This window comes from Pteropus medius, unplaced genomic scaffold (assembly GCF_902729225.1).
Source record: "Pteropus medius unplaced genomic scaffold, Ma_sr-lr_union100, whole genome shotgun sequence".
NCBI lineage: Eukaryota > Metazoa > Chordata > Mammalia > Chiroptera > Pteropodidae > Pteropus > Pteropus medius.
In genome coordinates this window covers 3,414,814-3,486,902 of record NW_024350924.1, presented here as the reverse complement: position 1 = coordinate 3,486,902, position 72,089 = coordinate 3,414,814, and the positions used below count along the sequence as shown (strand labels likewise).

Genomic DNA, 72,089 nt, shown 5'->3' with positions numbered 1-72,089 from the left:
CTTACTCAGAATTAGGAGGTAAAGTTGGGCTCCAAAGGGCGAGAATAAGCTGTTCTAAAAGAGAGAGTCTCTTGGCTAACAGCCACTGGAAGTCCTCCCTCCATCCTGATTTCTAAAGCTGGCCTAAGAGAAGGAAATGATCCTTCTAGCTGGGGTCTGATGGTGACCGATCCCCAAGCATCAGACTGGGCCATTGAGTCAATAGCCCAGTGCCCCAGAGGAAGGAGGCCCTTTCAGACTTATTGAAAAGCTTAGTAGTATTAAGATTGGCTATTGATTAAATACCTATTATGAATCAGGTGTTGTGTTAAACCCTTCACAAACATTGTTTGATTTTAAAGTTATATTAATTGCAAAAGAAACCCATGCTCGTTATTTAAAAAGTAATACATATGAGCAAAATGAAAAAATAAATCCCCCGTAATCCCATCCCCCCAAAATAATTACCATTGACATTTTGGTGTGTATACCCAACAACAACCTTATGAAGTATAGATATTATTATGCATTTTGTAGTTGAAGAAATTCAAGCTTAGAGAGGTCAAGTCTCTAGATAAAAACCACCACACTGCCAAGGCAGGATTTGAACTCTGGTTCTTTCATCTGATGAGTATTCATTGAGAATATGAGCGCTGTTCTGAGAGATGGGATTACAGGTCCTTACAGAATAAGGCAGACAAGATTTTCGTTGTTTCTGTCTAGTGGGAAAGCCAATCAATACACAAATAAGTGATTGCTGAAAATGCAAGAGCCACAAAGAAGATAAAAATAAGGCAATTTCATGTTACGTGACTGTCGTGGGGAAGGTAGTAACCTGGAATGGGTCAGAGAAGAATTCTTTGAGGAAATAACATTTTAATTTTTTAAACAAGCACCTAAATAGTGTTTACTATTTACCAACTACTGTTAAAAAATGTTGATCTATATGAACCTCGAAAACAAATCCCATGATGTAGGTATTATTATCATGACTACGACAGATGAGGAAACTAGGACACAGAGAGGCTGAGTAACTTTTCCAAGGTCACATAGCTAGGAATTGGGGAAGCCAAAGATTTAGATCCAAGCAGTTTGGCTCCAAAGTTATGCTTGTGACCATTACCCTCTGCTGCCTCTGTTTAAGCTGAGATATGAACAATTAGGTGTCATCCATGCAAAGATCTAGAGAGAATGCTCAAACAGAAGGAACAGCAGGGGCGAAACACTGCAGTGGGAATGTGCCTGGCATGTTTGAGTGTCAGAAGGAATGCCATCAGCCTATCAGGCTACATCACCCGGGGCCTTGCAGGCCAGAGGATGGCCTTTGGATTTCATTTTAAGTGTAATAGAAAGAAATTGGAGGTTTTCAGCAGGGAAGTAACTTGATCAAAATTATATCTTAAAGAGATTCTTTTGGCTATTAAATAGAGAAGAGAATTCATAGAGACAAATAGGAGAGGACCCATGGACCAGGTCCAGGTCCAGACTGAAGAAGTAGATGGGTCGAACTAGGAAAGTAGCCAAAGAGATAGAGAGAAATGGGAAAAAGAAATTTGTTGATCAAAAGTTATGCTAGAAATATTTAAAGCTCAGGAACTTAGAGAAAAGCATTTCGGTAAAAACTGCTTGCTAAGCACGAGAAGACCACCTCATGGGGCTGAGTGGGAGGCAGAAAAAGGACAGAGGATGGCCTTTTACAAGTCATGAGGTAGAAGCAATTGAGGGCGTTTATCGCAAAGGCACCAAAAATAATAGTACCGATCTCTTACTGAGCGGCTAATGTGTTCCAGGCTCCTTCCTAAGTTCTTTCCATATACGAACTCATCAAATACTTGCAGCAATTCTATGAAGAAGGTGTTATCATTAATCCCATTGCACAGACAGTGAAGTCAAACCAATCAAGGCCACAAAGCTGCAAAGTGGCAAAGCTGAGCCTCCAACCCAGGCAGGTTGACTCAGAGATCATGGCTGTTAGCCACAGCACTGACCTGCTTCTGAAAGATGTCTGCTCTTCCAACCAACAGCCTGGGGAGCTCCCAGATGGCAAGTGAGCATGCACACAGCAATGGCAGCAAGGGCCTTCCATTATTTTCTAGCCAGAATGATTTTTGCATTAAAAATAAAAAGGCTCAGATGGTCCTTCTTTCAGTGCTGGATTTCACATAAACCCGATTTGTGCGACCACAGCTCCTACCATCAGTTCCACATTCAGTTTCAAGAAGGAGCAGCGTGCCATACTGGAGGCCGGGCGCATAGGAGGGCTTCGAAGCTGGGTATCATGCCTAGGCAACTTGGGCAGTCGGTCAACTTGAATGTAAAAGCAAAAACAAAAAAACTTCCAAGCTGATCAACCTACGACTGCAGACAATGGAAATGATAGTCCATCTTTTTGAGCTAATGAGTAACCTTAACACAGGCAGCGTATTAGCCTCACTCTGATGAAGAAGACGTTTCTGTTCATCAACAGACAAGATCGTGTGAGGACACAGTGAGAAGGTGAAAGAGGCCTCAGGTGAAAGCAAACCCACTGACATCTTCATTTCTGGCTCTTAGCCTCCAGAACTATGACGAAATAAACTTCTGCTGTTTAAGCCACGCAGTCTGTGGTATTACTTTGTTTTGACAGCCCAAGCAAACTAATACTTGCTTGTAAGGAGGCAGAGGGGGAAGAGGCTACATTTGCTGATTTAGGTAAGGCTGGGTGGCCGTTTATCCTTGCTCCTCGCCCCCACTAGACAGAGGTCCCACTCACACGTACTGCTGATCATCAGATGGCAAGTCAGGAGATGTAAGTAATTGAATAATAAGCTGGCAATTATTCAACTGACTGCCCAGACTCTAGCACGTGGAAGTAGCTCTGTAAATGTTTATTGAAATAATGAATAAATGCACGAAGTAGACGCCAGTCAAAAGTGTGCATGGCAAGTGATATTTGACAGGGGCAGCCAGGGGGCACAGTAACTTCCCGTTTCTCACTATTGGCTCTCTGATCTCCTTATCCTTCTTTAATTTTCTTCATCCCTTTCATTATCCCTTAACTATAGTAAATGTAAGTGTTTGTCTTCCACTGCTAGAATAAAAGCTTTCTGAGGGGGGGCCTGGACTTTGTTTCTTATTGTCCCTCGACACTTCTAACAGTGATACCACAGAGAGAACCCTTAGTAAATATTCGTTGATTGAATGAACAAAGGTATCATTTAAATGGATCATCTCATTCACTCCTCACAACAATTATGCCAGGTAGACAGAGAAGGACTTAGTATAGATCCCATTTTAATTTTATTATTATTATTATTATTATTATTATTTATTATTATTATTATTTATGCCTACAGCACCTGGTCTTCCTAGGTGGTCTCCCATCCAAGTACTAACCAGGCCCGACCCTGCTTAGCGTCCGAGATCAGACATCGGGCTCGTTCAGTGTTAGGGCCCATTTTATAGATGTTGAAACTAAGGTTCAAGAGATTAAGTGGGCTGAAGCTCAGGCAGGTACAATGGGACTCAGGCTCAGCTCCTTGAAGAATTTCACTATACCATGCCGTCCGTAGCTCTAATGGATTTACTGGGTTATTACTTAATAATTCTACTGTGAATCAATAAAAGAAGCAGCCCAACAAACAATGTTCCTATATTACCTTCTGAATTGCTGTTGAGAACATTATATGCTAACAATCAGAGTTCTTTATATTAAGAATCAATGGGTTTTAGTGCCAAGAACAATTCCAGATCTCCTGAAAATCGCCGTTTCCTCTGATCAGACAGAACCTTATAAAATATGGGATTTCATTTTTCGTTTTGGCTGTCAGGAAGCACCAAAATTGAATTAGTGCTTAATTACAGTAATAATCTAATTCCTGTTCTTATTACAACCCTTTCCTCATCTTTATTTTCATTTTAACCAATTATATGTATGGATACACAGTTTTGGTTATTAGCTGTAACAAATCCTTTTTAGAAATAGCTATCTAGAAAATATAGAAATAAGCAATAACTATCACTAATCAAATGCTTATGCCAGGGGCCATTTTTGCACTTTATGTGTATTAATTCAGTTTATCATCAAAAGAACAAATTTTGTATTGCCAGAGAAACCAAATATTATAATTTGGTATAGTGAAGGCAATATTTGAAATTATAAAAGAAAATGACACGTGCCTTCTCCTCTCTTTCTCTGCTACCACGTTAGCACAAGCCTCTGTGACCTCACACCTTGATTATCTCATCGCTCTGCTAATTAGGCTGCCTGCTTCCACCCTTGCCCACTTCATTCTATTTCCCAATGAGTGGCTAGAATTATCCCGTTAAAGCAAAACTTAGATCATATCACTCTCTCTCAAAACCCTTCGATGACTTCCCATCTCACTCGGAGTAAATGCCAAGGTCCTTTCGAGCATCTGCAGGCCCTACAGAGCTGGCCCCCTGAGTGTCTCTGGCCTGGTCTCCTTGAGCTTTCCCCTCCTTCACTCTGCTCCATGGCCACTCTGCCTTCTTTCACTTTCATGAATATTCCAGGCATCTGTCTGCCTCAGGGTCTTTGCATTTGCTGTTCTGGAAGCCTGGAATGCTCTTTTTGAGATATCTGCATGGCTTGCCCTTCATCACCGTCAGGGGTCAAGTGTCACCTCCTTGGAGAAGACTTTCCTGATCACCTGCCAGCCCATCTTCAACATTCCCCGTGCCTTTTCTCATTCTATTTTTCTCCTGAGCACATTTAACTAATATACTATTTATTTTCACTTATTTATAGTTTGTGTTGACTGTATCTTGTGATACAGACTCTCTGAAGGCAGGTGTCCTTTGCCACATCCCAATTAACTAGGTCCGTGTTTCACATATGGTAGTTGCCCAATAAATATTTTCTTAATTAATGAGTCAACATGGGAGGAGGAGGCATATTTTTCTACAAACATACCACATTTTACAAATATACGAAAAGGTACAAAAGTAAAATATTCACTGTAATTATTAAACTGTTTCTCCAAACCACTTCCTTCCATCTACATACTATCAGGTAAATGAGTTAACATTGATAAGTTTCATAGAATGTGATAGTCTATTTGATTTAGGTATGTGGAGTTTTCAGATGTACGGGGCATCAGATGTACAGGCCTGGCGGAGCTGAAGCTCCAACACTACTACTATGATAGCTCTTTTCTCCTCAATACCTCCTTCTTTCAAGACCTTTATTATTTATGAATATCCACGGGAACATGTGTTTTGCAACTAGGGTAGGTAAGATGGTCGGTTTTGGAGGGAGGGGAGCTATGGGGCAGAGGAAGAGGAAGAAGAGAACAGTGATAAAGGCCAGGACCAGGTCTCTATGTTCATTACTGTATTCCCAGCCTGTGCACAAGTACCAGGCACATTATAGGCAATCAATAAAGATTAGTTCATTGAATTGTTCATGTGGCCCCTTGGTCTCTGTCTAAATATGTAGAACTAGAAAGATAAAAACCCAAAGTTATCATTTTTTCTTGGGAGCCTTTTGAGACACTAAGCAACAAATTCTCTTCACCTTTGCCTAGAGGCCTGGCAGCTACGGAAGCTTCGAGAGGTAGTTTTCTGGGTAGACACTGACATCCAAGAGTGAGCGGCACCAGCAGCGATGCTTCTTCAAGAGGCTTTTGGCCGAGTAGAAGGCACCTTACAGTGGCTGTAGCTGACAGACTGGGTTGGGGATACACATCAGACACCCACCTGGGGCGTCTCAGAAATAACGGGGACACTTTGAGGGAGATGCAGTGCATAACTCTACAGGCTGGTGAGGCTAGGTTTGAGTTTCATGCGACATCACAGAATTTAGATTTAAGGAGCTTTAGAATCATCTCAACTAACTAGTCATTCCATCCAGAAGTTTCTTCCATGTTCATGGAAGAACAAAAGCCCATGAATACAGCAAAGTCTCTTCTTTCTCTCATATGTGTGTCTTTGAGATTAACTAGATAATTGCAAATCCCCCTCATCTCCACCCCGCACCTATCAGAACTGAGAATTGCCTTCTCTCATGCTTTCTGGCGGTTCCTGAGGTAAGAGCTGTTGTTCCTCTTTACTTGGTGTGTGCCTGGCTGTTGACACTCCCACCAAGTATCTTCCTGAAGTTTTAATTGCTAGTCTTGGTATGGGGCGGCTCTCCTTCTCCTTTAGAAGAAAAAAGCATTCATTTAATTTTTAACCCAATTAAACCATGAGCTCATGAGCTCATTCTCTGTGGGCCAGAGCGATGGGCTCCAGGGATACGAGCAGAATAGAAATTGCCCAAATTAACATGATTCCCCCATCCCTATCAAAGAATGACTAACACGGGGTGAGATTCTGTTTGTGCTGCAGTAGCCTTTTTCAATTAATTAATCAGCAGGTACAAGTCAAAAAAAACAAGCTGGCATTCTTGGAACACCAGTACAATAACGCGGGATGTTCAAAGGGGCTCGAAGTAGTGCCTAGTGATTCTGAGGCTGACCCCTCTCCATGCCCTAACCTTGGAGGGGGTGGATTTCATTCAGCTTCAAAGAGTTGCACAGATGATGAACTGGCTTCGAAGTCAGCAGATCAGACTTCTCTGCCTGCTCTGCTCTTGGTGGAAATAGAAGGAGAACCCTCATTAACCATCCTCAGATTTGGGCAGCAAAATGGCAAATGGCTATAGAGGCAGCTAGGAGGGGCAGAGGAGCACTGGACCAGGAGTCCAGAGATGGTGGCTGCTTAGGTGTTTGCTAGCTGTAAGGATATGGGTCAGTCTTCTAATTCTACGGTTTTTAGTTACTTCTGTGAAACAAAATGGCTATGCCAGAGGATCTCAGAGATCCCAGGAATCTTGATTCTTTCTGGGTGTGAGTATCGGTAACTGGCAGTTCGATACTCGCTGGGTGCTCACAGCTCTCTCTTCTCCAATATGCCTTCGACCACGGCTTTCTGCCAATGTAGGGCATCAGGATTAGGAAAATGTTTCTTTGAGTTCATTACCAGGGCAGATTAGAGAGGTTTATTGAGTCCGGAGGATCTGTGGGCTAAGGATCTGACCAAGATTAGGGATAAGGAGACAGATACGCAATGTGGTGCACAGGGAGAGAGAAGCATGGTCTGGGGGAGAAAGCCAAGAGAAGCAGAGACATCTAGGTTTGGCAGAATGGGCAAAACGATAAGATTCAAGGAAAATCTATTTCCCCAGCTGATCAAAGCTGAATGCTGCAGCTATGCTTTTTCATTTCCATGTGGAGACCAAAAAAGAAAGAAACTAAGAGAAAAAACAATAACTCAGCCTTCGATAAGAGGGTGAAAATATGATGGGATGCCAACGCTTCCCCAGCCACAAGAATCAGAGCCTGGAAGTTGGGCCAATGGACTAAAGAAAGATAAAGGCCCCTGAAAGGAACTGTCTAATGCTACAAACGTGTGACCTATTGTTGGGTGAAATAAAGGCTCCTTTGCAACTTCCCACGACTGATTGTAGGAGCTTCTTGAATCCCTCTCTCTCCCCGGCTCTGTCCTTCTCTCTTACACACTCACACACTAGGAATCAGCGGTATCCTTGCACCCACTGCACGCCGTTTTACCCATATGGAAAGTATGGGAAGAGTGTGCAAAGACAAGATGTGAGTGTACAGTGTTTAATAGTGAATTCTCCCCCATGTTTTACTGTTGGATATTAGGAATAAAAGGTAAAGCGATGGTAGAATACTGTGTAGAAATTCAACATCTATTTGAATAATAAAGGAGGGAATTCATGAACTAATTAATTTAATTCATAAGGGAATTAAAAACTCATCTATTTGTCGGATTGGTTCCGTACTGCAGTGGTACAGATATCCTGTTCTCTCATAGCATATCTTACTACTTTTTTTCCCTGGGACATCTCTGTAAATTCATTTCTCCGTGAATAAATCAAATAAGTGCATCTGAAATGTTTATACCTTCTACCTAGGGCCTCATAAGGAAGAGGAAAGCTTGGAAAAGTACTGTCTAACAGCCATTTCACTCTGGCTGCATTGCCACCAGCCAGCCTGAAATGCTGAGAAACAAATGTTCTCAATCATTTTGTATAGTTTAGCGGGCGCATTTTCTCACAGCTGTGTGAGATAAAAACAAGTAGCTGATTTTTTCCTGAGTAAACCAATTTCCGTTGCAGACTATACCAGAAAAGAATCCACTTTAAATGCACGAGTTCTTGTTCAGTAATCTTTGATGCACACAAATGAAAGACAATATTCTCTTATTTGTCTTGCTTTCTCTCCAGCAACCAAGACAGAAAGCTATCACTCTGTGTGTGTGTCTCTGTGTGCAAGTGTGTATAAATGACACTCATATAAAATTGAGGGACCATATATTGCTGAGTAGGATTCTTTAAGTCAAGAAATGCCAAAATCAAAGTTCTCCTAACCGCATTAACTTTTCTTTTTGCATAAACATTTCTTACTCTGAGTCTCATCACTGTGGGTTCCTGTATTTCATTCCCTGGGTGTTTAGGGATGAGTCTGGCTGAGAACAGAGTGTCTTGAAGAGTTGCAGAAATGGTAGTTGAGCCCTCTTGTAAGTGAAGTTTAGAAGATCAGGAGGAAATAGACCAAGGCCAAAGCTGATTCTCTCAGTAGATAATACACACCAGGTTGGAAAGATTGGACATAGACGTCCCAAATGGACAAAGGCAACAGATGCTCACTCTCAGATCATTCCACTAAAGCCTCTGGCCATCATAGCTGGTCTCCAGAGAGAGCATGCTTAGAGCAGCAAACAATAGCAGACTCCAAAACATCCTTAGAAAGTTAGCAAGATGGAGAAAATTCTATTTCCAGAATTATAATGCTGTGTAAAGTCCATTGGGATTAAAAGAGTGAATCTCAAGAGTCTACTCAAGTTTGCTCACTGCCTTCTAAGGGGTGGGTCCATTTAATTATAGGGTTTTTGTTCTGCAAGACCAATGAGCCCATTCAGACCAGAGCTAAATTGTTTGAGACGATTGAGAAGGTGGGCCGTTTGCCACCAGCTTCCTTCTTTCTCTGCCTTTCTCCATGGAGCATTCATCCTAGCCTCTAAATAAATGATGAGCAGGTATTTAGCAAATAAAGGTTTGAAGAATAGCCAGATCGTTAGCCTACAGTCTGATCGCCCCTGGTCATGCCGCAAAGTGGGGAGTTTTGTACGCTTTTTTCCCTCCACACTTCCCACTCAGAACCTTCCTTCACAATGGATCCTGTGGCTCTGGGTGTTCACGACTGCTCACACACGATCCCTCTTCTTGGTTTGGTAACCTTGATCCAGTCATCTGCGACAAGACGCATTTGAAAACTCCACAAGATGCCACAGCATGGCCTCCATCCTCTGTGCTCACATCTTTGGTTTCAAGGTCCTCAGCCCCCAAAACAATCTGGGTTGACCCCTAAACGCCATATTCTTAACGGAAGAAATTCTATCATGTCTAAAGTTGCCTCACTAGAAACTATAGGCACGTTGAGTCAGAGAGAGAATATGGTTGAAAATTCTCAGTCTGACATTTTCTTAAAAACCAACACTGGTAACTGTGTTTTCATCTTCTCTTGGCGTCTTCAAGAATCAAGGAAACACATGTGAGTCGGGGGTGGTTTTGTTTTGTACACTGCAGCCGTTACTCATTTGGGGGGAAACACTCAGTGCAAACTGGATTGGGATTCAGGGGGCTTTGTGAAACACAGGTGCTTATGCACTACTTCAAGTTTGGGTTGGCAGAGCAAGGCTCAATATGGAGGTTTACATCTCGAAAATGCATGGAAAATACACACAGCAGGGAAGAGAGAAATTTTCTCCCTCTTGACTAAAGAAGCCTCTCAAATCAAGCTTTTCTTCTCCATTCCCAGGGCCACTGGCTTAGCCTGGACCCTCGTCATCCTTCATCTTGAATATTGCCGTAGCTTCTCGACTCTGTCCTGCGGCTAGCCTCTCTGCCAACCCAGTCCATCTCTCACATAGTCACCAGAGTTTTGTCCTTAAAAATAGATCCATGATGTCACTTTCTTATTTACAAACCTGTCAATTCCTATTTCCCAAACGATCAAATTAGAATTCATGGCACATAAGACTCTCCTGTCGAGTATTAATTTGTCGCTCCAGGCCCATTTCCCTTACTTTCTCCCTAGTACCCTGAACTCTAGCCATGGGGACCTTCTCAGCATTCTCCATCGTGACTTTTCACAGCTCTATGTCTCTGTACAAGCTGTTCACTCTTCCTTTCCTTCTTTACCTGCAAAATTCCTACTCACTCTTTAAGGCTTAGCTTTAAAGTTGCCTCCTCTAGTAAGCCTTTTCTAACTTTCCCAGTCAAAATTAGATTCTCCTCTCTGGATTCTCATAGTCCCATCTCTATTAAGTCATTTATACTTTGTTTCACATTTCTCTCTCTCCCCATCTGACTCTTTAGAGCAGTAACTATATATTATTCAAATATGTATTCTAGAAGTCTGGCACAGAGAAAGTCCTCAATAACTGTTTATTGAATGACTGTCCCCATCACAATGGCTAAATTGTGTACACAACACCAGGAGTTGATGGTTGTGAATACCAAAAACCGCAATTAGGACTGCCTCCTGTGAATAGAGTTAGCTTAGATGAAGCAGTAATGAGTGATGGCCATCATTAATAAAAATAATACAACCCCAAAACTGTATTTGAAAACCACCCAAAATACAGCTATGGTGACCCAGATATGACCTCAGAGAAACTCACCTGGACTGTGACTTTTATAATATGTTTATTTGATTTTTTTCTTCTAATAAAACTAATATATGTTCTTATGATGAATTTTTAAAAGATAGATAGATACATAGGCAGATAGAGAGATGGATAGATAAAGAGGAAAATCAAACCACACATAATCTAATCAGCCAGAGAAAATTACATTAACATTTTGGTGTATTTTCTTTCATACACATGAGAATTAGTATATATATATTTTTGAAGCATGCTTTTTCACATAACAATATATTGTAAATATTTTTCATGTAATTAAATTTTATTCTAAACCTTGAATACATACCATCCCAATATGTGTGTGCATACACAATAATAAATTTATCTGCCTCTACTGGACATCAGATTGCGTCCAATTTTTTAGTATTATTAGTAGTGCCAAAGAACATCCTTGTAGCTACTGACGTTTTTTGCTATCAGGTCCTTCAAAAAGATCATGCTAATTTCCCAGTAGTAAACCAAGTATAAGAACGTCTGTTTCTCTAAAACTCTTGCTAACTATGGACATTTGTTTTGGATTTGAACTAGAAATTGACAGTCAATCAATTATATCGTACTTTTATGTAAAAAAAAAAAATAGCGTGTTTTCAGGACAAGGGTAGAGTTAAGGCACCAGTAAGGGGGAGTCAGATTGAATCTGGCAGTGCATCTGGGCTCACAAACACGGTATTCTGTTTACACAGCAGCTACCTTCTTCTGATGGACACGAATGCCTCAGGTTTATGATGTTTGGTGGTCCTGACTCTCAAGATCATCCAATCACTTCCCCAGCCTCTGGATCTCTGCCGCCCTAGCCATATTCAGCCTGTGAGGAAAGCGGGATCTTTGACTAATAAGAACTTAATGCCCAGTTATCGTTCTCACTGTCAACTGTCTCTCTGATCCACACATCAGTCACTTGTAAGAAATGTGTTAAATGTGAGACCACCTGAGGAAACGTATCACCTCATAGAAAGTTTCTAGACCCGAAATGGAGACCAGCCCCCAGATTGTGGTTCCCAAACTTGCTGGCCAACAGTATTATCTTTTTAATATGAGTTTCCAAGACCCATCTTTGGAGACTTTGGTTTGAAAAGTCTAGGCTTGGTCCTCATAATCTCTGCTTCTTAAGGCTCCACAGCTGATTCTGGTGTGAGCTAAAGGTTGAGAACCATGGGCCTACACCACAATGGCCCAACCTGGGTCCCTACCCTTTCAGGGCTGAGAGACCAGCTGGCCTCTTCCAAATGATGGTTTTAATGTCCTTCTGTGTCATCCTCACATGTCAATAGGAAATTCCAAGAATAATAACAATAATACTTAATATATCCAGTTCTTACTATGTCTTAAGTACTTTTCAGACATTATCTCATTCTATCCCCACATTTCCATGAGTCCTAAGGTTGTCTCCCCATCTCTAAAATGGGATTAACAAACACTTACAAAAATGACTATTATGAGTAGTATTATTATCAGAGCTTTCATCTTTATCACAACTCTAGGCTTCACTGTTATAAGAAGCAACACTAAGAGAATGCAGGAGTAAATAATTCTAGCAGACATTTTTCCAGATGGGCCAGAATCAGGCATGGGACCGTAAAGCAGCTGCGTGAAATACAGCAACATTGGGAAAATACGGGCTAAATGTTGAAAATTCTTGTCGGAAAAGCAGCAAGTCCCACCTCTTTAGAACCTATTTCTTCTCTCTCTTTTGCTCCCCACCCTTCCCCCAGCCCCTGTCTCTGTGGATCCTGAGAAATCCGCTATTACTGTAGTTTCTGACTGCTCCTCTCATGGCTGGAGCCACAGCCCCATCTCTGAAGGTAGGACTTGGTTGAAGAATCTTGAAACCCAGCTAAGCTGGCTGTACTCTGCTGAGAACAGGGAGAGCACAGTCAAAGCCCAATACCCGGCCGCAACTCCAACTCCAAGCCAAGAAGCTCAGAGCACCAGAGATAAAGACAGAAAATTCAGAATAAATCCCTAGATTATGTCCTGCTCAGGAAAGAGGTCCTTAGACCCTTCCCTCCCCACCTCTCCTCCCACAAAAAAAATGAGCTCAGAGAAAAGAGGTGTTGGGCAGCAGTTCAGTGAGTAGAGAGAAGCCATATGCATCACTTTAGGTCCGTGGAGCAGACCTACTTTTAATGTTTTGTTACTATAACTCAGAGAGTGATCAAATGGTCTGGAAAAGTGTCGTCCCAGACAATTCCATCAGCCATCATTAGTCCATGTGATGAGTCTTGTCCGTAGGAAGGCAAAGTGTTCCTTAGCATTAAGATGGAACCAGGACTGCTTCAGACATTCCAACGGGCAGGTTGGGGGTTTCAGGAGCTTAACCCCACACATACCCATATGCTGAAGGAAACAAAGCATCTAAAGGCTTGGGGTGGGGGATGGGGAGAATCAGCCTACCATCCTGTGCAACTTGCTCATCCCCAGGACCAGATCAGACCTGTCACCTGGAGTCCCTCAGCCTTATCCTTGCCCTAAGGGTCTCAGGAATCTTAGGCTTGAAAAGTTTCTGGAAATAATAGGCACGTGGAAGGTCCAGCACAAGCTCACCGGGGATGCAGGCCAAGCACAAAGAAGAAGCCATCCCTGCAGGAAACACAGCTGTGCTGCTCCTCCCTGCCACCCCGCACTGCCATATCAATGCCTATCAGAAGGCTGCCTCTTGTTAGACTCCTGGATCCGTCCTTTCTGCTTACATTAGCCCCAGGAAGCCTGGGAAGGCATGGGGATTAGAGCAGAGTCTGAGGAGCGGGGAGGCGGGAGAACCAGTGCTGAACCGGGAAGAGATTGACTTCTGTCAGTGAGCAAAATAATGTCTGTGAAATATCTGCTCCCAGCAGGCTGAGATGAGCGGTGACAAGAACAGCTGTAAACACACTTATAAAACCCAGATCATTTTAGGTTGTTTTTCTGTTTTTTAAATATATATATATATATATACATATATATATATATATATGACTTTTTTTTTCTGGACGTAGCATTAGCTGGCTTCCTCCACAATAAGCCCCCAAATAGAATGACTGCGTGAGAGGTGGGAGCATGGAGGACAGCCCAAAACCAAAATTAGAACCAAGTCCTGGGAGGCAGCAGAATCCTAGATTTTTCACAAAATCTGCTCTCCAAATCTGGCTTCAGAAGCACTGCTCTTTTGCTAAACTGGCAACAGTTGCCACTAAGAACCTCAACAGTATCTCACACTTCAATTCTGGGTTCCTTGGCTATGACTCAACCTGGTCTGAAGCTGGTGTTTGCTGCATTTCCCAGCCCCCGCTAGCCATCCTTCCTAGACCTCTTTGATTTCTCATTCACCTCTCTCCGTCTCTGTTTGTCACATTTTTAGGAGGCCACAAGCCTCGATTGAGAGAGAGAAGGAAGGCAAGACAAACATTGCTTAGTTCCCAGATGTGGATTATGTAAGACACGCTGTCCTTGGGAAAGGTAGGGCTAACTAGCTGGGCAGTTTGTAGGAAACAAGCCTGGGCTGGCAGTGACAGATTAGATGAGCTCCAATGAGCTCAGATCTTATTTCTGTGCTCAATGACTTTTTTCATCTGGTTTGCTGATGAATTTGTGAATCTCATCTCTCAAGACAGGCCCTCAATGACAAATCATTTTTCTTGTTTTTTCTTTTTTTTTTTCCTGATGGGCTTCTTCTCAGTAGCCAGCATCTTTTGAGTGAAGGTGACCTCAGATGGGTTGTATAATTCTCCCAATCAGTTCCTGCCCTACGGGTGGCTCTTCATCCAAGTAGAACCGACTGTGGATGAAATTGTCTACCTCAGCAAATCCAGGAGACTCAGGCACAAGAGATATTGCTGTGGAAGTTGATCCAGGCCATATGAAGTTCTGAGTAATGGACAAAGTGCTGCATGCACACTTATTATTTATTGACTCAAATTGAATTAAACTGATCCAGGGCTACCTATTGATACACAGCTGTCTCTGTCCATGGCCAGATCATCCACTCAAGTAGAGGTGATGCTGAGCACCAATATTTTACTTCCAGCAAAATTGGGCAAAGGCTTTTAAAGCATGTCAGATTAAATATAAAACATGTGTTGTGCTAAGTACTCAATCCATCTTATTTCATCTCATCCTCATAATCACCCTTTAAACTGGTTATCATCCCCTAATAACACATGAGGAAATTGGAGCCTTGGTGTGGTTTAAGAATCCACGGAACTAGGATTCAAATCTTGGCCTCCCTCTAGATTTAGAAGCCTGATTCTTCCTACTGCTCCGGAGCTCCTCCAGACTTCTACCTGCAGAAACAGGCTACAAATGCTTAGAATTAGAGGTCAGCTTAATGAAATAATCTCTAAACAAGCCAATGGCAAGAACATAAGCATTGACTAAGAGAAGCACATAGCATCTTACTCTACCATAATAGGCAAAGTTGTGAATATAAAATTGTATCCATTTTTTTGTTTCAAGCAATATATATTATTTAGTAAGATTCGAGTATGTAATAAAAATTAACAATGAAGATTTTAGATATTTTGTTTACACTTTTCAGTATATTTTAAAAAGACTTTATAAAAGAAGAAGACTATTTCTAAACTGTCTAGGTAATTTGAAATTACAAAAAAACAACACACAATATACACATTTGGGGGTGATGGTGTTGAAACAATGCCCTAGCACATAATCTCCAGTGCATATTTGAGGATGAATGAATAATGCTATAGTATAAAGATGGGCCTGAAACACTTTAGAACTTAGCCATAAGGAAATGTGTTGTAACACATGCACATTCGTCCGCCAGTCCAGACTCAATGTCACTTTATAAAAAATAATGGCATGGAGTTGATTATACAGGAAATTTCTAGAGTAGAAATGTCACAAACATATATGCAGAAAAATAAGTGTGGCGCTCTGGTGGTGGGCTCGAGCAAGCACCAAAACGGAGGAACATTGAAGTGAAGCCCTTTGTCCCTAAAACTGAGGTGGCTTGACATGCCCTGTTAAATATCTGGGGATTGGGCCTCTGCACTGCTTTGGGATCAATTTGGAAGATAAGACGCTCCTCATATCATTAGGAAAAGTTAATGCCAAAAGTAGAATACCATCAATAGACTTTGCCAACAGGGGCCATGTATAAAAATGATTTAAGAACTCCAGAAAATAATAATTATTAATACAATTAATATGACTTTGACTAATCATTTTTTATGAGTATGTATTTCAATATATTATATATAGGTATGCATAAGTATTATATATAAGTACAAATATATATATTTACAAATATATATACTACAGATAGATACATAGATTGATTAACAGATGATAGATAGATATAAGCCAGTATTGTGTGAATTGTGTGAGGCGCTTTGATGCTTTACATATACTAATCTAATCTTTTACATTTTAAACAGCTAGTTTAAGAATTTGATTAAACCAACTTCTTCCAAAAGTAGCTGTCATGTTCAGGTCAGTGTCCCCACTCATAGGATAGAACCTCAACCTGTCTCAGAAAACAAATATCCACATAAGCCATCATCACAGCTTTTAAGAGGGAATATATACATATATGTATGTGTGCTAAAATGTAGTATTAGTAGTTTTTGCTGGTTGCCCAATTTTCAGGAGATATAACAAACATTATATTGGAAACGACCATTAATATAACCATTGTCTTGATTTTTACTTTTTAACAATATACCTCTTCTCACATTCTATTTTATGCTGATTTCTTATGCTAAATCTTTGGCAGATGTGTAATCGACATATGAATTGGTCCTCGTGTAGCTAGCCAAAATTATTTCTGACATCCTTTTATTCCAGCCAGAACTCTCCAATAGTCTGTTTTGGAGCCAGAGGCAAGATTCGGAAAAATAAATCAGATAAATATAGCAATTTACAATGGTCCAACATATTCGTTGTGGATGTTGCTATCCTTAGCATTTATCATATTAATACTTGTAAGCCGGATGGATTTATATTAGTAAGAACTGGAAATATTTAATCAGGATTTTTAATCTCTTGAACATCTTTTAGAACATCATGCAGAAATTTGATGGCAATGAGCTTAAAAACCTCTAAAGCGATGAGGATTATTATAATATTAATTGAAGTTCCATTCCTTTAGTTTAATGCAGTTCTAAGGGGGAGAAATGACCAAAGTGAGACCACAAAAAGAAAAGTAATCACTACTTGGTAATATTATTTCGTAAGCCAGATAAAGATAGGCTAAAAGACACATTTATCTCCTGCCAGAGACAGCTTCTTTGGCCTGCTCACATCCGAATCTAAATTCTGTCCTTAACTGCCTGTGAGGGTTCCCATTAAGAGCCAGGCAAATTTCACATGTGCTGTTTGATGGTGTAGCTGAACACGAAATTGGCCCCATAATATGTTTTTGTGCTACTAGTCTCTGGTTGATAAGGCACAGCAGCCAACGAGAGTTACTGCTCACGTATCACTGTTCTCCATGCTTTTTCTGTGTCTTCTTGTCTCCTGAGTGGCAGCTGATGTTGTTTTAGCTGGTGTCACAGGTCCAGAAACCTCAGGGTATTGCATCTTCAATGGGCAGTACACCAGGGACAGTATTGCAAATCAATTAGACATATTTCATATTTGAAATTAAGTTATCTGATTTCCAACATGTCTTCTGTCCTCGAAGAATGATGCATTTATCTTCCTGGCGATTTGGCAGAAATGGGGCTGACTGGAGTTGAAGGCTATTTTCTGACTCTAAAGAATTAATCTGTCTTAGCAGCTGAAACTGCTTTATAGTCTGGCCCTAGAGCAGAAAGGCCCTTCTTTTCCCTGCCCTCATTGTACAGGAGGGTTATGGATTTTGTTGCATTTGTGCAAACTCCACACTGTGTGTATGGTGCATCTAAATTAGTAAAAATCTTACTACAGCTGCTATGAGGCCTTGGGGAAGGGTGGGTGGGGATAAAGCTATAGGAAAAATCATTAAAATGTATATATCAATCTCTCTATTATTGTCATATTGAAATGTACAGCTTGAAATCCATCACCCTATTCTGCTGAGGGTTATATTTGGGAGCAAAAGAAGCATTAATCTTGCACTTCACACTCTGTCTCAGAGATTTTATAGACATGAGACATAATGTAAATTATAAATATGTTAAAATGGGAAGAAATTACATAAGTGGTTGCAGACCATGACTGAGACTGCATTCAAGCGACAAAGAATTATGTGAAAATTTATCAGTGAGCTGGCTCCTTTGGTCAATACAGGAGATGAAAATTCATTAAACATTCTATTAATATCTATGGAGGCCTACTAGTAGAAAGGCACTATACCAGGCACTGAGGAAAGTAATGATGAAGACGTGGCCCCTGCTCCTGTAATCTAAATGGAGAGATTATAAAACCAATCTGTTCTGCAGTTCATTTAACATGTTTCTTTATTGAATCAAAAGATCATTCACCAGGTGAATTAAGAAAATCTGGCAAACTGAGTGTACCGTGTTTCTTGGTCTTAGCATCAATTTTCTGTTACCATGTTTATTATCTTAGATGAACCAGAAGACTCCATATATAATATATTTTATGTGGCATATAGTTAAGATTTTTCCTGACCTCCAAGGTCAATCTGGATTCAGCAATAACTGACAAAAAAAGGAATGTTTCAGTATTTTAGTAATCATCCTCAGCTTTTGCTCTGACTCAGGCACAAAGCTTTATAAAAAGTAAGAGTCGTTTGCTTATTAGTATCTCAATAATGCAGCTGGACCACTCATGAAGCACTGAAATACTCGGATGCACTTAAAACACTCTCAGATTACATATTTAAATGTGAGCATCTGGAATATTTTCTTTAGTTGGCACCATTGAGTCCATTCTTTTTGCCAAGGTGGGCCCAGAGCCCTTGTGCTTCAGAATTAGGAGTAATTGAGTTTCAGTCCATTTGTTTAGAAATCGACTTTACAATGGGGTGTCAGGAGTACTTAACAATCTCCCAAAGCGATGCAGCCAGTGTTTTTTGTGCAAACAGGACACTTGTATCCATTAGTAACATATATATTACCACAGCACAATCAGTTTCTGCATCTCTTAGATTTTGACATTTGGGGATCGAATCTCTCCTATCAAATTTTGCTATTTTATTCTCTTGGGAGCAGGAAAGTGATATTCCTTATGCCCTTCTACAAAGCCTGTCACCCTGCTAGCATCTAATTTGAAAGGGTATCTCCATAATTTGGTGGCAGAAAAAGGGCGGTCAGCCACATTCGTGGTGTAAAAGTACTATGTCAAGTCGCATCCACACCAGAGTTGGTGTAGCCGTGGGAATCTAGAGAGCTCAATATTGGCTAGGCAATGGGGCCATGGTTTCGGGAGAGTAGCCCTCGGATAGCAGGATTTAGGCAGCAAGGCCAGTCTGTGAAGAGGAGCCTAGTAGGAGCTGGTAGGACGGTGGTCCAGTTTTAACAAGAGGAAAATGAGGTAGAATTTAAATCTTAAGAATTGGGGAGTAGGACTGGAGATGGGACAGACACCAACTTGGTAGACATGCAGACACCTTAGGGCTCACATCGGCAGATCAGAAGTAGGGTTTATGACCCACTCCAGGTCCCGTTAAGTTGGCGTTGTTGAGGTTGCTGCCCCAACTAGAATGAGCTCAACAATCTTGTAGCATTGATCTTATCAAGAGTAGACTCTTCAATGTGAGGGTTGAAGGTAGAGTTCGGCTTGCTCTCCCCAGTAGGGGGCACCAGTAGAGTCACCAAAAGGGCAGAATCTCAAGCTCTGCCTGGGCTTCTCACTGCCCCAGAATTAAAGGGCTTAAGGAGAGGAGTTCTAGATAAGTCGGAAAGCTGCAAAAAGTTTGTAGGAGTAAAAAGGCTGAAAGGAAAAGGAAGATTACCAGAGATCTAGGCAGAGATATCAGCAAATGGAAAATGAGTCTGGCAGGTGTAGAGGCAGGATTCAGGGTAGGTCCAGAGAGGTCAGACAAGGCAGGATGTTTCAGGCACAGATAAGAGCAGGGCACATGTTTCGGTAGGTAGCAAGTACAAGTATTGTGGAAAGAAAAGAAAGGAGGAACAGAGACGAGGAGGTCACTAAATAAATGAGAGAATTAAAAAGAAGAAAGGTAGAGATAAAAGTTCATTAAATTTGGCTGGGAATTAGTAATATTAGATTCTTTCTGACTCCAACACTAACTAAATGCTGGACTTTGGGTAGAAATTACTTATGTCTTGAGACCATAGTTCCATAGTTACCCATCTGTAAAAGAAATGTGTTGGACCGGATAATCTTTTTTAAAAAGTTTACTTCCACAATACACTTTGAGTGCCTACCAGCTGCCAAGCACTGAGTGTTGAAGAGACGGACCTGATAGTATTAGTAACCAGGAAATGCCAGACTTCTGATTCTAAAAGATGCCCTTTATTCTCTGACTAGTTTCGAAAGCCCTGCTAAGTGTGGGTGCTCTTGGAACACAAGTTAATTAAAGCCAAAAGTGAGAGGCCGGTCCTTGAAATACAACAGAGAAAGGGTTCAAATTGCATGTGGCTTTTTGCAATCAGAAGTATGAAAAGACCTAGTGCATCTCTCTCCCTCCCTCCCTCCCTTCTGCATTAATGTTGTATGTAAAGTATGAATGAACAAACAACAACTGAGCACCTACTGTATGCAAGATGAAGAACTGAGTACTTTCACATACATAATCTAACTCTCGTAGCGTGTGGCTTAGTTATTATTTTCTTCATTTTACAGGTGAAGAGCAGAGACAGAGAGGCAAAATGGACTTGCCAAAGTCACTTTATCTCCAGATAGTTAGAATCCAAGGTTAGAAACCTTTCTGCTACACTATAACACATCTTAACGCTAGCTTATTTTGAATGACAATGGGCAAACATGCTCAAATAGTCAGCTTTTCCTGAAAGCTCATCTTTGACATAAAAGCATTTGGCAGGAAGTTCTGTTCACATGCCTGTTGGGGCTGGCATCTTACAGGTGCATTCCTAAATTCAAAGGGAGTCCATTGCATTTTATCTCAGGTATGATGAAGTCCCCAAAGAATAGCACTCATCTTCTTTTGTCACTATAATACTCAGTGTTAATTGGATCGTTTGGGGCCTTTATACATTTTCACTAACATTACCATTGCAATGAAAATTCAATAACATTGTAACATTATTCTACAGATATGTTCTTGAATTGCCTTGTCAACATCATTGCAAAAGCCAATGACAAAGTAATAACCCTGTAACATTACATCTGTAGATTAATAAACAATGTTTTGGTTTTTACCAGAATGGCATTACAAAAAACCTCAAAATTTACCCTTGACCTTACAGTATTTCAATAGATTCTCATAAATGTCTGCTTAAGCTTTACAACTTCATGGCAATTTATGTTCAACAGTTCAGTCATGTGACTCAAATAATCCGTTTTAGCTCTTGAAATTAATTTTGCTGTGGTTCACCCATAACCTTACAACTAAGCACCTCACAGATGGACCAAGAGGAAACAAATGAAAGGAATTGTTTTTCCAACATTCTTGGTCACATCCACTTTAAAGGAAATCATGATGAAAGCATTATTCGTAATATACATTTGGCTAAAAGAAATTCAACATGTTTAATAGTGTTCTAAAGTCATTCAGTTGTTTCTACAAATGTTAAGATTCCATCTGCGAACAAATAATTGGTACATACCAGGAAGCTTTACTGCTTGTCTCATCACTAATTGCATATCTCATCTATGATTAGAGGTGTGATTGTGCCTGATTTTTCAATAAATTAACCAGAACCACAAAAGGCCATGCAGGTGTTCCAGTCTGACCACACTCTCTAATACACAGAGGCTCAAGAAAAAACATCGGGCTTATTTAAATGCCTCACTTAACATAATGCTTTTAACTCTTTGGTTAGCATACTTGCTGACAGAATTCCAGCCTTCTCCGATTAGATTTTTTTTGTCTGAAAATCGCCCTGCCATCTGAGAACACAGATTTAGACTTTCGGGTCATTTTGAGGGACACGGCAAAACCTGAGAGCCCCCTTTACCTTATTCAGGATCTGTATCTGTATCTGTATTCTGGAATAACTTCCTCCCTGTATCTAGCATTTTTCTTACTTATAAAATGGTACAAGTTCAGGAGAGCCCACTTATAACCGTTGTATTAAGGAACGGGACTAATACCTTCATGGCCTATCAGTTTTTTAGTGAATAAATATTCATACTTCATAATCGCTTTTCTTCTATTATACTATTCAAAAAGCATTTTTCATATGTCAGCACAATATTGGCGGCTGGAAATACAAAGGCGAATGAAATAATCCCTCTAATCCCCACAGAGGTGGTCTAAGGTCGGGCTTGAGAATATGGGCTTCTCAGTTTGAATCCTGGTTCTACTATTTCCTAGCTCTGTGACCTTGCACAAGTGACTGTCCCACCTTGCACTCAGTTTCTCCACGTGTGAAACAGCATAGTAGTAATATTACCTACCTACAGGGCTGCCGGAGGTTACTGCACATAAAGTGCTTAGCATAGTGCTGGCGTGGCGCAGTCTATTCACTGCTCAGTGTGTTGGGTGTTAGTATTCTGGAGTTCGCATTCTCGCAGGGAGAGAGATCATATCATCCATACTAAATATAGTTCAGTAAAGCCCTCTAATGGGGCTCTGAACAAAATGCTGTAAGAGCTCTGATGAGAGAATCATGACGTCATTTACAATTAGTTTTATTGAGTTTTCTTTGAAGCAGCTGACAGGGAGGATGGAAGGAGGGGTCTCAAAAGAGGTGACCTCTAAGCTGGACCTTGAAGATTGAATTCACTAGTCACAGAGGGGAGAGATGGAGGGGGTGCCTGGTGAGATAGTGCATGAACAGCCAGTATGAGCAAAGGCTCGAAAGTGGTAAGTGGGGGGCATGTCCACATTCCAGCAAGTGGCCTGGAATTGCAGAGACGATGCTGCTAAGATGAGTCAGAGCCGGGGTTCAACCGCTGTGGCAGCACGAGAGAGCAATGTGACCAAATCCACGTTTTTCAAAAATAACTTGGCTACTTCCTGGAGGATGAACTACATAAAAGCGAGACCGAAACCAGGGGGCCGGTTATGAAATCATCATGGCAGCCAGAACTGGGCCGGTGGCAGTGAGAATGGAGAGGTGAGTATAGAATCGAAAGAGCGTTCCAGGGAGAACAGAAAGCGCTTAGTGGCCAACTAGATGTCGAGGGCGGGGGCAGAGGAATCATTTAGGGATGACTTTGTATTCTAGCATGAAATAAGAAAAACAGGAAGAGAAGCAAGTTTGGAGAGAAAGATAATGGGTTCAGTGCTATAAATATTAAGTTTGGGGTATCTGCAGAAAGACTATCTAAATGGGCAGTTTAGAATATAATTCTGGAGTGTAGGATAGACCCATCTAGGATGGTAGGGAGAAGGGAAAGTTGAAATAAAAGGGAGAAAGTGACATTTTAAAAAACAATCCTTGCGTATCTGCATAGGCCAGCTGGTTCTATGAAACAGAACCAGAAGTGGACAGGATACCGCTCCAAAATAATCCTCTAGACCAGTAACACTGGCTCGCTCACTTACCTTAATATGCCTCTGTATTCATTCTGCACCTTTTCTTCCCTCCATTCAACGCATACTGATTACGCATCTATTATGTGCCAGATACTGTTCTAGATTTTGGCGATACAGAACTGAAAAAGTCAAAACTCTGCCACTAGGGAGTTTGTGTTTTAGCACAGGAGACAGTCAATAAGCAAGTAACCAAAAAAATATTTTCAATAAATAGACACAATAAAAAATAAAGCAGGTAAGAGGTTAGAAATTTACTAATGGGAAAGTGGAAGGGCAAATCTTTAAAATAGGGTGGTGGTCGTCAGGAAAGCCATCTCCGATGAAGTGACATTTTAAATGGAGACCTAAAGCGATAGAGAAAGCCATGTGAAAATCTGGAGGAAGAGTGTGTCAGAGCAAATATGCAGACCCTGAGGTAGGAACCAGCTTGGTATGATTGAGAGACAGCAAGGCCACCAGCTTAGCTAGAACACACCAAATAGTCACAGGATTATATGTGACATTTCTGGTACTATTGTCTTTTATTGTTAACTGTCACTGTTGTAAATATTTTCATAGATTTATATCCTATCTTCCCAACTCCATGTAAGCCTATTGAGGACAAGGTCTATGTTCAAACTTCATACTCCCACAGCATCTAGAACAATGCTTTGCACACAGTAGGTGCTCTTTCTCCATTTATTGATCTATAATTATAATTAGTGGTGATCTCTAGGCCTGCCTCATCCTACTCTCAAACACTTCTGGGCTACTTCCAGAGCTGCTAAGCATCTGGGAAAAGCACCAGTGAGCTATTTCTAGTACTATCGTGGCCACTAAGAAACTCAAGCTATGTCCAGAGCAACACAGAAAGCCCATACACCAAGGATTACCCTTGCTGTTTGCAAACCTGATGGTTTTACTTAGGCTCTAATATTGAAGACTGAAAAATGAGGCAATTCTGCACATGCTCGGAGAAGCTGCTGGCTTTGCTGCAGTTCCATACTTAAACATTACAATAATATTATTATTATCCCACAGGGGTGTCATGGGGATTAATGAGACATTTTCAAATCACTTTGAGCTACTCCATTGGGGGTACTAAATAAATGGTATGTGTTCTTCCTGAAGTGCCATTTTTGACATTGATTTGTTGTGATGGGTTCTGTTGTCCAACAGGGCTGGAATTTGCCCACCAACTCATTTCCTATAAACAATACGCTAGCCGTCAGAAGGCGGTGGTTTTCAGTTAAAATAAATATGAAGTGAAGTGAACTAGTCGGCAATCAGAAGTAAATAGGCTGCTGTTAGAAATCTAGTATTTATTAAGCACTCACAGTGATCAACATAAGAGCTTCACAGTGTGATACAGTAGAGAGAACACTGGACTTGGAAATGGTTCAAGATTTCAGGCCCAGCACTGCCACTAACAAGCTGTGTGAGCTCGAAGAAATTGCTAAACTTCTCTGGCCCTCGAATATACAGTAAGGGTGTCCTAAGAAGCTTAAAACCAGTCTTCCAGATAAGGCCAATACATGAAAGGAATGAGAGTCATTTCTGAAGGAGCGGTGCTTCACAGCAGGCAGAAGTTTGTGACCATCCATCATAGGGCCATCCTCTGTTCTGGTCTTCCTTGCCATCGATTAATATTAATTTCAGTAATAATTCCTGCAAATGGGGAAATAAATCACTCTCTAAGTCAGACATAGCAGTGCATGAAACATTTGGTCTTTAAAAATAGGGTCTTTGCCTTTCTACGAGCCATCCTTGCAGCAAGCTGTCTTATTCTTAGATTTAAACATATGAATGATTGATTATACTGCTACCCTAATCACCAGCTAAAAAACAGTGCCCTAGTTTTGTGAGAGTGTGCTACATGATTGTCCACTTTTACCATCTTACAACGTATGTTACTGCCTTCAGCGCCCAGCACTGACCTAGAGGTGAAGTGGAAGACAGAAGGACGGGAAAGGACATAGGTGCTTGTTGTAGCCAGAAGAGGCAGAGGTGGAAACCCTGTGGGATGACTGAACCGTGTACTTATTCTGAGTCCAGCTTCCCCTCGCTCCTCATCCCAGGAATCCCAGTGGTCCTGGGCTCAGAAGAAATGTTGACACTCCAGAGCAGATAGAAATGCAAAGAATCACTTGTCGCTAGTGATTCAGTTCAACAAACATATATGGAGTTCCTACTATTCATCAGGCACTTTGGTAGTTGCTGGGAAGATATACTGGGTAAGACGTAGTCTCTGCCTTAGTGAACCGGATGGTCGGGAGTGGTGGTGAGAAGCCTGGCCACCAACCACTCTTACTTCAAGTCCAACTTCCCGCGAAGGTATGATGGCTAAAGGGGTTGTCTAGACAACAGTTCTCTTTTGTAAATGATTTCAATGATACGACAGAAAACACATTTTTAAGCCTAGAGCTGACTAAATTGGAGTCGCTAAAGTGTCTGCAAACAAATCGTGTTGAAAGTGACCACAACAACTTGAAGAAATAGTTTGGGTTCAAAGGAGATAAATTTAAATGATCTCCACGCCAAAATCAAGCAACAGAGATACACGCTGCAGAATGAATGTTCTCCCAGGTTAACTGGAGCGGGGCGAATCCCCTACCGCAAGGCCAGTAGTGGAACATTAAGGAGAGGGGTCTAGGTAGGTACAGGTCTCGCTCGTGTCCCTCCCACGGCAGACTCAAGAGGAGATGTGACCTTCCTTTTTCATTTTCTTCTTATTTTCCCACTGACAGGAAATCTCACTGCACTGAAAAGATCAGGCCGTCCTCGCCAATCGCAACGAGAAACGTGATCCTTGCTGCTTCCCAGAAAATGGAATCTCAGCTATGAAAGTTGGTGTGACCTGTTCACTGAAAGTCCCTGAGTACCTTTAATGACCCATTTTCTTCAGACTCCAGGTGCGAAACTCATCAACACTCATTACTCCCTTGGGCTTCTCACCCAAACAGAAGCTAAGTTATTCGGAGCCCTCCCGGTCTGGCGATCTCCTACCCTCAAGGAGGTTCAGAATGCTGGCCGCAGACTTGCCTCTCCTCCAGGGCGCCCGCCTAGCCTGCCACCCGCTCCCTGGTCCATCCTCCCTCCGTGCCTGCCTCCGCCTCCTGCTCCCTCGGTTGCGCGGAGCCCGCCAACCCCTGGCCTGCCCAGGTGGAGAGTCAGGGACCAGGAGGCCGGATGCTCGCGGGGCCGCGATGCGGGTCCAGGGAGGGGGGAAAAGCCCCGCGGTGGGACGCGGCTTAGCGGACCCGGGGAGGGGGCGCTGACTCGAAGCCAGCCGAACCCAGGGGCGGGGACCCGATTCCCGGAGGGCCGCCTCGGCCGGGCGAGGGGGACAGCGAGGTGCCTAACGAGGGCGCTCAGGGGACTCAGAGGGGCTGGGAGGGGTCATGGCGAGGGGCGGGCGGGGCGGAAGCGCGCGCGCGCTGGGGGGGCGGGGACCAGGGTCTGGTGGGGGGGCGACAAAGGCGCGGGCGGGGGCGGGGAAGTGGGGGCGGAGGGAGGCGGAGGCGGCGAGGAGGCATCTCGGCCGAGGGGCCCGCGGGCCGCGCTGCGGCAGACCGAGCCCGGCGGCGGCGGCGGCAGCAACAGGCGGCGGGGCCGGGCTCAGAGCGCAGGCGGCGCAGGGGCGGGGAGAGCGAGGAGGAGCGCCGCGGCCCCGCGTCGCCGCCCGGTCCCTGCCGCATGGACGAGCACCTCAGCCTCCTGAGCTCGCCGCCGCCGCCCTCCGCCCGTCCCCGCGCCCACCCTGCCCAGCGCCCCGCCGGCGGCGGCGCCCACACCCTGGTGAACCCCGGTTACGCCGAGCCCGCCGCGGGCCCCGAGCCGCCGCCCGACATGACGGTGGTGCCCGGGGACCACCTGCTGGAGCCGGAGGCGGCCGACGGCGGCGGGGACCCGCCCCAGGGCGGCTGCGACCGCTACGAGCCGCTGCCGCCCGCGCTGCCGGACGCCGGCGAGCAGGACTGCTGCGGGGAGCGCGTGGTGATCAACATCTCGGGGCTGCGCTTCGAGACGCAGCTGAAGACCCTGTGCCAGTTCCCGGAGACCCTGCTGGGCGACCCCAAGCGGCGCATGCGGTACTTCGACCCGCTCCGCAACGAGTACTTCTTCGACCGCAACCGACCCAGCTTCGACGCCATCCTTTACTACTACCAGTCCGGGGGCCGCATCCGCCGGCCGGTCAACGTGCCCATCGACATCTTCTCCGAGGAGATCCGCTTCTACCAGCTGGGCGAGGAGGCCATGGAGAAGTTCCGCGAGGACGAGGGCTTCCTGCGGGAGGAGGAGCGGCCGCTGCCCCGCCGCGACTTCCAGCGCCAGGTGTGGCTGCTTTTCGAGTACCCGGAGAGCTCCGGGCCGGCGCGGGGCATCGCCATCGTGTCCGTGCTCGTCATCCTCATCTCCATCGTCATCTTCTGCCTGGAGACGCTGCCCGAGTTCCGCTACGAGGACTACCCGGCCTCGCCGTCGCAGGAGCTGTTCGAGGCGGCCAGCAACAGCACGTCGGGGGCCCCCGCCGGAGCCTCCAGCTTCTCCGATCCCTTCTTCGTGGTGGAGACGCTGTGCATCATTTGGTTCTCTTTTGAGCTGCTGGTGCGGTTCTTCGCTTGCCCCAGCAAAGCCACCTTCTCCCGAAATATCATGAACCTGATAGACATCGTGGCCATCATCCCCTATTTCATCACTCTGGGCACCGAGCTGGCTGAGCGACAGGGCAATGGACAGCAAGCCATGTCCCTGGCCATCCTGAGGGTCATCCGGCTGGTGCGCGTCTTCCGCATCTTCAAGCTCTCCCGCCATTCCAAGGGGCTGCAGATCCTGGGGCAGACGCTGAAGGCGTCCATGCGGGAGCTGGGGCTGCTCATCTTCTTCCTCTTCATCGGGGTCATCCTCTTCTCCAGCGCGGTCTACTTTGCAGAGGCAGACGACCCCACTTCAGGTTTTAGCAGTATCCCGGATGCCTTCTGGTGGGCAGTGGTAACTATGACGACAGTAGGTTACGGGGATATGCACCCAGTGACCATAGGGGGCAAGATTGTGGGGTCGCTCTGTGCCATCGCTGGTGTCTTGACCATTGCTTTGCCAGTCCCGGTGATTGTCTCCAACTTCAATTACTTCTACCACCGGGAGACCGAAGGGGAAGAGCAAGCCCAGTACATGCACGTGGGAAGCTGCCAGCACCTCTCCCCTTCAGCTGAGGAGCTCCGGAAAGCAAGGAGTAACTCGACTCTGAGTAAGTCGGAGTATATGGTGATGGAAGAGGGGGGTATGAACCATAGCGCGTTCCCCCAGACCCCTTTCAAAACGGGCAATTCCACTGCCTCCTGCACCACGAACAATAACCCCAACTCCTGCGTCAACATCAAAAAGATATTTACCGATGTTTAATATGTGATACAAGTGACATGCTGTGCTCAGTATTCTGTGAACTGTTCCCCCTTGGTCTGTGTTGCCCTTGTTTTGTACATTTTCAGACCATTCATCAAGGACAGGACATTAAGAAGTGGAAAGCACACTTCATCCTCCCTCTCCCTACTGCTTCATACTGAAACAAGTGTCTGTTTTGCAAGTGGGCTGCATTCTCTCAGCTCTACCGTTTTTTTCTCCCTCTCTCTTAATACCGCGAACAACAAACTTACTTTAAACTTGATTTCTAGTACACGCCCTATTAAAAAAAACAAAAAACAAAAAAAAACACCTGTACATCCTGGGAGGAAATGAAACTAAAGAACAGTTACTGTTTAACCTCAGAATTAAAAGCCAGCTGTTTCTTTACCAAGTAAAGCAGACACATACTTAAACAATGCTTCAGTTTGGTGGACCCTTCAACAGCATTGAATATTTAGTTCAGTTGCCTACACTGTGGATGGAAAGTCTAATCAAAATGATTTATAAACTCACCATAAGTTTATTTGGTTTTTCACTGGAATTTCTATTCAGAACTCCCCTCCCCGAATTTTAAGGCTCTCTACAACTTTGAACAAAGAGAAATGCCCTGGATCTTGATCTGACTAATTTGTTTAACTCTTTGGGGCTCGTTAGGCATTTCGAAAGTATTAGACTAACAGATTCCTGTGAAATTCTTCCTGTGTGCTCCAGCCAGCATCTATCAAAGTCTAGAAACAGATGTTTTCAGTGCTGCTGAGAAACAAAAAAATTTCCTAATGCATCTGAGAGATAAGCTTCTGCAGTATCAGAAGAAGATTAAAGTGGTAGACACTCCTTCCAGCGGAAGTTACTAATTCGGACCTGACTGATGCAGTTCCCATAGCAACCCATGTTTCCTGGGAAACCCAAAAAAGGTTGTCATGGCATCTCTTGCTCCCTAGCCCCACCCCCTAGCCCCTGCCGTTTCCACAGTAACCTTTCCAGATGGTTCTTACTTACATGATTTCATAAGGAAAACCACTGTTTGAATAAACCGCACAAAAGAAGTTAATTCTGAGAATCCAAGATGGTGAAATGAATCTCAGAATACATATTTTTACTACAAAGAATCATTGATATCATCCCAAAATGACTGAATCAAGAAGGAAAATATCGGCTTTGGAACGTTTGATGTACACCACAATCAGAAATGATTTGAATTAAGTGCCAGTAATTGAGCAATAATTTCAAAAGATACTTCTCTACTGTTTTTCTTTCACCAAGAAGTTTCACGCCAACAAATGAAATTAAAAAGCAAATATGAAACTTCTGTACATAAGCAAATGGAAGATTCAGTCAATCAGACTTCCTCTTTTTTTAAAAAAAAATCCAGATTCCACAACAGCACTGTCACCATTTCAGTACTCGAAAAGCTAAATAAACTTGAAAAATATAAAAGATGCACGTTTTGAACCGAAGGAATTGCAGACAATCAATAAAAAGGAGGGACAAGAAGTAACCAAACCTTGGAGAAATACCTGCAAGTTTCAGCCACATGCCAGGGGTTGCCAGAAGACACACAGAATCAGGTGAGCACTGTGCGGGCCACGGCGAGCGCTTCCATTTTGTACAGGGAGGCAGGGAAATGCCAGTTATGTCTAGGTTGGTGATACCTGGCACCACCAATAGTTTTATTTTAATTACCTGCGAGGTGCCTTCTAAAGATCATTTAGAACACCTTTTCCCTTTGATTTCCATGCTGCCAACTCTCTTTTGCTTTCCACTGTTAGTTGCAAAGGAATGAAAAAGAAGTCATTGCTCATGAGCATAACCTTCACCCAAACTGAGCTGGGAATGATTCCATTCCTTTTTCAAGTTCACTTGGCTTCTGAACAACCTGTTTCCCCTTTAAAAAAAAAAAAAAGGCTAAAAGATGCTGCTGTTTGATTATTCCAATTTTAATTCATATTATTATTTGGTAGTATGCCGTAGTACAATTCTTTGAAACAAAAATGGTTAAAATTGTAATAAGGGTAACATTTTATTTTAATAGACCATTTTATTTTATACACATTATATAAATTATACATTATACATTTTCCACAATCGCATTTGGGTCTTGATGGGCTATAACTATTTTATCCTAGAGTAAATGAGAGAAACCCTATTTTAAAGCTCATAAAATATTTTCAAGTAGTCAGATGTGTACTTACTTTATTATTTGCACAATTGAAACAGTGAAAAGTGATGGTTAAGATTTCTGGTCTAGATGGTGGAGTAGCAGTAGTTTGCCTTTGTTCGACAGAAAATTATGGTAAGAAGAAATTGACTTTGGAGTACATTCTTACAAAGAGAAAAGAAAGTCACTACTGTAACTCCATGTAAAACTACCACATACATGAGAACCCAACTTTGACATTCAAATAGTTATAACCCAGAGATGGGCTTGTGGATGATTTTTATTTTATTCTTTGGGCTTCTTTGAATTTTCCAATTAAAAAAAGTACATTACTATTGTAATCATAAAAAAGTACAAATATTACAGTAAAAATTAGGTACTCTAGTTTGTCTTCTCTGCTATGACACCTGATTAAAATAATTTTATTTTTATCATAAAAAAATTAATGGTTAATACTACAAGAAGAAAAAGAGGAAGGAAAAGACAGAAAAATAGAGGCAGAAAATCTGCTTACCTGGGGACAAGGTCATGATTCTTGTCCATGTGCATAGAAACAGGGCCTTTTTCTCTAGTTTCCTTTGCTACTTGTTTGAGTTACTTTTAACATTGATCTACCTTTTGATCAAATTTTGGTGTTCTTACTGATCAGAAATTCTTTTTTATGGCCCATTTTGGTGGCTATATTTTAGACACACTGTAGTAATAACATAAGAATAATTTTTGTATCTGTTCTTAAAAGATCTTAAAAGATCATAAAGATGAACAAAGTAACAGTGACAATTTTGTTCATGTTTATTCAGAAGATATTGAAACCCTGATGAGTTCTATAAGTAATACGTGGTTGTGCCATAATTTTTGGAATTGTATGGTTATTAAGTAGCAGTAATATAAAGAATTTTTTTTAATCCTTAGACATATGGCTTTTGAGTCTTAAACTTGAGATAGTATAATTGCTTTTAGTTGCCATATTGTAGCTCTTTAAAGGTTATAGGTTCTGTGTCTTGACAAAGTTTTGGATACTAGTGCCTAGCACAGAATATAGCAGCTTATTCAATGCATATTTGATGAACGAAGAACTATTATCTGACTTTAATGTTATTTTCAGGCTTTTAATAAAGTGGTTTAAAGCATAAAAGCTCAGCAGTCATATTGCCAGGGTTTGAATCCTGACTCTGCTGTATGACCTTGAGCAAATTACTCAACCTCTCTGTGCCTCAGTTTCCTTGTTTGTAAAATGAGGATAATAAATACTGCCTTATAGGGTTGTTGTGAATACGAAATAGTAATACAGGTATAACACTTGGAGAAAGTAATTGCATGACATGCAGCAGAGATTTTGCTAAGAGATTACATTATCACATTACGTTATTTACTAAGAGATTACATTATTATTGTGATCTTTACTTGCAAGCAATGCATTATTAATACCGAGCTTTGTGAGTGATATGGAATATACAAATAACCAGTGTCTTCCTGTTTACTGTTTATATAACAATAATAATTACCATTTATTAAGGGTCAACCATGTCCTTGACACTTCTCAACTTTGCAAGATAAATGGTATTAACCTCATCTTAGGAGGGTAAAAAACAGATGGTTATGGTTAAGTGATTTCCCTAAGACTTCACAACTAGCAAGAGACCCAGTTTTTTAAAGCCAGGTCTTTCTGCCCTTAAACTCCATGTTCCTTTTATTGGATGACTTGAAAGAGATTGAGAAAATAAATATCTTTTACTTTTAGGTTTCACTTCAGCCCACGTTACAATTAATGAGTTCCTGTCTCCAGAAACCTATTTTTTTCAGTATACTGAAAATTAACCCTTTTCTAATCATCTGATACTTTTAACCATGGAAATCAAATATACGTTATTTAAATCAGATGAAGAAATTGACTTTTCCAGAAATAAAAGATTATTATATGATTGATTGATTTTGATTTAATATTATGCTCAGAAAATATAATCGGTCACAGTAGGGATACCTGATAGGACTATGGGTATTTTTCAGTTTTACAGTTAGTTTCCTATTTTCATGTGTTTTCACCTACAGCAGGTGATAGTATTGTGCAAATTGTTATTTGTCCATCTCCCTATACTTTGCTTAGGTTACTGGAGAATCGTGCCAGAAAGTGGTGTAAATGCCTATCCCTTATTAAGAAGGGAGACATTACTTAGAACAAAAGGATTAAAAGCAGGAGATTGCCAGCTCATTGAAATTTGTGACATTGTTGCCTTATAAAGCATCTGTCCTCAAAATAACATTAGAATATAATTTTATCCCACCTGATAGCTTTAGCTCCTTCTCTAAGATCCAGAGTCATTTAGAAAATTGAAATGGGTTAGTGATTTGGGCTTAGAGCAAACTGCTAATGAGTCTAAGTTTACACAGGCCATTTAGCTTTGCCAAACCACAGACTTCGCTGTTGAGCCTTGGATGTTGAAAGGTGTACAAAGGTCTATGTGTACAAGAGATTCATGAGAGGAAGTGTGACTTGATCAGTGCACATCCATCAACCCTGGGAAAGTCTATATACCCTATAGCTGGTGAATCCAGAAATAATGACATTGTGATTATCTTATTTATTTTATGGTGCTTTAAACTGATATCATACCAAATTTAAATACCAACAACTTTGGTAAGATAATCACAAACAGTTATACATAAGAGGGAGTGTTATTTCTAAACTTTAAAATGAAATTTCAGGATTGAAATTTTAAATGTATGAAGAAATTTAAAGTTATGGTTTGTTGACATAAAACTTGTTATTTACCCCTTTGGCATATAACAAACTCAAGTAATTGCTTTGCTGATGGTATATAAAGTCAATATATATTATATACCAACAGTCTATTCCTTGGAGAACCATAACTATAATTTACTGACTTCTATACATTTAAAATTTCAGTGTTTTCTATAGCATCTTCCAAGTCCTTCCCACCTCTCAGCTGTGAATAGACGTGATAATCCCTCCCACTCAGAAATGCAAAGAAGCACATGTGCACTGCCCCCCACCCCCATTCTGAAGACTTATAGAAACACTGTGAGATAGAGGTGAGGAGCATAACAATGAGGAAGAGGATTTTTAGGGCTTGCATTTTAGGGTGGGTTTTTTTCTTTCTGTTTTGTATTTGGCCTTTTAAACTAAGGAGGATAAAACTATTGCTACTGTACTACTAATTTCCTGTATTTTGTTTGACAGTGTTATGTGTCAAGTGAAATCGCTTGTTTTTTTTTTATAACCTGCAGGGAGTGATTGATAACCTTTAAGAGAAGGCAGATGAGAGGAGGCAGAAAGAAGGGAGAGAAAGCCATGCAGAGCCCAAACCTTACTACTGTGACTCAGCTCCTAACCTCCTGCCAGAGAATGGCCAGTGTTATAGCAGGTCTTTTTATGTTCACAGTCACCCTGAAACGTAATTTAAATGATTCAGACAGGTTAGAAAGTTTTCAGATATTAGTCTTTGCTTTCAGTGATGCCGTAAACTGTTTTTTGTCTTTGAAAGTATAAAGAAAAAACATTTTACATAGAATTGTTTTTATGGTTTTTCTCTCTTTTCTTTTTCTGTACTGGATGTGTTTTTCCTTACATTTCAAATTTTACACCGTTAACTATCAATTGCATTAAAGAAGAGATCCGGAAAAGAGTCTCCACCATTTTCTTGGGAGCCATTTTATTATTGTTGCAACCTAAATGGTGCAGAATAGGCAGTCTGGCCTGAAAAGTAAATCCTGGTGCTATAAGGTGGCGCTTAAACGAACAACAAGAAGAAAATGGTGTTTCATCGCATCTGAGGAGCATGCGTGCAGGGCCCTGACTTTGCAAGTACAGGCCTCATACCCCTCAGTGAGCTGAGATGCTGGGGAGTGGAGAGAAGCTTTTCCTGGTCCTGTGAGCCCCAGCCTCACACTCACCCTTCTGTCAGAGCACAAAGGCCCCTGGGCATCTCCGTGGTCCCCGGCGGCCTGCTCGGATGCAAGTTAGCAGTGCGCCTGTGCGTTCTATGTCTATCAGCGTCACTGTTTCACTTGCTTTTCAATAAGTTTATTTTAAACTCTTATTCTTTATGGAAATTCTCTCTGACTCCTAAGGTTCTTATTTTTATGCCTGTGAATGTGTTCCTTAAATTGAAACATATGATTAAATTTGGAAGAAAAGTTCTGCTTGAGTCTATTCTCGACCTAGCAGCCAGAGTGATCCTTTTAAAACACTTGTCAGGTCATGTCACTTCCTTGTGGCAAAGCCCCCAGTGGGCTCCCCATTTCGTAGCGAGTATGAGCATGACTCACTCCTTCACCTCTTCAGCTGTCACCCATCTCAGCGAAGCCTTCCCTGGACACTCTGTGCCCCCAAAGCACTCCCTCGCTCCTTTGTCTGCTTTATTTTCCACTGTAACGTATTAGATATTTTGCTTACTTTGTTTCTGGCTCGTCTTCCTTTCCCTTCTGTGAAGACAAGGACTTTTGTCTGTTCGTTGGTACTGTACCCCCGAGACCTGGAATGTTACCTGGAATGAAGCTGGTGCTTGCTAAGTATTTGGAGGGATAAGAGGAAGGAAATAGCATTCCAATTTGAGTGTTTTAAAGCTATAACAAAATTGTCATGTTGTGTATCTATGCTTCATTGTACCCCTGTGAGGATTACATGCCTCACCCTGCTCTTTTGGATAAAATTCCTGGCAGTAATTGATTCACTGGAGAAGGCTTCCATTTGGTAAAGCGTGCTCCAGGTTTTCCACATTAAGTACTACCCAATCTTGGGGGTGGAATAATTTAAATAGAACATTATATGAGATACCACTTCTAATCACCATGGGTACCTGGAAGTTAGAATGCTTCACAGAGACCATGTTTCCTACCTAATAGCTAATAGATGCTCTTCGTTAGTAGTGCCCAAAATATACGTATTGACTTGCCGATGCAGTACAGCAAAACTCAGAATGGAAAGTGATATCTCCAGGGCTTGCCTATCTAGCAGACATTCTAAGGAACTTCCAACTAAGTTCAGACTTGGTTTCAGTTAACGGTGGTTCCTCACATATCCACAGGGTCTTCATTACTACGGAAACTGATTAAATAAGGCATTAGAGAGTTCATCAGTGAATCGCCATAAAGAATTACATTACTGTAGATATGGCCTTACTGGATAAAATGATTTCTTTTACAAAATCAACTAATTTTTAATGTAATTGGCAAGTTATATGGTAGGATTTCAAAAGTTGGCTGTTTTTTAAAGTGCTTTTTTTATATATGAAAGACGATGAGGACATTGAATCTATGAGAAATATGAGCAGAGTCTTAGAATGACTTGTATAATGGCAGAACTTAGATCACTTCCAAATAAAATAGGTGAGAAGCACCAGTAGCATATATTGGTACTGGGAAATTCTAAGTAGCTTTGAAAAGCCACCATGTGTAGTATGGAATTACTAAAACTAATGAAAACGTTGATATAAATGTGCACTGCAGATATTGCCATGATTTTAGGTAATATTGTAACAGATGCGCCTTCTTCTGCAGCAGGAAATGGGATTCTTCTAACATGAAGAGAGAGGAACATTCTCCTTTCCCCTTCTGAATTGTCTGCTTTCCCTGCTTTTCTCGGGCGAACCAGCCAGAGATTGACCTGGCTGTTACCTCTGTACATCCAAGTGGCACAGTTTCCTTACCAAATACGTCACTAAGTTAAAGAAAACAAATGCATGTGTTTGAGATTACATATGTAGACCAGTAGACGTTAGAAACTCTTTCGCCTTCTAAATTTTTACACAATGAAGGCCACATGGGACAGAGATCACTTCTCTCTTCTGAGGACACATTGTTAGGACACAAAATAGAGGATTGAATAATTTTTTTTTTTTTTTTTTGGTTTCAGTTGAGGAATTGTAACTTTTTTGCTGTTGTTATTTAATTCAATATGGGTTTTACTGGATTTCCTATTATAACGTATAGCCAAGGTATTAGATATTTAAGAGGGCGCCTCCCATGCCGTTACATTTTCTGTTTACCTCAGGTGTAACTATAGGACAAAAAAAAAGTACATCAGATATTCACTGATACATTACTTCTATAAGAAATTATAATAAAATCATATTAAACAAGAGTGGCTATATGTCAGATTTCAGAATGCAGTAGACAACTAAAAACCACAGACAGAAATAACTTCTCCAGGTAAGAACTGTGCTTGGACTGCTTTATACCTAGATTCTGTTAGTCTTTTATCTGTAAATATTTTAACTATTTTCAAAAGATCACTTTATTTTACTAGGTAACTATGAATTGAGGGTATTTATTATTAGTAAACCTAAATACTGCTTCAAGTAGTATTGAAGCTCATTTTCCCGTGACTTTCCAGATTTTTGACCAAGCTCACGTCTTAGCACATTACCAGCTTTACTTAGTGAGTGAGTTTAAACTTTTTTGCCTGCCAAGAGTACCTAATTTCCAAGAGGCCAAACAGAGCATTATACATAGTTGAGCAAGAAACCTTTCTAGTCCTTGGGGCTGATTCATTACCATTGGGTTGGTAGAATTTGCAGAACTTGTTGGGATGCAGCCAACTCTAAGTTATTTAATAGATGTCAAAGTATAGACACATGAAAACAAAGCTTCCATGAAACTACATATTGTAGAATGATATCAGCTCTTTTCTCATCATCAAGTACAAGTTAGTGAGGCCAACAGTTAAGCTGGGTTTCTGTACCTCTCATTTACACCTTGGTGGAAGCACTAATCACTTCTTCACAAATTTGATAATTATAGAAAGTCGACTGTTCTTATCTTTTTAGAATACTAATTTGGCCAAATACCTTTCATTATAGATCACCATTTCTTATTACACTTCCTTTCTGTCTTCTTGTAGAGATGATTTTGATATTTAAGGCAATGTCCATCCTTCTAAGCCCTTCAACCCAATTCTTAGCCACGACTATAAACATCATGATGATTATCCGAACATCACTCTCAGATGCCAGACTATACCATACTTATTCAATAATCCCAAGAGCCTTGAGACATGTACTGACACATGTGGTTAAAAAGAATTGCCAACCCCTTATGTGAAAAGGATGTAACAGTAACAAGACAAGTCGCTTAACAGAACCATCTCGATATAACCAAAGCTGCGGTGGCATTGAGCAGAAGCTAGGAACTCAGGAAATAAAGTGGATGCCAGATCATTAATGTTACTTGTAGTTTCTTGTAATGAGTAGTCATTTAGAGGTATTAGATCCTCATAATGAAAATGAAACATACAATGATACAAGAATATACTCTTGCTTTTTGACCAAAGATTGGTGTTAAGGAGTTATAACTTCCATGAAGAGTGATCAAGTGTAATCTAGGCCAACGACAAAAACTTTTCACTGGCTGGTTGCCCAGCACGTGCTAGGCATACAGCATTCAGTTTAGCGAGCGAGTGATTCTTCCATTAAAAGCACTCAAAGTCCAGATCGCCATAGTTAGGCACTTACTACTGGATTTGAGACATCTGCTAAAACCAGGAGTATATATGGGAAATGGTCTTCCCTAGGTATTATGATGGATAATATTCACATATTGAAACCTGGAGCTGGGTTTAGCATTTTCATTTTTGTCTTTATAGTATACGATTAGTAAATCTCTAGAGTATATCAATTTTTACATATCCATTTATTCAGTCAACATATATTTACTGAGTACCTCCTATGTGATAGGGATTTATTCATCATTCAACATATAAAGTATCTGCTATGTGCCAGACCCCATTCTAGTTTCTGGCTGTAGCTGAGAACAAGACAGCCATGCTGCCTTATGCTATTTTTAAGAAATACTTTGTTGTCAGCATTTGTAATTCATTCATTCATTCATTTATTCATTCATTCCATTCATTTTGTAGTGGAGAGGAGAGCACCAGACATTGAACTTTTATTCCTTGGTTCTCTACAGACCTTGGTCAGGTGGTTATTGTCTTAGTTTGTGATACATAACTCTGTAGAGTTCATATTTTAAAAGATCAACAGATTCGAAAGTTTGTAATGACAGGATAGACCATACAGCATGACATCTGTAGCAGCTAGAACACAGTTTTCACAGCACTCATTTTGAGTGTCTCTCTCGCTTTCTCTCCCCCTCGCTCGCCCCGACCATAACATTTATCTGAGCATGGAATTTCTATTCACTTTAAAAGACTTCTCACCTTAGATTACCACAGTGGAATATACAGCCAGAAAAGAAACAAACCCTTGGAAATACATTGAGAAAATTAATGCAAAAAATTTTTTTAAAAAATAGTAGACATTCGGAACCTTTCAGATGGTTCTAAAGATAAAGATAAAATTTCCTGTTCAAAAAACAAACAATCACATTGGTTTTGACTACATTTGTAGGTCATTATTAATAAGGGGGAAAAGTTTATAATTTCAGCATACTCTGAAACTTTTTCTAACAAATTAAAATCATTCAATATGTAGTTAATACATTTATTTATTTTTATTCTTTATTAAATTTGTTGGGGTGATATTGGTTAATAAAATTGTATAGGTTTCAAGTGGACAATTCAATAGTACGTCATATGTATATTGCATTGTGTTCACCACCCAAAGTCAAATCTTCTTCCGTCACCATATAGTCGACCCCCTTTACCCTTATCTACTTCCCCCTCCCCGCTTTCCCTCTGGTAACCACTAAACTATTGTCTGTGTCTATGAGTTTTTGTTTGTTTGTCTTGTTTGTTTGTTGTTTTCAGTTTTGTATCCTACATATAAGTGAAATCATATGGTTCTCAACTTTTTCTATCTGACTTATTTTGCTTAGCATGATAATCTCAAGATCCATCCGTATTGTCACAAATGGCAGTATTTCATCTTTTCTTATGGCTGAGTAATATTCCATTGTATATATGTACCACAGCTTCTTTATCCAATCACCTATCGATGGGCACTTTGGTTGTTTCCATTGTCTTGGCCGTTGTGAATAATGCTGTAGTGAACATTGGGGTGCCTGTATCTTTATGAATAAATGTTTTCAAATTTGGGGGGTAGAAACCCAGAAGAGGGTTATATGGTAACTCTATTCTTAATTTTTTTGAGGAACCTCCATACTGTTTTCCGTAATGGCTGTACCAATTTACATCCCCACCAGCAGTGTATGAGGGTTCCTTTTTCCCCCATATCCTCTCTAACACTTGTTATTACTTGTTTTATTGATGATAGCCATTCTCATAGGTGTGAGATGGTATCTCATTGTGGTTTTCATTGCTTTTCCCTAATAGCTAGTGAAGTTGAGCATCTTTTCATATGTCTGTTGGCCATGTGTATGTCTTCATGGGAGAAGTGTCTGTTTAGGTCCTCTCCCCATTTTTTAAATTGGATTGTTTGGGTTTTTGTTGTTGTTGAGTTGTAGGAGTTCTTTATATATTTTAGATATTAGCTCCTTCTCAGAGGCTTTGTTTGCAAATATCTTCTCCCAGTTGGTTGCCTCTTTGTTTGGTTGATGGTTTCTTTTGCTGTGCAGAAGATTTTTAGTTTGATATAGTCCCATTCATTTATTTTTGCTTTTATTTCCCTTGCTATCGAGGTCAAATTCATAAAATTCTTTCTAAATCCAAGGTCCATGAGTTTAGTACCTATGTTTTCTTCTATGCAATTTATTGTTTCAGGTCTTATATTTCGGTTTTTGATCCATTTTGAATTAATTTTGGATGTATGGTGACAGATAACGGTCTAGTTTCATTCTTTTGCATGCGGCTTTCCACTTTTCCCAGCATCATTTATTGAAGAGGCTTTCTTTTCTTCACTGTATATTTTTGGCTCCTTTGTCAAAATTTATTTGGCCATAGATATGTGGGTTTATTTCTAGGCTTTCAATTCTGTTCCATCAGTCCGTGTGCCTGTTCCGTCAGTACCATGCTGTTTTGATTATTTTCATTTTGCAGTACAGTTTGAAGTCAGGCAGTGATACCTCCAGCCTTGTTCTTTTTTTCTCAGGATTGCTTTGGCTATGTAGGGTATTTTGTGATTCTATTTAGAACCAAAAAAAAAAAAAATCAGATTCGTAGTTAATACATTTAGAGAATTAAATTGCTTGACGTTTTCAGGGTAACAGTAAGAAAAAAACCCAATTTTGAAAAGTGTAATGAATAGAATATTTTATGGTCACTTAAGATCTATATTTTTAAAAGTAATATATACAGTAAATTATTGTGTTTACTCTGCCCAACAGATATCTGAAGAGCCCCACATAAAGAACCGTTGAACTGCACTGACCAGTAGGATGCTCATTTTTAATCGCCTAGGGCAAGAATGCATCGTTGGTCCTGCCGCTGATGGGTGGTGACCTGTCTGCCAGCACATATTTTTGTTTCAGTTGACATTAAATAACACGTCTCTAACAAATGCTTTACATAAAGGAGACAGCTCTGAAGCTGGAGGATTCTCTTCAAACCTTATGCAATATAAAAGATATCAATCAAGAGATAAAGAAGAATGTTCAAAATATTAGGGTCTCGTTTCAACCTTTTGACATTTTGATGAAATAGAATGATCCAAAAACTAATCAATATTGCTGATAAAGAAAATCTAACTGTTTTCAACAAGCCAACTATTACTGTTTTCCTTTTTCAGTTAATTACTGGACTCAGTTTAATCATGAGATGCATTAATGTTACCTTCTGTGTTCTGGGTTATGTGCAGCTTTATTCGTGAAGGCGTGTTTTGTACCAAAGGCTCTCATATGTAGATTAGCCCATTTACAACGTGAATAAGTGAAGTCTACACTGTGCCCTGATGAGTGGTATTAAAGACAGACTTGCCTAAAAGAAATGTGCCTTGCTTGATTAAACATTCTTTTATTTTTTTGATTCAAAATGATAGATTTGCAAATTAGTCATGTAGGCAGGTTTTAGCTGAGCTTAACTTAAAAATGTTAGTACTTCTATATGTTTAAGTTGTCTATCTTAAAATTTAACAGTTATACTTTTCAACAGCTCATATATAATATACCCATTCAATTTAGTTTTCATGCAGTGTTTGGTATGGCAAGACAAAGCACATTCTTAAAGATATATATATATATATATATAATATTTCATCTAATGTTTATAAAATTTCTTTCAAAATTGTATCTGTTAAAGCTTTCTTGATTCATTTTCTATTTTTATATTCTTTTAGAAATGTAACTTTTTTCAATAAAAAAGCAAAGTTTTAGTTGGAAGAGAGATTTAGGAGGTCATGAAGATGATTTCCCACTTGGGGACATTTCACTTCTGTGCCATTATTAATGTTTTTACTGTGACATTTCAGCAGAATGGTAGCCATTTGTATATTATTTAATAAGCCTTATGGAAAGTCAAACTGTGAACATTTATTATAAAGAAGACTTTTTATTTCCTTATTTTCAAAAATACCTGAGCAACTACATAAATAACCAGTCTCCTGTTATTCAAATTTATAACGATGCTAAGTTATAATGAGGGCATTTGTAGAATTTTAGTTATTATCAAAATATTTTAGTAGCAAAGCCAACATTATAATACTTTTTGATGCCCTGTGGAAGGAAATACAGGTGATGAACTTTGTTGTTAATATGTAAGAATCCGTAACTGACACAATCTTATATCTACTAGCAGCAAAACAGATGGAAAGGAGATAAAATCCAGGTAACTTTCTTTGAGGCAATGTCTCAATGTTCCAGATCACTCTAGGAAAAAATGAAATATGAGAATAGCAATTATCTTAGATTTGAGCTATGCGAATCTTCAATCTGGATGATTTGTAACTAAGGTAAAAATGTAGCCACCAACGTGTTTTTCTTCCGTGTTAGTCCATATGGTAGAGACACCGGCCCAGAGAATAGTCAGTCTATTCCAGCCACCTTAATACTCATAACTGATGATCACAGCCTGGTCAGCAGTAAAGAAATTCATATGAGCTATTGAGATGATTGACACAAATCAATCAACTGTCCAATGAGAGGTCTTAGACATTTAGCAGGGATCTGTAGGTGTTACAAAAATAGACACAAGAACTACCTTCATAAAACACCAATGACACAAGCTTAAGCATTATAGTATATTTAATATTATATCTGCATTATTATTACAGGCCACAGTTTCAGATAAAGACAAAACCTGGACTTTTGCTATAAAAACACAGAACGATACCAGATGAGTAAAGTGTCACATCCCATATGGTTCACTTGAATAGGTACTAAAAATAGTATTGTTCTAGATATCAGAAGACCAGAATTCTTACCCAGTTTCTACCTGTCAGGCCCTAGATCGGTTGCTTACCATTGCCAGGCTTCAGTGACCATTGTGAAATGGGCGTGCTGGGTTAAATAACCCCCAAAGCCCTTGCCCCCAAACCCTCACTACACACCTGTGAAAAGGCTTTGAAGAATACTTACGAGCTCAGATTTTCTTATGTATTTCTGGAGGAAAGAATCAACTGAAATAAGATTTAAACCTTGGACGTGTCATAAATACACCATTCTTCAAACTGATAATGAGCTAAGGAAATAGGACTTTTTTCTCCTGTAAGAATTGTCACTGGTGTGTGATGAATAAGTAGAAAAATCACTGTGCGGAATGGAAACAGATTCGTGAAATAGCTGGAAAGGAAGGGAGGTTATTTGTGAAGTTTCATCAGATGTTAAGGGGATTTGAAATAGTATATGAAATACTAAAACAGTACCGAGCTTTACCGCACACGCAACATCATGATTCTGGGAGCAGGGGAAGGTGGGGGAAGGTTGGAGGGATAGGAGTGTTTGCCTTATGATCTCTTGATCCTTTGCACACCAGAAGCAGTTTGGTAGGGCTCCAGGAAAGTCCCACTAACCGATCTGAGCCCCAGTTTCTTTATCCATACAGTTGACGACTTTAAATTTAGTAATCTGAATGTTTCTTAACATTTTTGAAAATTCTCTTAACATTTTCAGATTGTTAAAATATATGTGTACAGGCACGCATTACTCTCCTCCAGTCACTAAGATACCACATATCTCTACTTGTGTGACTTAACAGACTACAAATCTAAATGTTCCTATTTCTAATATTGCTAATTGATCACAGCAAGATGTAAAAATGTAAACCTCACTTTTAATTTTGACCATGATTTATGTTTTGATTCAGCATTTCATCTTTGAATGCTGAGTTAGTTATCTAAACAGAGTAACCATTCAAGTGAACCTTCTATTTAAATTTTTATAGTTTAACAAACACTTAGCAAATCAGAATTAAGTACATTATTCTTACCAATGAACTGTAACTGATCGTAAGGTGCATTTTTGTCACATTAAAAGGTTAGTGCCCTTTTTGCCCCAGAAGCAACAATGGCTATAATTTAAAATAACGTTCACAAAGTGTTGTCAATTTTCGTGAATACAAAAGAGGCTTGATAGAGCCATATTGTGACTAATTTTGCTCAGGAGTGAGAAACAAAATTCAGGGATAACCCAAACACTTCTGTTTGACTCTAGTGGACAGTTGGGAAAAGAAGGGTTATAGGTTTTGCACAACATAGATAGGAGATAATTATACCCACTGAAAAACAAAAGTATATTCTGGTCACTGGTTTTATGGTAGAAAGAGATTAGGATAGAAAGATGCTAAAATATGGACAGTAAGGAAATTGTTAAAATGATAGCAGTCCATTTGAATAATACAGAAATATTTTGTCATACTGAGATTATTTGTCCAATTTAGTCTTATATCCTTCCATTCAGAAAAGGGGGCAGTTTTTCAAGGCCTCCATCATAATAGGAAATGTGTATTTTGACTAGTGGAGCAATTCATTAAAACATATAATCTGATCATTTTGGTTTTGTGAATCTGAACTTTCACTTTAGGTATAATTGAACCTCTTATGTACTAGTGTTAGTGATCTTAGAAAAATTTTATCCGTTTTTTTAAAAAGTCGATGAAATTTGTTAAATGGTGATTCTAGCATATTGTGTTAATATTGTACCTTACAACAATTTGTGAACTGACCATACTGAGACAAACCATAGTAGTGTCTTTTCTGGTAAATTTCTTATGCTGTGTTTAGGGGTGGGAGGTTAAGTATTTAGTTAAAACTGTCAAAGTGTTTTTCCTAAATGACATAAAATTGTATGATTATAAAACAAATAGGAATATCCTCTTTTTTTTAATTTTAAGGGCATTGTATAGGCTATTTTTGGAACTACCCCATAAAATGGTATAATTTTTGTTTAAAAGTTCTTATATGTACAAGGGAAAAGCAAACAGTATGTGTAGTATATCTGTGTAATATGCTCAATGTAATAAAATCCACATTTGAATCTTATAGATAGTAATTATGTAGCTGTCAGAATAGCAGGCACAAGACTTCAGTTTTTTCATAGAGATATCTAACATTTATTATCTCATACTTTGCAAAGATCATGTACATATTTTATTTAATCTTTAAAATAGCCACGTGAAGTAATAATACCATGTAACATTTAGAGATTAAACAAGCAAGGTTTAGAAAGGTCAAGTGACTTGTCCCAAGATCTTAGAGCCAGCAAATGGCACTAAATCTTGTGTTCTTTATACTATTTACCTTCTGTCATATTATATTTTTTCCCTATCACTGCCATTATCTTTAAAACTTTGGCTAAAATTTCATTCTAAATGATACATTGGGAAATGTCAGGTCTTGTCTACAAAGTATCGTTGCTGTTATTGTCAGGGCTTTTTAGATACTTCCAAAATATAATCCTTCCACAGGTGATAGCCAGACATTTTCCATCTAAAACATATTAAGTCCTCACACCCTGACCACAGACTCTCAATTCACATGTCTAAGCGCTTACTGAAAAAACTGATCCTCTTCACTCATCTTCTAATTTCCTTTTTTAACAATTCATCCTAATGAATGATGTCTGAACAGTTGAAAGAAGCAATAATCAACCCAAGAAACTACAGCCACTCTGATTCAGAGAAAACATAGTCTCAGACCTGCCAGAAGTCACCATCTTCATCACATGTATTCTGTGATTAGGGAGGACAGAGGTGGGGGTTGGGTAGAAAAACTGTCTTTAAGAAAACTCATTATTTCCCGTTAACTATTCAAAAAGAATTGGTTGTCAAATATTAGATAACAGTATTATTAACATTTAACCGTAGTTCAAATATGTGGTAAAGTTTATCTACATATTTTAAAATCCACTTAAGTAATTTCCCAGATAACATTTAAAAATCTAATAACTGCTCATTTTGAATATAGAGAGCGTTTAGTTTTAAACCATGACATAATGCTATGTTTTTATTCTTTTTCAAACAATATAAAGACACTGTTTGTTACTGCTTTCCCTTGTAAATCAAGTCTGTGATACATTATGTATTTTTAATGACTAGCAATGCAGTGTTACTGTGAATAAGTCAATTGAACATATGCTATATCAGAATTTAAAATTTTCTAACCTTAAATTTAGTTCTCCTTATCAAACGGATAAGTCAAACAAGTATTATTTTATATGGAATGAAATAATCATTCTTAAACAGTAACATAACAAATATTGGAATTCTTAAATGTAAAATCAAATGTATTTTATACTTGTTTCTATATTGTCTTTTTTTTTTTACATTGAGTTATGTTAATTTATCACATAATAATGTAAAGTTAAAAAAAAAAACTCTTATGCCATGTTCCCTGATGTTCTTGTCATAATCATTTTGGGCCTTCTGTTAAGTAAATATCAAGTAAATACCTGTGAATTGATTGTGATATTTTCATCTGATACATTTTTTAAATTTGTCATTGGATTTACAGTGTTTTCATTGCAAATGTTATGTGCAGAATTCAATAAAATACCCCCCAAAAACCTGTTACTCATAGTTCCAATATCTTCTTTTTCTTTTTCCTTCCTCCTCCTTCCCCCTCCTCCCTCCTTCTGTTCGTACCATTTCATTCCATTTTCATTCCATTCATTCGTACCATTTCTTCTTAAAACAAATATATTTATTTTCATTTTCATTCATTCCATTTCTTCATTTCATTTCCATTTCATTATTCATTTTCCATTTCATTTCATTATTCATTCATTCATTCATTCTTCATTCATTCCTTCATTGTTTTATTCCATTCATTCATTCTTCTTTTCATTCCTTCCTCCCTTCTATTCCTTCATTATTATTCGGCTTCATTCCTTCATTCCTGTTCTTGTCTCTCTTTGATTTTTGCAAAGGGAAAACTCAAACCGGACCATTGTCTGACATAGTACTAAGTTTGACAGGCACTGCTTTAAATCAGCCAATGCCGGAGGTCATGATGATGTTCTTAATCGGTGATCATTTCAGCGCGTCATGGCATGAATCGCACTTTGGACGCCCCCAACATTGCCTAGGTTTCTTCCATTGCTTCCTATCGTATGCTGTTGACAGCCCAGAAAAGTCTCAAGGAAGAAAAAACTTATTTTCAATTAGTCTGTGCCTTCATACTTGGTGTCAATTATACAAGAGAATTGTGGCAAAGCAAATGTACATCATTTCATCCAAAAATATGTATTGAGCACCAATGGGGCACACTGCCCTGTTCAATGCACTGTGAGAGGGGATGAAGGTAAATAGGAAGGTGACCCCACTCTCAGAGAACTTATAATCCAAGGGGTGATGTATAGTTATTCCTGAGCTTGTAGGTTAGGATTCTCATTATTTAGATTCAGAACAGTCAAATAACATTTTGTTTCCATATGTATTCTCCATATATCTCCAATATTTTTTGCACTACGATAGACTATAATTTCTTATAAGCAGCCTTTACATATCCATCGTTCTTATTTTGTGCTTAGCAATGGTGATCCTAAATCTTTTTCCTAATAGCAGCTAGTTATTCAAATGTGTCTGTGCTTTTGGAATGTCAGCAAATGCTACATCACCAAAACAGAGGCCCCCTTGTTTCCATCTGGAATTTTACTTACTTTTTTTTTTTTAAGTGCACAGTTAGGCTGCCTTACACATGTAGTAATTAGCTATTAGAGAAAAGAACAAAACATATTTTTCTAAGCCTCCAGTTGATAGAAGAAATAACTGTTTCGAAGCTTTTTGGTTGAGCAGCTTTGGTGGTAGACTCCATGGACCATAATCTGTAGGTATTTCATCCAAAGGAATCAAATCTTTAAGTCCTTTGTGAACATTGACAGAGTAAGTGAAGCAGTTTGTTTCCAAGAGGTTACAGACGTCCTCTTTGAACGATGCCTCCGTCACAGAGAATTCTCACTTTGCTGCAGGACTTCAACAGAAACAAATCAGTGTGTAATGATTGCCACACACCTCCGAAGGGTTAGGGCCCACTCAAGCATCGGTTTACTTTTCTGCACTTTCTTTTGTATTTTCTCACTATTGTGCTTTTCTCTCCCATAGGTCCAGTTATCATGTATTTGTAAGTTCCATTCATCACAGCCAACATAGGTTTTACATCTTTTAAAAATCCTTCTTCGTTCACTGTAAGTGATACCTGATAACTTGAGTCCTGGTAGAATTTTTTTAAAAAGCCAAAAGAAGAACTAAATCCTCTGGGGACAATACTGTCTTTTAAAATTTAAGGTCAGTGAAGTCATTGTTTTGAAAGTGAAGCCACAAGAGAGAGAACAGAGCAAATAACCCAGAAATCTGATTTAAAACACAGTTGACAAGGAGTGAGTCTCTGTGATGCACTCGCTCACCTGTGTCTGGTCCAATTTGGCATAATGAATGTTTCTAGATGAGGTGAAGGACACAAATTGACTCTTAGGCACTATCTCATTAACCTTTACAATGTCAGTGAGAAGTGGATGCCAGGTATTATCAGGTTAATTTATACCCATTATGCCGGCGGTGAAAACAAACAATTATTTCCACATCACCTGAATCTAAAAGCGGTCAGGTATTGCACAATGGAAGTTAATCAGAGGGCCTAATAGGAATCTCAAAGCTGGGCCGGGAGATGATAAATACACTTTATGTCTTTAGTTTTCATTTATTTCTGTAGAGAAGCCGAGAAACTCTATCAAAGAAAATGCTTGCGTCATCTTTTGTGGTGATGAAGATGGAAATAATTAGGAGAGTAGGGAGAAGTAGCCTTCATAATGTGGATGCAAATTCTTGAGACAGAGTTAATTTTTGCCTCGCAATTTCTGGAGGCAATTTGTAAAGCTGTTTGAACTTTCTATGCTCTAGTCTTGAGAAAATGATGAGTTTTTTGATATTCTATGCTTCTCCCTCCAGGCATTTTCTATGCCAGCGGGAATGTGCTATCAGTCAGGCCAAGCTCTCAACACGAGTAGTAGCCAAGGAGGAGCCTGGCAGATGCTCCTCCAAGGCTGTGTCATACATGTACATATAGTTAGACAGGATTAGACAGCTCCGCAGGGCACACTGCACGGGCAACCCACGTTCCCAGGATGCCCAGAGTATACATCAATGGGGCCTTGCAGCTATACTGTGCTTTATAAGATTTATAATATTTTAAGTATACATACATATACTTAAAATATTTAAAAAATATATTTTATAAAATATATAAAAGTATATATATAGTGAAAAGCAATCTGTAAAATCTGTAATCTGTAAAATAGGCAGAGAAATTAATATCACGCGCTTCTTATAAATGAGGAAACTGCATAATTATGTCATTTGTCTAAGGTCAACATGGTCAGTCAATTTCAGCAAGGTTTCGGGCTCCTGATCTGAGGTTCTTTTTGCACGGCCATGTTCCCTACCCCTCACCACCACGATCTCAAATTCTGGCTTCCTCAAGAAGGAAGTAACGGAGGGAGTTATTGGGGTATCTCGAAGAAGACGAGCAGAAGACAGGCCTTTTCGTTGTCTCTGTCCTACACCGCATTCGAGTTGGCAAGCCTTGTCCTGCCTCAGCGTGTCCCAAGACCCAGTCTCCTTGTCTTAAAGTGAGACCCAAGCCCACGAACTGGCTCAACCACCACTTCACAAGTCTACTCGTTTATTACTCTGAAGTATTTGAGTGCCTCCTTATATCCCAGTTCTTCTCACTGGGAAAAAGTGTCCCAATCCCGGAGCTCTGGTCCATCTCCCAAACTTGACTTAGTCGAACATTGTCTGTTTTGGCCTTTATACTCAATATCTTCCCACCCCAGAATCTCTGATTAGTATATAGATGTTTCCATAACCACATATCTATCTTCCGCTCTATTTGTCCTCTTCCATTTAAAGTCAAACTTTTTAAAAAGAAGTTGTTTCTACTTCCTTATCCCTCATTTATTTGGCATTCTACTATAATGTCATTGCGCTGTAATCTGGCTTTGGTCTCCACCTCGTTACTAAATATTTCCTCATTATTAATTTGCTTGTCATCCTTCAGGCCGATTCTTACCCCATCTCTGTAGAATTTGACACTGTCAACCCCTCCCTCCCTCCTTCCTGGTTTCTGTGACATATTATCCTTCTTCCTCTTTCCATCTCTTTTTAGTCACTTTCACTGACTTCTTGTCACTTCTTTTTTTTCATTTTTTTTTAATTAAAAATTGTTGGGATAACATCGATTAATAAAATCAAATAAGTTCAAATGTACAATTCAACAGTATGCCGTATATATATTGCATTGTGCGTCCACCCCCCCAAAGTTAGATTTCCTTCTGCCACCTAATATTTGACCCCTTTTATCCCCATCTGCCCCCCTCCTCCTGGGCTCTTGTCACGTCTTAAATACTACTGCTTCCCAAGTTTGTGATCTCAGCCCTGACCTTTTCTCAGAGTCTAAATTCTCCCCAGGTCATCTCAACCAATACCTTAGTTTTACTGTTTCCCAAAATCTTTGTCTCCATCACAGATCTATATCCTCAATACTGCTTTTACTGTGCCAGTTTTTTTCCCAGCCAATCATTTCCTCCCCGCTCACATCTCATCCTTAGAGAACCTGCCAACCCACAACCTAGAAGAGACAGCTCTAGGACCCCTGTAAGCCCATCCTCTGTCCTCAAGTGGTCACCTAACCTAAACGGAGCCAATTAGATTCTCTCTCTCAAGTTTGTAATTGAGACTTGTAGACTTAGAGATCTAAGTTAAATGGAGTTGAGCCAAGGTCAGCCTCTTGACAACCTTAAATCTATATAGTCTGCATTCTGGTGAAACCTAGTAGAGAAGCTTGGAGAAAGAAAAAGAAAGGGAACAGAACAATTATACTGCTGCAATGAAAAATGGGAGGTAGCTGCAGACAAATTTCCAGTGTGTGGGAGGCCCAGCTCTACCCCCTGCCATTGGAGTCTATGAGATTTTTCTACAACTTTCCAATATTCCAGAACTTTGTTAGCCAGTTTTATGGAGTTTCCTGACCCTCGTACACAATTTCTCTTTTGTATACCAATCTTCTTGCCAGAAATATCTTATTGGTGGTCTCTAGACTATCCAAGATACTTCAAACTCAACATGGCCAACCCAGAGCAACTTATTTCCTGCACTCAGCACCCCATCCTACACTAACGGTGTTTCTTATCTTAGTGAATTGAACCACTTCTCATGCTACTGTTTGGATATTTGGGATCATCTAATCTTAGACTTTTCTCTCCCTCTTCACAGTCGATAAATTGCTGATGCAACCCCTCCACTTCTGAATTGTTTCTGTAGCTTGTCGTTTCTTGCCTATTTTGCTGCAGTAGCCTCGTAAATTTTTCCTACTGTAGCCAAAATGGTCTCTATAAACCACAAATATGCTAATGAATCTCATGGCTAAAATACTTCAACGAGTCCTTGTTTATCCTTTTAGAATAAAGGCCAAACTTTTTAGCATGACATCCAAGGCCCTTCATAATCCATCTCCTCATCCTTTATCATTCTCCAGCAGGTACTCTCTGCTTCAGTCACCCTGAATTATTGTGAATTCCTTGTATACAATATGCTCTCTCTTCTATATATCTTCACATTTGCCACTCCCTCTGCCCAAACATTTTTTGGCCCTACTGCATCCACCTACACTGTTCTCCTCATCTGGGTGATAGCTAATTCTCTTTCAAGACTTACTCAATGTGACATCTCCTCTAGGAAGGCCTCAGTTAAGTATCTTTCTGATGTACTCTCAGTAACTTTCTGTCAAAGAACTTAACACAAAGAATAACCGCCTACTCTTTTGTCTTCTCAAAACTGGGTGCTGATTCTGTGTCTTAGCCATCTTTGTAGTCGCGGTACCTGGCGTATAGTGGATGCTCAATAAACATTTGTTGAATAAATAAGACCCTGAGAAGACATGTCTTCCGCCCTCGATGACCTCACAGAAGTAGTGGAAGATGAGAAAGCCTATGATTATGGCGTGGTGACGAGTTCTGTACCAGGTGGGCTCAGAGTACGATGAGCAAGAAGGAAAGGACAATTAGCTCAGCCCAAGGGTCTTCGGAAAAGAAGACAGGGGTTTAGGTTGGACAAGGAAGGAAGTAGAAAGGACTGAAGCAAATAAGGAGGGAAAGGGTTTTCAGCTGCTTGCAGCCAAGTTGCAAAAGCTGCTGAGTATTGATGTACCACTGTTTAGAAGCTCCCAACACTCGATTCATAAAACATATGCACGCCAAGGAAAGTAGACAGTTGCCTTAGCAGTGGAAAACCTTAAAAAACATCTCAAACTATTGCAGTACTTAAAAATATTTTGGATTCACTAAAACCCCAAATATGGCTCTCTCTTGGAAAGTTTCCCCCTTAATTTTGAAACACATGAATAGTGTTGAGGATATTAATCTGTACTTGCAAGTCAACCACACTTACCTCATCCAGTTGCCGTTTTAGAAGATCTGTTTATTATTCCGGGAACCTTCAGGGTCCTTATTGTAAGCTTTTAGACTTAGAAACAGGAAATTAGATTTTATCTCAAGTGTAATTTTAAACTTAGTATTTAAACATCTCCAGTAGTTTCTAAACCTCATCAGAGGGCTACTTCGAACTTCGATCCTTTGAAGTATTCAACTTGGACAAGAGCTCTTAACTGCACAGAATTTGTCTGTTGACATCACTATAAACCCTTGCTCAAAATGATTTAGTTCAAAAAAAATACACACATTCTCTTATTCTTGTGGAATCTACTGGAAATTAGCTTACAGGAGGCACCAAAACTTTAGATCATTACGATCAAGAGCCACTGACTTACTCAGAGTAAGATTTTAGTTACTGATAATTCTAAGCAAACTGCTTAACAAAACTGAAAATATGGATCTTCCTACTTGTGACAACAGAGAAGAATATAGATTTAGTGCAAAGTAAAATACTAACTCTAAAGGTTGCAAATGGGCCTCAATTCATATTATTCATTGCAACTTCTTCAGTTCTATTAATGAGAAATTTAAAGAGCCAATGAGTAAGATACAATTAATGAAACTTGGTATTGGTGATTTATTCAGAGACAAATTATAAGGCTGCTACTGTAACAGGTTCCCAGTAGCTGAGAAGGAACAAAGTTCTCGAGTTTTAAGGATGGGTCATGATAGCCATTCTCAGATAAATCGCATTTCACTTTCCCCTAATGATTATCTGCCAACCAGAGAGACTTTAATCTGGAATCCTATTATGTGGTTTCCATTTGAAAAGAATTTTAACATCTAATAGTGGGAAAAAAAGAAAAGGAAAGAAAAAAGAAAGAAAGTTTTGCATTTCCCAATCTATATCCTTGTCCATCTCTGCCATGTTTTCTCATCTCCCATCTGAGTCAATACTACTTGATCATGTAGGCATCTGTGAGGGTTGCAGGGGCCACTAAAAGGGCAAGTCGCCTTTAACCAGCATTGACATATCTTGGTCTATGGACCTTTCCAAGAGACCGTGAAGACTTTGCTTAATGGCTTAATAGAAATGACCATATTTCTGCCCTAGGATAGATAACAAAACTGCCTGTCAGTAAAGGGCGTGGATTACACTGCTAGAAACCTGAATCCAACGGAAATAACCCTGCTAATGAAGTGCGCATGCGTAGTCCTACCACGCTCTTTTGAATCACGGTTAATCTAGAATTTCAAGAAGTATACTTCACATTTCTCTTTCTAATATCCCATATTCCTTCAAAGATTGTCCATTCTCCAAAGAGAAGCTCACAACTACTGGGAATTTGAAATTACATGATGTGTAATTGTGAGTCACTGACTGATTCATCTTGTAAAGTAGCTAAACCTCTCATCTTATAACACGGACCTTTAATTCCTCCACTGGTAATTCAGAAGTGAGCCTGCAGCTGTGACAGATCACCATTATTATTAGTTGTTAAAAACATGTCAAGACTTGTTTGAGGTTTTCTTTTTCTCTTTTCTTCTTTTCTTTTTCTTAACAGAGCTTGGACTGAAATAAGAGATTGCCAGAGACTCTTAGTAGAAAAGCAATGCCTTTAAGCAGGAGTCGAAATTTGAAGTTGATGTTTTAATAATTATATCTTTATTTGGCTCAATTTCACTTGGGTTTTGGTCCAACAACCATCTCTTCAAAATATTCTGAGTAAATCAGTACCAAAAAAAATTAAAAATCCTAAAAATAATGAGCTCTATTTGTTATGAAAACGCTTCAAGAACAAACCCAAGTGAGCAAAGCAGGAGGAAAGCCTTTCTATCATGTAGTCAGACACTTCTGAGCTTTCTAGCAAAAAAAAAAAAAAAAGAAAGAAAAAATGCATATTGTTTTTTATTTGACTTCTTTTTTTAAAGACCCCAGAAGAAGAACTTCAGCTCTATATGTTAGCCATTCTTTTTTTTTTTTTTTAATTAATTATTATTTATGCCCACAGCACCTGGTCTTCCTAGGTGGTCTCCCATCCAAGTACTAACCAGGCCCGACCCTGCTTAGTTTCCGAGATCAGACATCGGGGCTTGTTCAGGGTGGCATGGCCATAGACCATGGACTGCAGCTCCACCAGGGTGTGAACCCAGACATGCTAACCGCTACACTATGGAACCACATTTTCATTGCTTATTCTTATTCTTATACCCTCATGAGGGCCAAGTTCTATTAATACTGGGTAATTCCGGCTTCGTATCTAAATAAGAAATGGAAAGAACCTCCTTGTTGCAACCCACACCTCTGTTTACAGGAGTCTTTGGGAAGCACCATCGGGAAGCACCAGCCTCAAAAGCCTCCTAATCTTCTACTTAATCCTTCCCGATGAGCAGCAGCAGCAGCAGCATCAAAGAGCTTGTTTGAAATGCAGAATCTCAGACTCCACCCCAAACCTACTGAATTAGAACCTGAATTTTAATAAAATCCCCAAGTGATTTCTAAGCACGAGAAAGTGGAAGCAGCACTGCTCTCTGAGGGGCCACTGCACAGCCTCACCCAGGGACCCCCCACCTATGAGCCACCAGAATGGATAAGCGATATCTTAAATTCAATCTAGATTAGGAGAAAATAACCCACCTTGCTCCTATATATATTTGCTTTTTTTTTTAAGTCCAAAAACAACAAGGCAAAGATTGAATATTTTCATTATTGAACACTAAGAATTGAAAAGCTACCACATTTTTCTGTTCATGATGGGATTCCACTTCTCAATGCAGTCTGAATGTTTCATTCCTTAACACAATGACCCCTACCAGATCCCTCCACCAAGCCCATGCCAACATCTGTGAACCCTGGTAAAAATGCCCCAGGTTTAGACTAGTCTTCATGGATGTTGATAAACTGGTAAAATAATAGTTCTCATTTATCAAATGCTGCTAACCAATGACAATAGATGTTTTACCAGGCACTGTTCTAAGTCTTTACTACATTCTTATTGAATTCTCAAAGCAACTGTGAAAAACAGGTTCTATTATTATCATCCCCATTTTAGAATGAGGAAACCGATGCATGGAAAGATTAGGTAACTTGTTTCAAGTTATGAAACCAGACAGTGGCAGAGCTGGAGTCTGAAGCCTGTTCCAGAACCCAGACACTTAGTCATGAGACTGTATTGCCACCAAACACCCGGGGTACGATATCTCTGCCCCTCACAACGGTCCTACAGGTAGATAGTGTACAGCTGAGAACACCAAGGTCTCATAGACAGCAAATGATAAAGCCTCTGTGTTCCCCACGCCTTCCAGCCATCTTCACTACTGCAAACCCCAGCTATTCCTAATATGCCACTGGCCGTGGCATCTCAAGTTGGTATAATCAGAGCTCAGGAGGTCAATTCCCTTTGTCAGTGTAACAAAGTTTAGAACCTGAAGCCTTATTTCACACCTCCTCCCCTACAGCCATATCCAACATGTATGTTTTGTGTGTATCCAGCATGTTATATTTTAGAAGGCTGGTTTTCAGCCCTGTCAGTTACTGTTCTTTGATATATAGGTCAGACACTGGTCCTGCACACAGATGACTACCTGAGTGCTGGCCCCGGAGGGCTCCCTCGTCGCCTCACTAGAAAGCCATGTTTTAGTCATTAGTATTCTGGTCAGACAGGAAACCTCCCTTGCAGAGCTGTGGTGGAGAGGGGGGTGAAGCTTTGTGCACTATAAATAGTGATTTTATTAAAATGTAAAAAAAAAAAAAAAGGTGGAGAAACAGAAAAGAAGTGGGGGTAGGGGTTGCCATGGCAATTCAGCCATCCTCAGTTTTCAAAGGCTGGGGAAGACTAAGGAATAGTAAATAAAGCAAAGGAAATAGAGGAAGTCTGGATGACGTGTGATCACAAAGGGAATGAGACAGCTCGGGGAGATGAATCTCAAGCCGAGTGATGAGCTGGGAAGCAGAGGGCGGGTCTCATGAAGGGGATGCCTTTCCTCAAAGAGCAAGGAGCCTGGCAGAGGTAAGTCTTTGTCATCAGCTTTACCGCATGGCTCAGCCACCGAGGCCACCGAACAATGTAGCCCTCAACATATGATTTAGTGATCAACGACTATCTCTCCCAAGAAAGCAGGAATTCTCCTGGCACCCTCCATGATCTCTGTGTATATTTCTAGATATTGGTCTGCATCCTTGCCCTCACTCCAGGACTGTTGATTGACTCCAGGTAGATCAAGCCAGATCAGGACCATCCAGAACTCTACCCACTCCTAACACATTAGATAAACTCACACATAACAAATCCAAAATATATTATTTATCCAGCATTTCACAGGTCACTGAAGACTTACTCATTCTCTCATTTGATGCATGGGCACAGCTTCGGGGATCTGAGATTACTCAACCCTACAGTAGCCCGTGAAACTTGGTGTGCAACTCGGACTGAAAGAAAGTAAACTCTCCTGCATGCAAGAATTTTTCATCTCTTCTGGAGAATGGAATTCATGCTGCTGGTTTACATAATTTTCAGACTGTCTTCATCACACAGCTTGGACAATGCTCTATTCCTATTAATTAATACTTCAGCTTTTGGGGATTCATGTGTGTGTGAGAGAGAGAGAGAGAAAGAGAGAGAGAGAGAGAGAGAGAGAGAGAGAGAGAGAAATCCATGTAGATACATGCAAGCAGCTCTACATCATTTCTGCTAACAGAAGGAAGCGATGCTGGAAATAAACCAAAAAATTGTCCAAAGTCATTTTTAAGACTTTGTAATGCATGAAATACATAGTAAGTGGAGGCTACTAGGAGATATTTGAGATAGTTTTTAAATGAGACTGTATTCCCACCCACCCCCTCCCCATTCCCTCTGAAACAGGCAGCAAGGGGGAGCTCGTAAGGAGGAAAGCAGTCTGGGATTAAAAACTGGCCCCAGATAATGCACAAATGTCCTCACAGAGCAGCCAACCATGATGCACACATCTGGGCAGTGGTATTCACTCTGGCTGCCTCGCCACCGGTCAGACCTCGTGCACATGGGCCGGGACTCAAGAATAGTGACATCGTGACTGAAGATAAGACCATGAATTCGAACCATGCGCCAAGTCCTTTGGTCTGATACTCTCAGCATCCTTCTTACTTCTTGAGGGAGGGAGCAGGAAGGGCGGATAGTCATTTAGGAGGACGACGTTGCTATAAAGTCAAAGTGAGAGAAATCTGCAGCTCTGGACTGTGCCTGCAGAGTCGGCTGGGGAGTCTATGAGGGGCACCAACATTCACTGCTGCTAGTTGTGAAGCCACAAATTGGTTGGTTTCCTGTACCTAACTAACTCAACCATGCAAGCGTGCTGTGCTTTTACACTTTACCATTTCTACCAGTCATAAAATGCTGCCTTTTCCCCAATTTTGTTGTCTTTTCTCCCTATCCATAAACACACATATACACCCACAGAGCCTCACGCACGCACTTCTGTCATTTCCCAAACCTCCCCTTTCTCTTCTCTGTCGGAAGCCAGCCGACGAAGTAATTGAGGGTACCTGAAAGGGGGAGCATGGACTGAGGAAAAGAAAGAAGACAGACAGAATTGCAGGAGGGATCACAGATTCAAGCTGTGTCTGTGTCCCCGAGTTTATTTAGAACACACTATTTATAACATTACAATAAGAAAGACAGTAGTCAAGAACCAAGGTTAGCCAGATTACTGTATCTAGTAGAACAATGAGATTCTCACAACTCAGAACTCTCTACTAAACTGTTGCAAGGAATGTGCAGTAATTGCTATGTGAACATTTACCTCCCGGTTTTTCCCAGCGCTTTACAATCTGAACTTCTTACATTGTTGCCAAGTACACAAATATCCTTGTTCCTTGTTATACGATTTCACATGTCCATAAGTGACTCCCCACACTTCTCTTTTCTCTTTTGTGTAGTCACACACAATCTTTCACTTCTACATCAGCTGCCTTTATCTATCCTGGGCAAGTATCTGAGCACCTGTCCAGCTAAGTCCCAGGGCTCCAAATGCCAAACTACTCCTTCCAAGAGCACACTAACAGACAGCCAAGAAAAGCTATAGTAATGACAAGCAATATTTACTGAGCACCTACTTACCAAGTGGAAAGTCCTGGGATAATAACTTTCATGCATTCAGATTCCTGAATACCTCATTCAGTTCTTACTATGCAACAACCTTGGGAACTGTTACTACGCCTATTAAACAGATGAGAACTTGAGACAAAGAGAGGTCAGTAACTCAGAGAAAGCCATAGCATTGGTAAATGACAGGATTGGAGAAACACGAACTGCTTCCCCTTTGTCTATCCAACATTTTAAATATATTCTATATTGTCTAAGTTGTTTTCCTTGAGAATAAATGTTTCATTCACAGAAATAGAGCAAACAATCCTAAAATGTGTGTGGATCCAAAAAAGTCTCAATTAGCCAAAACAATCTTGAGAAAAAAGAACAAAGCTGGAGGCATCATATTCTCTGATTTCCAACTCTATTACAAAGCGATAGTAATCAAAACAGTATGGTATTGGCATAAAAACAGACACATTTGTCTTGGGAACTGAAAACTCCAAAATAAACCCACCCATTTATAGTCAATTGATGTATGACAACGGAGCCAAGAATATACAACGGGGAAAGGACAGTCTCTACAATAAATGGTGTTACAAAAACTGAACAGCCACAGGCAAAAGAATGAAACTGGACCACTGTCTTACACCGTACACAAAAATTAACTCAGAATGGATTAATGACTTGAACGTAAGACCTCAAACAATAAAACTCCTAGAAGAAAACATAAAGGGTAAGCTCCTTGACACTGAGCTTAGCGATGATTTTTTTTTTTTTTTTTGGATTTGACACCAAAAACAAAGACAACAAAAGCAAAATCAGCAAGCGGGACTATATCAGACTAAAAAACTTCTGCACAACAAACAAAGTCGTCAACAAAATGAAAAGACAACCTACTGAACGGGAGAAGGCATTTGCAAATTCTCTATCAGACAAGGGGTCTTCCCTCGCTGACTCACGCTGATCCTGACACCTGTAGCGTGACCTCCTCCGGCGCAAGCGAGGTCTTTCCTGACTCCCCTACTCACAACTTAATGAGCCTTTCTAAGTTTTCGTGGTATTTCTCATGTTTTATTCTGTTTTCATCTTTTTGTTTCACCTCCTGAAGTGGACTATGGACTCCATGCCTTGGCATCTGTGTTTTCCCACAGCCCATACGCAAGCTGTGCATGGCAGATCTTCACATGCTGGGGCTCGGCAGCTGCATGGGAAGCTTCCTCTTCTGAAACTCATTCCGCTTTTCTGTCTTAAAAATAAGCCTCTGTTTTCCCCGATGGCCTGAATGTCAACCATCGGCCTGCACAGGCAGTGAGATTTTAGAGGTAATGGTCATAGCTACTGAACACCGCCCATGCGCCAGGCGCCCTCCAAGCACATACCTGTTTCAACTTCTTGAGACCTTTTAGAAAGCCTGCGAAGTAGGCGCTGTAACCCCTATTTTTCAGGTGAGGAAACTGCAGCAGAGAGAGGTTAAGTGGCGTGCCTAAGCTCAAACAGCTAGATTGGAGAGAGCCAGATTCTCATGCAGACCCTCCGGCTCCAGCTCCCACCACGATGCTATAATGAACTGCAGATTCAAAGAAGGGAGATTTTATTTGTAGGTTTTGATGGCCAAAATCTCAGACCTAAGACTGGGTTGATCTTCACGTGCGTGACCAGACATGTACAGATGAGTAGTTGGTTGTGAGTATATGTGCGGTGGAATGGGGGCGGGCGTCTTTGCATTCTGCTATTTAACTGGTGTTTGTGTATTTACTATGATTTTCCCAACACAAACTTCCTGAGAGAAGATAGCACCTTCCATAACTTTTTTCTTTCACTGATTTCTGACCCGGGACTTGTCATATGCTAGATGACCCACAATTTTAGAGCTGAATTGTGTTTTCACGTACGAAGTTGATGCCCAAGGCACACAACACCTTTAAAGTTTCTGTTGTCTGCCCCCGTGTCTCCCAGCCTCCTGACACACACCCACCACCTCCCGGAGCAGGTACGATTCAGTAGAATGTAAGCAGATCAGCTCTGGATGTCAAAACAAGATTTCACTCAATTATTAATCTGGGAAAACTAGAACAGCAAAGAAATATCCCAACATGGTGATGCTATGAAGTAATTTAGACTCTACTACCAGATCCAAGTCAGAGACCATAGAATGTGGCTTGGAATGATAACTCAGCAGCTACAGAGGCCCAAGGCAAAAGCCAAAGCTGACTGTCTCTTCCCAAGGACAAGCGCCCAGAAGTCAAAGGCTGAAAAGCTTCCCCAAAGAGACCAATTAGCTCAAGCACAGGAACCAGGGCCTCAGCCCTGACATCTGGGTAAGTCAGGCTGCGAGTCAAGGTCTGGCCCGGTGGTTCTGCAGGAGGCGGGCTCTGGACCAGCACCAGTGTGCTGCTGTTCTGTTCTCTTCAGGCCAGCCGGAAGCGGGATACAAGCACACGGTACACCACCTGGGGCTGCGGGCAGGTGAACATCTGCCCTCTGGCTGTAACAACACTTAGGTGTCGGGGCCACGGTGAATCCCAAAGAGAGGGAGAAGCAGTGAGAGAAGCAGACTCAGAGCGTGAATGCCCAGCTCATTCAGCTCACCCCACTTTGCCTGCCAGTCTCTGGCTCCTGCATCGTCTTAGCCATCACCCTCTCATTCCAACAGGCTGCTGTCCTGTGGCTTCCAGACCTGGCGATCCCTCCCTCTCTCCGACTCTTCTGCCCAGGCATGTCTGGTATGCACACACCTTCTTCCCTCATACTGCTGAAGCACGGCCTGTAGACCTCCTGTCTTCTCTCCTCTGATACCTCTCTGAGTAAGAATGGGCTCAGCTCCCGGCTCAGCTCCCAGAGTCAGAAAATACAGAGAGCTTAAGATACGAAACCAAATTTCTCGGGCACTCTGTGTTGCTCCACCAGGGGACTTCTCAGGGCCCACTGATAACCAGCCACCAAAATCTCTTTCATCAGGCTGGGTCCAGAGCACCAGAAGGGCACCCATACCACCCAGGCCCCACCCAGGGGAAGAGCCAGGGCCCAGGCAGTTCCTGACATACTAAATGCCAGGAGGCAGGATGGGTTCAGCTGCCCACGGGGCTGCTCAGCCTACAGGGCTGAGTGATGAGCCTCTGCCAGATACTAAGGGAGGAAATGCTGCCAGCGAACACAAAGGAAGCCTGCAGCAGAAAAGGCAGTGGCAGGGGCATGTTCCCATCACCCAGGCAGCTGGCACTGGAACCCCCGCCTCACCCTACGCGTGCAACAGCCTTCCACGCGGCTGCAAGTTCCTGTGGGTGACACATTCTTTCCTACTCCTCATATTTCCTTCTAGATCAAATCTGATTTTAATGAGCATCAAGGGCGGCCCTAAGTCAACACCTTTGACTTGCTTATTGGGACGTGTTCAAGAAGAACGGGGGCCCGGCTCACTTATTTCAGAGATTCCTGGTGGCTGTCGCTCCTCTGCATCTCCCCGGCTTCTGCCAGGACACACGGCCTTTGCAGGTCAGGTGTTGCTGATGGAGCTCCCAAGGCTTTGTGAGACTGTCCCCTCCACTGCTGGACAGCTCCGCATGGCTACGCGTCGGCGAGCACTCGTTCTGTGCTGCTCTCTGTGCTTACCACCTTCCAAGAGCTCTCTAACTGTTATGATTCCCATATTCAGATAAAGGAACTGTGGCTTAGAGAGACGGACTCACCTGTTTAAGATCACACTAGCTTGGAAGTGGCAAAGCCAGGATTCAAACCCTGGACTTGTAACTAGAACAGGGTTGCAAACTACAGCCCCTACAGCAGCTGGGCACTTAGGCATCAGAGACATCACACAGGTATAGGAAAGGGAGAGGGAGGTGGCACTTGTGATGAACTGGGGTGCAATGGCCTTTTTCAAAGGAGGCAGCTGTCACCCAGGTCCCACTTATTGTTCCATGAAAGAGTATGAGCCTGGGTGATGAGACCTTCAGATTTTTCAAGAGAGGTTATAAATATAGGTTTATAAGCATAATCTCTCAATATATATTGATTATTGATGCAATTTTTTAAAATCACGGTGCAGGCCCACACTGAGTGGGCCTCACAACCGTGTCTGCGAACAGGCTGGTGATGGCGCCACTGTAACTCTGCTCTAGAGCCCGGGGTCTTAACCACCAGGCTTTACTGTCTTAAAAACGATCAGATAGGTCTATCTTCAGTGAATTGCAACAGATTTTCACCTGTTGGCCTCAGTTCTGCCAACTGGAGCAACAAGGATTCTAAAACACTATTCTCTTGCCCTCTTCTCTAGACTAAACCCCCGACCCCTGCAAGCAGTGCCCTTTAGCTTGGTTTGTAGGGTCTTTGCCATGTTGGCCGCGATACGCCAGACATGCCCCAGACACACTCCCGCCTGCTCACGTGATGCTCAAAATCTATCCACTGCTTGGGACTGAGTCTGGTCTGTGCCAAACAGAGCAAGACAGGCTCCCTGCCCCCAATAAGATGCACCCCAAAATGGAACCCGAAGTCACTTGGCTTCTCAGGATTTGGAGAGATCCCGGCCCCTCTCCCCAGTGGGGGTCTTCTCAATCTCGATGGTGATTGTCACTGTTGTGGGGAGCGGCATCCACAGCCACCAGCTTTCCCCCATCTTGCCCATTTCTCAGAGGGACTACCGCAGAGTCAGCCCTCCAACACCCATGGCTGTCAGGCCCACACCTGGCCGACCTTCCCTCCAGAGGAGATAGCGTGTGGCACCAAGAATGCCTCTCAGTGATCGTGAAACAAACCTCACCCTCCTTCCCAGTGCCTCTCTCCCAATATTGGGGGGATTTTTCCATGATTCATCACATCCACTCTAAGATTCACCCCCATTTCCCGATGCTAACTGCCCGGGACATAACACATGCAGCTAAAAGTCTGGCTATGACAACTTGTGGGTCACGAGCAAAGAGTCATGAGTCGCAGGTGAGACCACAGAACAGAAGGCTCCGCCGAAAACCTGCACACTCAACAGCTGTGGGCTCCACCATATGCCGCCAAGTGGGGACCGCTTTCGATTTCAGTCCCACCACCCCGCTTCCCTTATGAAACGGGGAAATCCAAATCTAGTACGCTGCTGTGGAAACCGAGAGACACAAAGCAGCCTACCTTCTCTCTGTCTCCTGGCCCTCCCTGTGGCCACTGGGGCGGGACTGAGCCAAGCAGCCTCTGGGTTCTCCCTTGAGTGGTGACAGATGTAGTTTCTCTAGCACAGATTCTCAGAAAGGTCCCAGCTGAGAAGGTTTCCTGGTGGCCGAGTGATCCCTCCCAGCTGCCAGCCCAGCCACAAGGGAGTCCAGCTGGTGCTAGTTGATGAAGAGCAGGTCTGGGCTTTGTCCCTTGGCTACAAGACCTGTCTGTCCCACTCACTAGACTCAGGATGTAATTCATCCTTGAGGTCACTGTGGAGCACTGAGCACTCAGCCCAGCAAAACCAGAGTTAATCAAAGCAGATTTCTGGGTGGGCATCACGGCTGCACCAGGAGAGCCTCAGCTCCTTACTGAATGTAGCGCACAGAGATCCTGGAACTGCCTGTGTGCCCACTGCTTGGGCATCCAGATTGACAGGGGCCCGCAGACAAGGACGCACCATCGAGGACACACCCCGCGGCACACGCCAGCAACAGGCTCGTGCAGGGTCTGGGCCAGGCAAAGACACAGATTTTAATATTGTTTTAGATGCCAAATCCTCCTTCCAAACAAAATCTCATGCAGAGCTGCGGTGTTCGGCGGGTAGCCGCTCAGGTGGATGCTGGGGTAGAGCCAGGAACCAACCCGTTCAGACTCCCTGCACCCCCAGGGGACCCCTGAGCCCCTTCCACTGAGTCGCTAGGGCTCCACTCGACATGGTTCAACCCCTCATTGCACATCAGGGAAACTGAGCCCCGTAGAACATGATGTGCATTTCTCGAGGTTACATAATGAACATGTATTACAAATTCAGCAGAATGTAAACTAAGCTTTCAGTGAGCCAAAACATCTGCACAAATGGGCCGCTTGTGCAGGTGGGAAGAGTAAGTGAATACACGCATTAGGTCAATTTTAATGTTGTCTCAGCCCCTCTCTGGTTGCCTGCCCTCAGGAAGCCAGTCCGTCTCAGCTGGCCTAAGGCTGGGGGTGGATCTAGCAGCCTCTTGAGGCCTGTCGAGGCTTCTCCTGCTGGAACATCAGTATCTAGGAAACGGAGTGGCCTCAGCAGAACAGAGTCTTGGGATGAGTGGAGAACGGGGATCCAGACGAAAGACCCACCCTTCGCTCTCGGCCGAGGCCAGTCACAGCCCAGCTCTGCCTCTTTCTCCTCCCGAGAGGTGCCCCCGGGTCCTATCCGGTCACACTCCCGCCACCTGTGCTCTGAGCCTCCTTCTTACATCCTCGCTCTAGGAATTCTCTCCTCTCAGTTTTCCCACATCCTCAACTATTCGTTCCATACCCATTTCCCTCCATGAATTGCTTCCATCTAAAAACAAAAACAAAAAACCCTCAGACGAACAAGACACATCTTTCATCCAACTTTCCTTTCTACTACCACCTATTTTCGTTATCTCCTTTGTGTTCAGATTCCTTCAGCGGGTACCTCTGAGTCCTTTCCCACCACCCACTTCCCACTCACTCCGCAGACTCAGCCTCCGCCCAGCGCGACTCCACTGCAGCTGTGCCCTCCTCGTTGCTGACTCCAAATGCTACCTCGTTCGGTCTCACCTTGCCCGACCTCTCAGCTGCCTTTGACACTGCTGCGCCCGCCTCCCCTGAGGCTTCTCCCTCCAGTGACTTTCCTTCCGAATCTCTGGCCACACCTTCTCCCTTCCCTTTCAGCTTCTCCTCCTCTTCCAGGTCCTTGAATGTTCCGGGTTCCCTCCCCTCCCTTCTACCTGTTGCCCTAACCCTAGTGTCATCCTGTCCGAGTCTCTTGCACGCAGACTCCAGAGCTCCCTGGGGATCTGGGCCAGGCTTACCTCCTGAGCTCCAGGCGGGAACATCTGAATCCCACTGCGTCCCCACTCAGGCACCCACGGACCCCTCAGATTCTACAAGGTCCGCTAGGCCGCTGAACGATATCTCTTGCCAGTTCGTACCCACATCGTCTTGCCTGGACCCTGCGGCAGCTGTCTATCCAGCCTCCCCACCTCCCATGCCGCTCCCTCTGGTCCATGCCCCCTGCAGCCAGAGTGATCTTCCTTGACAGGATAACCTAGTCATATCACCCCTCTACTTAAAATCCTTAAGGCCCCCTGCCTCCAAAGTCAAGTTCAAATCGCCTTAGCAGAGCCTTCCAGACAGAAGATGAGATCTGACTCCGCTCCAGTGGTGGTGAATGACACAGGCCTTCCCTGCCATCTCCCTTCATGCTTTCACCAGTGCCGATTCCTCTCCCTAATTCTCCAGCTCTCCACATGGCTAACGAACTCCCACGTGCCCGTCGGTACGCACCTCCTCGTCACCAAGTCCCGGAGCTTCCACAGCCGCCCCTGCCCCCTCCTCTCTTTGCTCTCCTCCCTCCTGGCATTTCTCCTGCTCTGCAGCAAATGGCTGTGCACTAACCTGTGTCCTCATTAGACTTTGGGGGCTTTGAGAACTGAAACGGAGTCTCATCTGTGTGTTCCCCGTATCTACAGGCCAGTTGGTGCTCAGCATATCGTTATGGATGGATGGATGGATGGATGGATGGATGGATGGATGGATGGATGGATGAATGAATGAAGAGATTGCATCTTCTCAGTAAGCCTCAGAAGGCACTGGATTTCCAAGAAGAATAAAAATCCAGTTTCTCTCAGACTTTTGGATTTTATCGTGTCCTCCTTCCTGATCTGTTCACCAAGGAGTGACGGGAACACGGGAGATCTGGATTACTTCACCTTAAGCTTCTCTGCAGGGCACCCTCTCCCCTCATTCCCACGCATCATTCATATATCTCTTGCTTTCTCCCTTCAGCCCATCAGTGAATATTAAGGGCTTGATGAATGTAATGCACAGGTCAGGGAAGTGAAAAAGGACTCGTTTTTCTTTTAAGAGAAAGACCTGTTCTTGCCCTCCCTTGCTGGATGACAGGAAATACTCAAAGACTGCTGATAAAGCATCATGCAACCAGGCCAACCCGAATCTGAAACCCAGGGCGTGCTTACCAAGAAAAGAGGTGCCGATGGGGCATGCAGCGCAGTGAGCCGCCATCCGGTGTCAGTCCGGAAGACTTCCTAGGATGAGCTTTCAGCTGGGTTCTCAAGGGGATGAGAGAAAAGGAGGGACAGCGAATATGAGTATGGATGTGTGGCCTTTAACAGACAAGGAATGACATAAGCAAAGACAGAGAGAACAGGAGATGAAGTGCAGGCCATGTGCAGGTGTAACCAGGCAGAGGAGGTGAGCTTTGATGGGGAGGCATCTTCATGGCCAGACAGAGGATTCTGAGCCTTCCTAAAAGCAACATGGGATGTGTAAGGGAATGGAGGGGAAAGGAAGGTGCTTTGGGAAAGATTCTGAACAAGCACCCTTCAGGCGACTGCAAAGTGAGGGGCCAGGATCTGGGAGTTGGAAATGGAAGGGAAGGGGCCAATCCCGAAGCGTTAATTATAACTCCCAAGCAGCACATCAATTCCAGAGGAGCAAGAGGTTGCATCCCCTCCTTCTCTGGTGCTTCAGACAGAAACCCTGCACCAAGGGTTGACGTATCCCTGGCCAGCCTTAGGCCCCGCAGTTCTCAGGCTTTGGTCTGCCATCTGATGGTTGAGGAACAGAAGACCAGTCTTAGTGGTTCCAGGACTTGCTGTGGGAGTGAGGGGTGGGCGGAGGTAGCCAGGGACCCTGTCGTTGTGTGGATGGATGTTGGAGTTTTCTGAGGCTCTTTGGTGGGTGAAGGGGGAAGCGGTGACCCTGGGGTCCTCAAGTCCTTACTCCTTCTAAAAGGTACAATTTCTTTGCACTTCAGTTGTCCCTTTTTGCCTACCTCTTAGCTCAAGGCCTAGCATAGAGCAGGCATTTGGGATCTGTTGTTTTTCTTAGTAATAGTAATGCATTGACAATTATTGATTGCCTACCATGCACCAGGCACTCATATTTGTATCTACATTTTCGCTCATAACTCTGAGATGAGTATATCATGATTTTTTTTAATAAAAGAGGGAACTGAAACTGAGAAATACACTGAGTCATTTGGTAAGCATTTACTGAGCATCACTATGTGTCATATTGTGCTAGGCCCTGGGGACGTGGAGGTGAATGCCATGGGTAGGATCTGACTTTCTAGAGCTAACTGCCTCCAGAGAAAAAAAGTCATTATTATGCAAATAATACCATAGTAACTCATTGATTTTCAATGTGATTAATACCCTAACAAGGAGAAAAATTACAGAGGACTTACAGATGTCAACTAACTTTTGAGTCCATTTGATTAAGACATATGCTTCTTCCAACGTGACTTATGTGCCACCTCGTTGCACGAAGGAAGACTCTCTCCTTTCTCAGCGTTCGCTCCCCTTCTTTTGATTCCTTCCCCTCCTGGGAGCTAGTCTCTTTTCTCTCTCTTCCTCAGTAAGTCCTCTTCTCTGCCAGTGCTGTACTTTCCTGTCAGTCATCGTTGTCATCTGTTGAATGCATGCACAAATGAATGAATGAATGAACACATTTATGTCACGAATATGTGTCACTAACCCACCGTGGGTCACTTAGTGTGCTTATGAAGATGTGGCTCCTGCTCTTGACTTTCTCACAGCCCAGTGAGGAGAAAAGATGGCAACAAATAATCAAATACTGAATAAACACTCAGAGGAAAGACAGAACAAGCGTGCTGAGGGGAGGCACCTGATGGAGCCTACTTCTTCGGGTGATTTGCCAAGGTTAGTGGCGTCTGGACCATCCGGCTATCGCACCGGATCCTTTGCTCTTTAATAGATGTTCTGTGGTGGCACCTCCATTCATGCTGTGTCAGAGGCATGGGTGTCCTTGATAATTGAATTTTCTGGTTTCTTGAGACTTTTCTTTCAGTGTCATTAGTGAAAATGCAGTTCCCAATCGAGTGGCTCCAAAGCTTGGCTGCCTACTGGGGCTCACAGGGGGATCTTTAAAAATCACCAATGCTAGGCTCTCATCCTAGACATTCCTTTCTAATTGATCTGAAATGTGACCTGGTTACCAGGAATTTAAAAAGCTCCCCCGGGAGATTCTAACATGCAATCAAGTTTGGGAGCTACTCTTGAAGAGCCTCACAGACCCGGCCTGGGAGATGAACAGAATCAAATGTGAGTTTGAGGAGAGCATGTGAGGCCCTGCAGCCAGGGTCTTGCTCCTAAATTTGAAGGGCAAGGCCATGACTCCCAGAGGAATCAGCTCTGCTGAACTCTAAGTCAATCAACAGCGTTGTGAAGTTGTGTCCACTATCAGCACTCACTTTGAGCACGAGCCAGTTCATCTCTGCTCTCAAGTACCTGGTAGGGGGAGCTGGGTCTCAATGTACAGGTGGATCTTGTGTGATTGGTGATGAGATGTGGGAGATCCAGGGCGCCATGGGGCCCTGCAGTTGGAGATCTAATCTGGACTCTTGGATCCTTTCAAGTCATCTCCTCTTGTCCGGTCCTCTACAGAGAATTCGACCAACAATGATTTATAAGGCACCTGTTATATGTCAGGCGCCAGGCACTAGAGGAAGGCCCTAAAGCAGTACAGAGATAAACAAGATGGGTCGCTGCCCTCACAGAGCTCACAGACTGAGATGAAAGCAGTCTTTCTTCCATACAAAACAGCTTGGAGTGAATCCTGTCACTGGGTAGCGAAGAGTGCCGTAGGAATATGGTAGGTCAAGTCTGACATCCATGAGGATTTTTCGCAGCAAATCTTAAAAGACGGGTGGGATTTCAGAGTGTGAACCTGGAAGAAGGGGCGAGCCTTTCACTCCTCACCTATTTTGCTAAATCTCTCCCATTTCTTTCTCTTCTTTAAGTCTGTGGATCAAAACTGAGATGCTCACTCGCAATCAAGGCACCCGGCGCGGAGGACAGAGTTGGGGATTGCTTCTGGGCCTTCGCATGACCGTGCCCACTGATGCTCCCGGCTACACACCGCCTTTCTCCCATCAGCGTACGTGTCAGTTTGTGATCAGTTAAAAGCCCCTTCAACCATCGCCATCATCTCCAAACAATAAGGATTCATTGGTTAAGCACTTGGAAACTAGCAGTGGCTTTAAAAAAAAAAAAAAATCTCATTTCATTCATCTCTATCTTACCAAATTTAAGAAAATGGGAAATTCGACATTGCCCAAGAGTGGTCCCTCTAAATATAAATGTTTGCCTCAACGTACGGCTACTTTCAATACCCTTTCTCCTTCCTGTCCTCACTATTTCACTTCCTGTCCACCTCGTAGGAATTTTTGCTTGTCTCACTTCCTCCTCAGCCCGAGCCCGGCACTAACATTTTCTACAGTTAGATTAGTCTTTAGATGTCTCTAGTTTTATTTTAGTTTTTTTCTCCTACCTTTTTTCTTTTCCTTCCCTACTTTCTTTCTTCAGACTTAATTAGTCAATAAACATTGATTGAGCACCCACTAAGTCAGGGGTCCCCAACCCCTGGGCCGTGGACCAGTTAGAGCCAGGCTGCACAGGAGGTGGCGGGGAGAGGCAGGGGGGGGGGCAGGGGAGGCGGGGGGGGGGTGCCGAGCAAAAGCAGCTTCATCTGTATTTGCAGCGCTAGCGTCACCGCCTCGGCTCCACCTCCGATCATCAGGCATTAGATTCTCATAGGAGCACCGGTCCCTGGTGCCAAAAAAGGTTGGGGACCGCTGCTCTAAGTGCTAGGTTCAGTAATGGCGCATACAGAGGAACCCTGGAGCTAGTCTCAAAAACCCTATGGTCCCAAAGACCTACGATCTAACTGATCTCCTCAATTAGGATGACCGGAGGTAGATAAAGCTAACATGGCATTAGGGATGGTGTTGTTGGTATAAACAAGAGGCTTATTAGGACTTAACATTTCAAAGGACGGAGACTTCAACATGGGGCACTGAACAGGATCTGGAACTTCAAGGACTTTGGGACTGTCCGTCAACTGAGCACTTACCATGTGCCGAGCAGTTTGCCGAGCGTTTCTTTTCCGGTATCTCATTAAATCCTTACCAGGTCAATGAAGCAAACATTTTTATCATCCCCATTTTACAGGTGATTAAATTGAAGCTTCTGTAGATGATGTAGCTTTCCAAAGTCTCAGAGCCAGGAAGGAGCTGAGTTGGGAGTCCAGCCTGTGCGGGTCACGGTACTGCACTACCCAGCTTCAGTTTCCTGTCTGTGACACAGGGACAGTAATTCCTCCTTCACATGGTTGGTGGGCAGATGAGAGGCATTAAAGCACCTACTGCGGTGCCTAGCACAGTAGGTGCCCAATAAACAGTGGTGTCATCATCATCATCCTTGTTACATTCTTGTTATTATTAAAGCTTCACGGGGGAAACGGAAAGAGGCTCTTGGACACAACTGATTAAGGGGAAGGGGTGGGCATTCCAGAGGGGGTCGTGGAAAGCACAGAGACTCAGGTCCCCGAGCACACTGTGTTCTCAGGGACTCAGGACCAGCCTGGTTTGGCCTTGATAGAGCTGTGGGGTGAGATAAAGCTGGGAAACTGAGACTCTTGAGTGCCGGCCTGGGAGTTCATGCTTGACCCTGTGGAGTCTGGGATGATGTTTCAAAGCAGTTATGTGCGTGTGTGTGTTGTAACATCCACTAAAGGTGAATTTTTAAAATTGTTTTTTTTGTTTCGCATAGTAATATTTCATATCGATCAAAGATCACCAAGATAAATAAAAAATGATACACGTTAAGATGTCTCATCTCACTCTGCCCTGACCTCTTTAGTCTATAACCTGTGTAGGAAACCGCTGAGATTAATTTCTCATGTATCCTTCCAGTATCTCTTTGTGCAGATGTGAACACATACCAATGTATAGTTTTACTCCCCTGACTTTTGTACTCAAAAGATATCATACTAAATATACTGTTTTCACCTTGCTTTTTTTATTTTATAATATATAAAGAGCATTTTTTTTCCTATATCAAAACATAGAGATACTTAATCTCTTTTCACAGCAGTGTAGTATTCCATGTGTGGATTATCCATAGTTTATTTTACCAGTCCCCTAGTGATGGACACCTGGGCTGTGTCCAGCCTTTTGCTATTACAGATCATTCTACAACGAACGACCTTGTGTCTATGTCATTTTTATGTACTCAGATGTATCTATGGGATAAATTCCTAGGGATGAGATGTTGGGTCAAAGGGTAAATACATTTATAGTTTTTCAAATGATCACCAATTATTCTCGATGGGAGTCGAACCAGTTAACATTGCCACCAACAGAGTATGAACGAGGGTGCCTATGTCTGCAGAAGCCAGAAAACAAAGTAGGTGGGTAAATTTATGAATTTTTGCCAAATTGATAGATTGAAACAAATGATGTCTCAGTGTCGTCTGACTACACTTTCCTCTTCATTATGAGTGAGGGAGTGTGTTTTCCCACATGTCAAGGGGCATCTGCATTTCTTTGTCTGTGGGCTGACTCTTCATGGTCCTTTTCCATTTATTGTGTTGCTTCCCTTTTTCTTTATTGACTTCTTTCTGCTCTTTATATATGAAG

The 72,089-nt window shown here is 41.9% G+C and overlaps 1 protein-coding gene and 1 pseudogene across 1 annotated transcript; one reads left to right on the top strand and one right to left on the bottom strand.

Moving 5' to 3' along the window:
- The first annotated feature begins 26,676 nt into the window (after positions 1-26,676).
- Positions 26,677-29,199, top strand: KCNA3 (potassium voltage-gated channel subfamily A member 3). Its single transcript, XM_039841152.1, has one exon. The coding sequence runs from the start codon at positions 26,885-26,887 to the stop codon at positions 28,589-28,591; it is 1,707 nt and encodes a 568-aa protein (XP_039697086.1). The 5' UTR covers positions 26,677-26,884; the 3' UTR covers positions 28,592-29,199.
- A 25,219-nt stretch (positions 29,200-54,418) lies between these two features.
- LOC120585278 (uncharacterized) lies at positions 54,419-54,535 on the bottom strand (annotated as a pseudogene).
- Positions 54,536-72,089: the final 17,554 nt, after the last annotated feature.

Excerpts from the sequence above, each read along its gene's own strand:
- KCNA3 (XM_039841152.1), top strand. The coding sequence starts at position 26,885 with ATGGACGAGCACCTCAGCCTCCTGAGCTCGCCGCCGCCGCCCTCCGCC.